Below are 52,447 nucleotides of genomic sequence, written 5' to 3'. Positions count from 1 at the left end.
TAGGTTCTATAATCAGTCTGTGATACATAAAGAATTGTATGTAGAGTCCTTGAGATCCTCAGGTACCCTGGGTGTTTCAGGGCCTTGTGGAAAGACAGGAGACATTCAAAGTTGGGGGTATTGAGGAAAGTTTCATAAGAGGATTATTTGCAAAGGTCTGGGCAAGTTTCAGGATATAAAAAAGGGGTGATGAAGCATTTGGGGTTAGCAGCAGCTGGAGAGGCACCACCTTCACACTCCAGAAATGAAAACCAGGGCTGTGATCTGTGCCAGATGTGGAGAATGGGATTCACAGCTGTAAGCCTGGAGCTTGGACAGAATCTGTACCCTTCAGTGGAAGGATACAGCCACTATCAACCTATGTGGTCCAGCAATTCCATCCCATGTCCTGAAGATGCTTCTCATGGTCCGTCCTATCCAGGATCACAGAGAACAAGGAAACACCTTAATGCTCTCCCCAAGGGCCAGCCTCTCAGGCACACAGCAAGGTGGAGAGGGTGACCACAAGATGTGGAAATTTAAATGAAGAATATTCACCACAGCAGCAACTGTATATTATAAAAGTGTCACTTCTCCCCAAATTAATTTTTAAATATAATGCATTTCTATTTTACAATATCAAGACTTTTTGAAATATGACATAATATCTTTTCATTTTTCTGATATAATAAACTTGTCCTAATAGAGCAATAATGTGGAAATTAAAAGCAATGAAAAGATATATGTCCTACCAATTATTTACACATACTTAAACACTATAGTAAATAACATAATGTCTTAATCTGGAAAAGGAATAGGGTTTAGTAGTAATCTAGATATATAAATGGAATCTGAAGTAGAAATGGGTGTATTTTTCATTTACATGCAGAGAAATAAATGAATAACCATTTGGAAAACAATAAATCTGGATTCCTGTTTCACTCTTCATATGACAATAAATTCCTTTGTCATTTGAACATACTGGTGAATAATTAATCTTGCAATGTGGAAATTCTTTCCAAGCAAAAAAACTACATAATGGAGACTATAAATAACTTTTTCTACATGAATGTTTCAAAGCTTAGATATGTCCATTAAAATAAATAAATAAAGCCAGACAAAAAAATGGGAAAATTATTTGCCATATATAAGAATAATATCTGGATAAATTCTTAATATACGAGGTACAGTTACAAATTTTAAAATGATGAAACACCCTACCCCAAAAATGATCTAAAGGTATGAACAAACCATCTCTAAGAAAATGAAGACAAACTTATTAAACTTAAATGACAACTAATTTCACTTGTAATTAATGAAATGCAAAAAGTTGAGATACTTTTTGCTCCTTAGATTGGATATTTTAAAGTATAATCATACAGTGTTGGCAAGGATTTAGGGAAACTGACATGTTTATACACTGTTGGTGGGCATGTACTTTGGGTAAAATTTGTAAGTGGCAATGTGGTGTTGCTCTAAAATAGGTTATATACATGCATGTGTCTTAATTGATCACTTCCACTGTCAGCAATGAATGCTAGTGAGGAAGGTTAGTCATAGAAAACATCTTGTGGACCCTGAGGCATGTCCAGGGCCCTGTGCAAGGCAGAGGCATCTGGAGATAACAATAAATTCCCCCAAAACCAGGAGCAGTTTTGTGAACCAGGACACTTACTCAACTGCAAGACATGGACCAGAATTCTCAAAAAGCAATGGGTTGCTCAAGATAAATATGAACAAGGAGAGCAAGAGACGGGGGGGCAGGAATGGAAAATTCTAGCCTGGAAACCTCCCCAAACCCTTCCAATTATTTCAGAATCTTAATAGGCCACTCACAATCCTCAATTTGAGTGTATATGTAACCAATTGCAAAGGCCAAGTGCAATCCCTAAATTTGAATGTGTATGAACCACTCACAAGGTGACTATGTCTCTAACCTTACATCCCTTTGTTTACTCTAATAAAAACCCATGTGCCAAAGAGCCTGGTGTGAGACCCTCCCTTGAACATGCCCAAGCTTACCCCCTTTAGTGTCTCCTCTCTTTCTCTTCCATAAATTTTCTCACTTGCTTATACCTGCTTGTCTTATCTTGGAACACCTTGTCATGAAGAGATGTCAAGACTGCAATGGGGGCTCCAGTGACAAAGGAGATCCAGTAACACTATGTCTATAATCATGCAAGTGTGCAAAGAGAAGGATGTGCCTGTGCTTCTACCAGCTAATCGGCCAGAATCTACAATTTGACATAGGCTTTGGCCTCTAGCTTTGGAGACCAAATAGCTGAATATCTACTCAAAGTTCGTTCCTGGCATCCCTAGACTTGTAAGTGTCATCAGTTATCACTAATAACATATGGGATCATCACATTTAAACAATGTCAATAACAGAACTGTAGCATTCATTTGGATTCATGTTCACATCTGTATATATGTTTAAATAAAACTAAGCGTTCAAGTGTTATATTGGGAGGAACCATGTTAATATGTTGTGCGTTGATTTCTGTCATTAGGAAGAAGGCTATTCCAGAGAGCTAACATGGTCCATCCAAGTTCTTCCAGGACCAGTACTGGAATTAGTCAATCCAGTAGCTTTGTTAGCACTTGGACATCCCAGCTTCCCACAAATTTCATGGATTTTATGTTGAAATGCCATAAGTGAGATGAATAAATCTTTACGTGTTGCCAAAAGAGTAAAACTGTACAATAATGCTGATTGCAAAATGTTAATTTTATATGCAAAAATAATTGTTAGAACTTCATTAAATATTATTTAACCACAAGAAATAGTAGTTTTTAAGTCCTTTATTTTGAAATTGTAAAGTAAACAGTACAGGAGACTGAGAGAAATTACAAATGTAATAAGGGAGTGCAATGCCTGGATAAATTTAATAAAATAATTTGTAAACATTTATAAAAATGTAAATAATAAATAACACAAATATAACAAAAATGAATTATATCATATTTCTAATCTTTATAGGATAACTCTAACTTTGGCACATAATAATCTCTAAGAATGAAATAAATTATTGGTTTAGTTATTGGATTTACAATTAGGCCAAAATTCTTTTAAGAGAAAACCTATCCAGGAATTCTTCACATCTCATGGGGAAGAATTACATAAGGATGTCCATGTAGGCTCTTCAAAATTTGATAAGGAAAAAAATTCATGATAAATTATTATTAATGCAGGCAGAATGCTTTAATTAAATAGTATGAATAAGAAAGGGTTAAAGTAAAATGAAGTGACCAAAAATAACCCGATACTCTACTCCTCCTCAATTAAAAGGTAGTGTTTATTTTGTTTGAAAAAATGACAGCATAGTGATCATGGGAAAAATCTATAAATTGCAGTGCTGAGTAATTTCTATTCCTTTACTATAATGTCATTAATTTACATTTATCTCCTAAAGTTTATAATATTAAATTGCAATTAAAAAAATACCACCAGACACAATTACAGATTTACTTTTCTATCACAGAATCTTATTCTGTGATGACAGATCAAACCAAATATTTACTTTAACATTTGGGCATAAATCATAGGCCAAAAGGTTTTTACCTGTAAATATGTATAAAGATAGTTATTACCTCATTCATAAGATTGGGAAGAAACTAGAGATGACTTAAATGTCCTTCAGAAGTGCCTGGTTTATAAGTTATGGAAAATTCTTAACAATAGAGTTAAGTAATATGCTGATGAATATAAAGATAATTTTCAAACATAAAAGTAGGCCTAGTATGATCCTATTTGTATAAAACTGAAGAGGCAATATATTGTACATTCTGCACCTATAGAGACCTAGACAATTACTCAAAGTATATACAAGAAATCATTATGTCAGATTAACTTTCGAAAAGTACATTGGGGATATATGGGAGGGCTTTTATATGTCACAATTGTCATGTCTTTAACCATAAAATATTAATTTACAATTTATGGGGAAAACAATAAAATATAGCATATAAACAGACATTATAACTGGGAAATACCAATTGATTACTATTATATCATTGCATTAAAGTATTATACAATTGTTTATTAATATGAATTACTGCAAATTGGTCCTGATTAACAAATAATTGGTTGTATTAATTAAAATTCATCAGTTAATGTCATCTATCTCACCCATTAGATAATTTCACTCTTTTTAATTGGTCAAAACCATTAGCTGATACTGAACATCTTAAATATGTGAGTTTAATAACATATATGTGCATAATTTTGAAACATTTAATAAATCTATAAAGTATAAAATACACGATGCAGATGAAATGGACAAATATGTTAAAATAATAAAAACTCCCTTTGAGAACAAGAATATATTCCTTCACATGAAAGGTTTGTGAGTGACCGAGTATGGGGATTACCAGATCTTACCTTTTCTTTCTTAGCCTTGTGAATTTAAATCAAGCGAGACTAATTTGGTCTTATTCTTAAGTATTGTTAAGGAGATGGCATGATACTATGTCTAAGTAACCCCCCAGAGAAGCATTGCATTCAAATGTCGAATTGAAATTTTTCCCCTGACAATCAAATCAATTCCTTGATTCAATAAATTGATTATGCTCAAAAGGGTAGCTATTTATGGACTGGCACCTTAAAGGACCAATTCACCATGAAAGGAGAAAGAAATTGACTTAGATGTGATGTTTTTACACAGTACAAAGAGGTTATAGGAGGATTACTGAATACAGATTCAAGCCAGTCACCTCCTCAATGATTACAGGGTCCAGAATTTCTGTTGCCTCTCTTATGTATTTAATATGGTTCCTACCATGTGTTTTCTGGTCTCATAGGAATGGATTAGATAATATTATATATGCACTATGTTATTACAGAAAGTTGCTCTTTATAATCTGTAGCCCACATGCCCATTTATTTCCAGAAAGAATTATTATATGGTGAAGCTTTGATTTATCCAAATCTTAATTCAGTAGGTCAACCCAGAATCCTGTCAGTGAGTATTCCTTCATTTGCAATTCCAGAGAGCTAATATGGTCCATCCAAATTCTTCCAGGACCAGTACTGGAATTAGTGAATCCAGTGGCTTTGTTAGCACTTGGACATCCCAGCTTCCCTCAAATTTCAGAGACCTCATCCCTGTGCCAGCCATTACTACACACTGTTACCTACTTCTCCTGGACCTTAACCTCCAATTTCCAAGCACATCTGTTTTCACCAGCCACTAGGCATAGCTCCTTGTCTGTTCCTCCTGCAACAAATGGTCAAGACAGCAACAGGTCAAGGTCACAAGAGCAAATAGAGAATTATTATTCTTTACATTACTTATCTTTCAAGGCAAGATTTTCGAACCATTTCTGGCTCCATTTCATATAGCAAAATGCTATCTCATAGGCATTTAAATGTAAATATCAGCATCATAGTCTTCAAATTAAAGAATGATGTAAAATCAGTAAAGCTAATAACACAACGCTATATGCTATTGTTATTCTGCAGCTGATAATCTTTGTTAATGGAAATTTATATAATCTCCATGGAGTGTTTGTCATTTAAATAAGATACAACATAATTTTATAGTGATGAGCTGTATAATTTTCTCCAAAATCCTAAGGTCATTAGGAAGAAAGTTATTAGTGGATCTCTGAGGAAGAAAAGAACAATTGTAAGCAATTTAACACCCATTTCACATAAGGGTACGTAGAAATTTTTAAAACACTATTCAAAATCTCAATGAAATTATTTAAATGGAAATTAAGTTGTATCTATTTTTATAGTATATAACCATTTCTTCATCTGCAAAAAAAAAAAAAAAAAAAAAAGTCTCAGCTACCTCGTTGTCATTATATTAGCTTGAATAAGAAACCTGGTGGTCTCATCAATATATACCTGTCATCTCTCTTTTATTACAGTTTTAGATAAATTTTGGCATTTGAATTTATGGAAGTGTTCTTAAAATTCCATTTTGTCCCAATAATTCTGAAGTTGTGGCTCCTCTGTATCCTTCTCTGTTGTTCACACTGTTTTTTTATTGGGAGTAACCATGCTAATGTGTTGTGCACTGATTTCTGTCATGTGGGTAGGTTCATATTGTATGCTTTTAATATATGATCTTTTGAATCCATGTAGCCTGTTATCTATCCATCCTTGAGGATAACATTGTTTTTTAACAATTAATGTCATAATGAGCTAATGTTGCAAGTGAATTTGACAAAGGCTTGTTGATGAAATAGTCATTGAGAAATTAAGCCACAGCATTAGTGAAAGGACTCAGATGGACAAAACATGTCCTGAAATCTGTGAGAAAAAGAAAAAAAAATAGAAATATAGTCTCCATAAAAGATGTTTTGAAGAAAACAGATGGTTTTAGAGATTTGGGATTAACAAAAATAGTCAAACCAAGATAGAAAAACTTTCCTTCTAAATTGCAAGGTGCACAGGAAAAACTCACATCCAGGATCATGTAGTCTCAATGGTATAGCCCTGAAAACGCACATGTTTATAGTCCTCTTGGTGGGGGTGGAGGGTTAGAAGAAAATCGGAGAAAACAAGAAATACAAGGTCATGGCTTAAACCCTGGAAAACTGAAAGGTATCAATGAATCTTACAATTAGGCAGTTTTCCCTACAGGCATCAGGCAATTTCCCGGAGATTTCTACATTCCCTTCATTTTCCAATATTCAACTATCGATATCCATATATCTAAACCTGCCTGATCCACACTGTTAAATGATAAAAGTCCATGAGGGATGGATTGTATCTATTATGTTCACCACAGTTTCAGCAGTTCTTGACAGAGTGACGGCCGAATTCTAGCTGAACAATACATTGATGGATTAAAGTGACAATACTACTAATTGAAACATGCAAATACAGCATAATTTTTCCAGAAACAACATAAAACATTTTTTTAAAGCTGTTTTCAGTTGCATTCCTCCTGCTTACTCTGCCCAACACTAATTTAAAAGTAAAAATGCTATGAGAGTTTAACATGTCCATATAAATCATGAAGTATAAGTCAATACTCAGGGGTGTTATTCTAAATGTCTAGAAGATGATCAACTTTCAATCAATATTTATCCCTATATGTTCTATCTTTACTAAAGACTATTCTCTTTAAATTCACTACAGTTAAGTTGATTTCAGTTCCTTAGTTAATTTCACCTCAGCAGTTTTACTAAATTGAAGTCAACTCTGAACCCCATCTCAAAATGTCAATTTTCAATCTATGGTAGATGAAAGGAACTGTCATAAAAGCTTAATGTCATTGTCCCATTCCTTCCTTCCTGATACTAATCACATTTAAATCTTAACCAGTGACAGAATAATTCTATGTTTCATTAAAGAACAAACATAGAACAAATGAGAAAAATTTGCCAGAAGATTCAGAATTTTCACAAAGCACTATTCTGGGTTTCTCAACTCCAAAGACTTGATTTCAAGGACTCTCAAGTCTTGTATATTTTGATAGAAATTTTCTCTTCTAAAGAAGGGGAACACTAAGATTTCTGAAAATCTCTTCACTCCATCAGAAATAAACAGGCTACATAATGGAGGTGGCGTCAACTCAAAATGAAGTCTTAAAATGTACTGAGGTCCTCTGTCACACTCATATTTTCTTTAATATGGCACATTAATGTGTGGGGAGGGTATGGAGATTCTTGTGCATCTTCAGGCAGCCACTTCTCTTTTTGCTGTGCCCCTGAATAATTTTCATTTACAGAGGAATAAAACTAAAAGTAAAACTAAAATTGTAGACCCTCTGACTCCGAGAAAGGCCCATGACTGTAATCCACTCCACTGAGTCAGTAACCCCATTCCAAAGGTCTTAAATGTAATTGAAGAGCACCCAATGAACCCCACGGAATCAAGAAAGGAAACAAACACAAAAAAAGTAAGTGAAAAAAAGCATCCAAACAACAGAATGATCCTACTTGACCACCGCACAGGAAAAGAAACCAGTGGAGATGACTGAAATGTTTTGGGTCACATTTCCAATGAAATCATAGGGAAAATGCCCAAAGGGGAGGTCTGTTGAGTAAAATAAAATTGTTGGGAACAACCCCTGTTAAAGAAAGGATTTTCCAGAACACAAAAGCAATTGATCTCGGAGGTTTTCTGAGAAAATGGAATGCACCTTAAAGAATTGCAGTTAAGCAAACCTGATGATAAACCAGTTTGGTTCCAGTAGTGATAGCTTCTCAACATGGACAGACATACCATACTAACCAATGAAGTAAGGAAATTTAATGTCACCCAATCATTGTAATGCCTGAGTTGGAAATTTGCTAAATGCCTTTATAGGCAACTGTGATCAGATAGCTATTGAGTCTCTCACCGCAGATCTCGGGTTTGAGAACTCTCTCAAGAAGCAGTTTCTCCCCAACAAACATGCAGCTTTAATTATGTCATGACTTGATTTCTTTTGACAGAACATAAACTGATACCTCTTGTTTGAAAATTAAATATGCAGAACCATCCTTTTTACTGATTTTTTTTTTATATTTTGGAAGTTCAACCCACAAAAATAATGTACCAGCATGTAAGACAGTATTTATCAGAATCTTTATTGTAGAATTGCATCAAAGAATAAGCTTGGCCTTTCTATTTAGACTGTTCCACTTCTGAAAGTTTAATTTCTGCTCAAAGTTGAATGGCTAAAATATTGTAAGATTTTCCTAGATTTATACTTCATTTTTATCCTCAGTGCATACACTGCTCAAAAATCTTATAGTGAAAGTTTCTTGTTTGCTACCAATTGTCTTTCTGTCTCTGTTGATATTTACACAGTATCACTATTTAGAAAACCTATGCTTATTATAGCAAAAGCATCCAGAAAGTTGTCTCTTGTGTTGTATTCTGAATGGTAGGGGCTAGGTAGAAACTACTGAAGATAAAATATTTATTTAAATATTGTCATAGGATTTTTCTGAAATTGTAAAAAGTTAATCTACATAATAAAGAAAAGCAGATAATCCTAAACAGGGTAAAATAAGAACTTCATAGTTAGTCATATCATTGTGAAATTATAGAATTATAAAAAAGTAAAAGTGCAATATCATTATTAATCAGGCAACTGAATATTAAAGGCAAGACTTCATAATCTCAAAGTGCCAAAATTAGGTCTGACAAATGATTAAATGTTGACAAAACTGTGGAGAAATGGAAACTGCTTCACACAGGAGTTCAATTTTTTTCTAAAGTTTGCTGAAAGTTCAAATTCTTGTCATTACTTGGGAAAATAACTTGAGATTCTCTGATAAAGGCAGGCCCTATGACACAGGAATTTTCCTTCTGCAGAAAATGTGCACATATGCATCATGTGTACAAGAATGGGGGACCCATTGTTTGCGATGGGAAAGAAATGAAAACAGGCCAAAGAGTTGTCATGAGGAGAATTCACTAGTTATTGATATATTCTTAGACAGTGAAATAGAATGTGAACCACTGAAAAGAATGAAATACAGCTACAATGCATGCAAGTACCTGTATAAATCTTTAAAACAAGCTTAGGAAATACAGCAAATCACATAAGAAGATCTACAGAGAATAATACAGTTATATAAAATTGAAAAAATGGAAAATACGGCACTCTGCTACTTGGGGATAGAAAAATATTTTTTAATAAAGCACTGATTAGCCCAAAATTTAGAAAAGAGATTCCTCTGGAGTACTGCAGGTGGCAGCATGGGACTGGAAAAAGTTACACAGGGACAATCAAATACATAGGATTTCCTAATTAAGGTGGTCTTAAAAGGATGTTTATATAGTTAAAATTTATTAAACAGTACATGGATATTATTTATACTTTTTGGAATAACATTCATTATTAATGTTGGATAATAATATAATTAATTAATATAATTAATGTTGGATAATGGATTTTTCTGCACTACCCTTTATCAATTGTCACGCAATTAACCCAATTCATTTATAATTCATTTCAACTTGTGAAACATACATTTGATGAATATTCACTTAGACACTTGGGTAACTCCTGCTAGTTAAAATTACAGCCATTTAATTGGGAATGTTTCTGAGGACCCTATTCCTTCTGCCAATAAATATATTTCAGTGCTTTAACATCCAGTGTGATGATATACAATCACAACACAGAAAGATTTGCTCTAGAAACATGATCGTACTTCAGCATACTTAAATTGATGTTTTCTCCAGTTTTTTTAAGCTAACCTTAAAAAATTGCATTGGAAAGTTTCTTCACCTACATTATTCACTTATTCATAGGAAAATACCACTTAAAAGGAGATTTCTATAGCACAATCTTTTCTATTCTCATCAGGTGATAAACGTGAATGTAATCCAGCATATTCATATCAGAGAATATGCCAAGGGAGTACCTGTTTCTTCATCTGTTAACTTTATGGCCAAATGGAAACAACTCAATCCAACATAATCAAGGAGGTTAGCTTTATATTAATTTTAGATAGAAATCTATACAATTAGGGTTAGAACACTATAGAAGACAATTGAAAAATTGGGATAGGCTAAGAATATCTTTAATGCAGTGCTCCATAGTTGTTGGACCATGACTAGAATTATGTGAAAACACAATTCCTCTTAAGCTACAGAACTTTAAAAGATGTATAACTCCGGTTCCATGAGAACATTTAACTGAGGTAGCAATTTCTGTGCATCATAAATTTCCAGTCAGTGTTATTTTGGCCACGGCTGACACATCTTGGCTGTGCTCTCACCACCATGGCAGACTCCAGCTCACACCCCAGAAATGAAGCCTCAGGAACTTGCCTTCAAGAGAGGAGCTGGACACTGAAGACAGAGTCACAGAGGGGAAGCCCAGCACATGCCTTTGTCCATCCACTTGGCTTTCTGACTTTATATGCTTATATGAAGTTTTTGTTGTTTCATAATCAGAAATGGTCTGTATATAGGAATTTCTTTGTCCAGAAAAAAACCAAGTAACTAAAAAACTACAACTACCAGGGAAAATCACTCCACATATGTTTCCGGTCCATTAAATTCCAAATGTTATCTTACAGTCCTAGATTTAAGCCTCATCATTTTATCCACCTATAAACCCCTGACACATTTCAGTGGTGGAGAAAATGTTGGTAATATCAGTTATCAGAAGTGGGGAGAGGTAGATTGGAAAGCAAGACTCTCCCAATAAGGGTAGACTCCTCTCTCTCAGAGGTTCAAGTTCTTCTCCCCATGTGATGGGCGTCCTCAGGGATAAAGCACGGTACAGTCTGTTCCCTGAGTTGCTCTACTGGTTTCCTCAGGACTTTACCTAAGCTTCTCCCACAAGTTTCACCAGAGCCTAGGGAAGCCTACAGAATATGATTCACATTGTCTCGAGCTCATATTTTTATACACATACTCATTATGACTAGTTTAATGAAGGAGAATTAGATATCACTGGCTTTCTACTACGAGTATCTATAATTATTCAAATATTAATTTTTATTTAAAAACAAAGCAAATGATAATCAAATACTAACAGAAAGAAAATCTATGTTTTTATGTTCACCATATTTTCACCTATATGATTTCATTTAATCCTTACTCTCTTTGAGAAATGTTAATCTATTATTCATTGTTAGAGATGAGAAAATTATGACCCAAGGAAATGCTAATTGAAAAAATGAAAGTCAAGTCAGCCAGGAGAGAGGCTGAATTAGAAAATTTTTCACTCTGATCACAGGGCTTTCTCCATCGTTATCATTGCTGCCTCCAATGATAATGGTGTCACTTGATGAAAGAGCAATTGTCATTGTTTTACTGAAATGCATTTATTTCATGTCACATCCTGAATCTTTATTTCCATATTATTGTTTATTTCAGAGCAATGATGGCTCATGAACATTAAACCCTTTGTCTTTTGGAAGGAATTTGTTCATGTAAGTTTTTTCTTGAATTCTTATCCAATCTTAATAGAAACACATAGCATTTAGGAAGAAATATACAACCCAATTAAGCCAGCCCTGGAAGCCAAGATTGAGAAGGTTTCCAAAGCCACCATGGCCTTGCCTTTGGTGCTCAGGTAGGTGGGTCTGAAAGAAATCCACACACTGCAGAAAACCACCATGCTGAAGGTGATCGTTTTTGCTTCATTGAAAATGTCTGGCAGCCTCCTGGCCAGAAAAGGAATCGTCAAACTTAGTAACGCCAGAAAGCCCAAGTAACCCAGTACACAGTAGAAGGCAGTAGTGGATCCCTCATTACACTGAAGGATGATTCGATCAAACTCAGATTGTGTGTACATGTAGGGAAAGCGGGAGAAGTTCCCAGCCAGAATGCACAGATACATACTTTTATGAGGGAGCCACTATAGACTATAGCATTTGAGTATCGGGTCACCTTCCAAATATGAAATGTGTTTCCTGGTTTGATGGCTTTGAAGGCCACAATGACGATGAAGGTCTTTGCTAAAACAGCAGAAACAGCCACAGAAAATATAACTCAAAGAGTATTTTTCTCAGCATATGGGTGACTGAGTTGGGCTGACCAATAAATGTCAAAGAGGAGAGGAAACAGAACATTAAGGCAATAAGGAAGTGGTAACTTCGGTTTTGGTTATTTGCTCTGATGATTGGTGTGTCGATATTGAATAAGCAATCCTAAAATCAAAGCAGTGAGGACAGAGAAACTAATTGCCATAGAGACCACAACAATTCCTAGGGGATCTTCATGAGGCAAAAATGTCATACTTTTTGGGAGGCATCATTCTCTCTGCTTATTTGGGTATTGGTCCTCAGGACACTAGGTACATTGATGCATATCTGAAGGGGACACAGCTTGATTAATTACATTCCATGAAGCCAACCCCTAAATATGGATATAAAACAAATATACCTTGAACAGAAAAATATTTGAAGCCTGAATGAAATTTACCTATTTACCTCCATTAGATCATAACATTAAATAAATTCCTTCAGGTAATAGGAGTCATCTACATACATTTGAATTCATAAAAAATACAGCAAGAGGACTTGCATTCAACAGTGAAATAGATGCAAATTTATAAAATGATGTTGAGGAAAAAAAACAGACTATATGACAAAACATTTGACAAAGTATGAGAGGAAGAGAGAACATAATTTGAAGCACCTAGGCTTTAATTATGGGAAGTGTAGCAAATAAGTGATCCTAAGGTTTATGAGTACTTATGTTTTAGGAATTATGGTAGGTACTTCTTTTTACGTTATAATTTGCATTTGATACCAGTTTTACAAGTGGTTTAGCATTTGTTCTGGTTTGCTAGTGCTACCCTTATGCAAAATACCCAAAATGGATTGGCTTTCATAAAGGGGATTTATTCAGTTACAGTGTCACAGTTCTAAGGCCATAGAAGAGTGCAGACTAAGGCATCAACAAGATGACACCTTCAGTGAAAAATGGCTGAAGGCATCAGGAACACCTCTGCCAGCTGGAAAGGCACCTGGCTGGTGTCTGCTGTTCCCCATTTGCATTTCAAAATGGCATTCTCCAGACTGTCTCTGGGCTTGTCTCTCTTAGCGTCTGCTGCTTCCGAGCATCTCAGTCTCTGGGGGTTATCCAGGAAGGGTCTGTGGAAAGTCCTACTTTCTTATGGTTTGACCCCTATGTTTTTGTTAAAAAAATGACAAGTTCTTGTGTGACATTTATGAATGGAACGTCTGCCTGGCTAAACTAAAAGGGACAGAGAAAGAACACATTGAAGGAAAAATCACTTCAAGGGCAAAACCATGGAAGCTGAGGTCTGGATTGAACACATCTCCTCAGATAACATTAATGGGCCAACCCATGTGTGTGGAGAGGGTGAGTCTGCACCAGCTTGGAGAGGTTGGGCCTTCTGCCCCATTGTACAGGAAGAGCTGCCAACCCAGTGCTCTGAGAGGGTGGGGCCTGTGCCCAAGCATTGTGCAGAACCTTGTCACCATCCAGAGGCTTGGAGAGGGTGGAGCCTCCACCCAATTGTTCCAGGAGGACATGGCCACTGGGCCAGGTCTTGGAAGGGGTGGGTCTATCACTCCACTAGGCTTGGAGGACAAAACAACATCCATAGATGACTCTCAGACCTAGAAACATAATGGTGTATGTCCTGCTGCCTTTCAGAAAGTTTTGGGAGCCACGACCACTGTTTTCCTTCCAATTTCTCCCAATAGGAATGGAAATGTTTATCCTATATATGTCCCTCCATTGTAAACTAGAAGCAGATAACTTGTTCACTAAGTTTCACAGGTCCACAGACAGGGGAATTGACCCCAGGACAGACACCTGTATAACAGATTTTGATGAGACTTTGTGCTAAGCATTGGTACTGAATGCTTGAAATGACTTAAGGCTTTGGGGATATTGTGATTGAATGAATGCATTTATCATGTAGAAAGAAAGTCTTTTTATGGATCAGAGGGTGGGGTGTGGTGGTTTGAAGCTGTATGTACCCAGAAAAATATGGCTTTAAATCTAACCCATTCCTGTGGGAGTGAAACCACTATTAGGAGGATCTTTGCTGAGGATATTTCAGTAGATTAAGGTCTTAATCCTCCATCAGTATGGGCCTTATTCCTATTATTGGAGTCCTTTATGAGAAAATGGAATTCAGACTAAGAGAGAGAAAGCCACAGGAGGCAAGAAGTTGAACTTGAACGAGAAAGGAGAAACCATGAGATGATGCCTTGTGCCTTGCCATGGGACAAACAAAGGACTCCAGAATCACCATTACCAGCCCCAGAATGTCACATTCTTAGGAGAGAAAACAACACCTTGATAATGCCTTGATTTTTTTTATTTTTCAGGGTCAAAACCATAAGCAAATAAATTTCCTTTGTAAACTTTAAACAAATCCATGGCATTTGATTAGGCGGCCTAAGAAACTAAAACTAGTTTAACATATTGTAGGTGATAATGTATCACTAGTGTGGAGAGGTAGAAGACGAAGTGTTTGAAAAATCTGACTATATTATTAAGCAACTCTCTTCAAATAAGGTTGGGATCCTCTAAGTCCAATTTCTCTACGTATGTGATGGTCATCCTCAGTGATAAAGCTCTGTCATTCCCCTGAGTTGCTCCATTACTTTCCCTCGGGACTTTACCTAAACTTTGATCAGTGAATTGGACCAGAACCCATAGATGAATAAAGGACACAATATACAAAACACAGAGCTCAAATTTTTATTTCACGTTGTCTATAAAACTAGTTTAATGAGGAAGAATCAAATATCACTGATTGTTCCTACCACGAGAACCTATAATTCTATAAAATTTAATTTTTATTTAAATATGAAGCAAAAAATAACCAGAGTAAGATGAACAGAAAGGAAACATATTTTTGAATGCCTAGTTTGTTTTCATATACATGACCATTTAATCCTTAATTCTAACATTTTGTTAGTCCTTAATCTATTACATGTTGATAGAGGTGCAAAAATTGTGACTCAAGGACATGCTAATTGATCAAAATGAAAGGCAGAGCCAGCTAGGAGAGGTGCTTAATGTGAACATTTCTCTGTCAGATCACAGAGATTTTTCAGCTATGAGTTGATGTCTCCAATGATAATGGTTTCACTTTATGAAAAAGCAATTTTCATTGTTTTCCTGAAATGCATTCAATTCACGTAACATCTTGAATCTTTGTTTCCATATTATTGCTCAATTCATAGCAATGATGCAGCTTGAATATTAAATTCTTTGCCTTTGGGAAGGAATTTGTCCAAGTAATTTTTTTCTTGAATTCTTATCTGATCTCAATAGAATCACGTAGCATTTGGGAAAAAATATACAAGCCAATAAACCAGCACTGGAAGCCAAGATTGAGAAGGTTTCCAAAGCCACCATGGCCTTGCTTTGGTGCTCAGATAGGTGGGTATGAAAGAAATCCACACACTGCAAAAAACCACCAAGCTGAATGTGATCATTTTTGCTTCATTGAAAGTGTCTGGCAGCCTCCTGGCGAGAAAAGCAATTGTCAAGCTCAGTAACGCCAGAAAGCCCAAGTAACCCAGTACACAGTAGAAGGCAGTAGTGGATCCCTCATTACACTGAAGAATGATTTGTCCAAACTCAAATTGTGTGTCCATGTCGGGGAAAGGAGGAGAGGTTCCCATCCAGAAAGCACAGATACATACTTGACTGAGGGAGCCACTAGAGACAACAGCATTTGAGAACTGGGTCACCTTCCACATGTGTAATGTGTTTCCTGGCTTGATGGCTTTGAAGGCCACAACCACATTGAAGGTCTTTGCTAAAACAGCAGAAACAGCCACAGAAAATATAACTCCAAAGAATGTTTGTCTCAGGATACAGGTGACTGAGTTAGGCTGACCAATAAATATCATGGAGGAGAGGAAACAACATTAAGGCAACAAGTAGGAGGTAACTTAGATTTTGGTTATCTGCTCTGACAATGGGTGTGTCTTGATAGCGAATAAAAAGTCCTAAAATCAGAGCAGTGAGGAGAGAGAAACTAATGGCCATAGAGACCAGAACAAGTCCTAGGCAATCTTCATTAGACAAAAAAGTTATAATTTTGGGGAGGCATTGATCTCTCTGTTTATTTGGATATTGGTCTTCAGGACATTTGACACATTGATCCATACCTGAAAGGAACACAATTTTATTATATTCCATCAAGCCATTCCCCTTATATGAGTATAAAAGAAATATATCTTGAAAAGAACCATATTGTATTCTGAATGCAATGTACCCATTTTTTTACATTGAACCAAAACATATAAAATGAACAGTTTTCTTCGTGGGTTAGGAATTATCTATTACACATTTGAACCCACAGAAAATACAGAAAGGGGGAGTTGGACATTGATACAGCTAAGAATTTACAAAATGATGCTGAAGGAAAAACACAAACTGTAGGAAAAATAGTATTCAATGAATTATGAAAGGAACAGGGAACATATTCTGAGGCTTCTAGGCTTAAAATGTGGAAAGAACAGCAAAGAAATAGTCTTAAAATTTTTGAGTATGTTTGATTCAGAAACTATGGTAGGTACTTCTTTTTAAGTTATAATTTGATTTTGAACACAATTTTATAAGGCATTTAGCACTATTGACGTGTTTAGAGTAAAGAAGAAAACAGAAACGAGAAAATTACATTTTAAATGGAAATATTTTGAAATTTAAAAATAAAAACAGTAAAACATAAATTTGTGTCTATTATGGTAAGACTTCATTCACTCAAATATGGCACGTTTTTAATCAGAAAAAAGCAATTACATATTCAATGTGTGTTTAAACCACACAAAAATTTTATCAAAACTGTTGAAGAAATATTGACTATTTTAATGAGATTAATATCTTTTTTGAAAGATTGATATAAATCAGTTGATTTTTGGTACAACTTGTGTTTATAAAATAATTACTAGTATTTTATAAAAACTTACAATATTGGGTATCAGTGCCATACCTTCTCCATTTTGCTTTCTTATTTATTCCTTTAGCATAAGTTTCTAGACACTGCGGATTCCAACAAAAGAAGACAAGAAAGCTGAATAATCATGGTAGGGGGAAGGAGGAGCAGGATCACTGGACAGAATTTATCAATAAGAGGGGAAAGATGCATTCATAAGCATAGCTAAAAATATAAGCCTGTGTGCTATAATAAGAAGTCTGACTTTATTTTAAAAGATATGTGGAGAGCTCTTGTTGGCCTTAAAACAGGGTAATAATATTAGATTTGTATCTTTGAAAGATACTCTAGCTTTACTGCAATAGTTTGGATCTGAGAGAACATAACTAGGGGAAGCTATTTAGGGATGCTCTTTAAATGTGGTGAAGCTATTTTTACCATTTCAAAAGTAGAGAATGGAAAGTGAGGAAAAAGCAGTTTCACATTGTTTACGTTGTCTGACTTCGGATTAGTGAATGGCCAGTGCAGCAACTCACTGAAGAATCAATGTCAGGAAGAACAGGGTAGGAGTGGACAAGAGGCACATTGGGTCGGAAGAAAATGAGGTGCTATGTTGTTGATATTTACTGCATCATCCCAATCGAGGGGATTATACTTGATTGTATCTCAGAAGGAAAATGTAAACTCAAAATTTAGGAACCATCAGTCTGTAGAAGGTGGTTGAAGTCCTGGAAATCAAACAAATATTAAGAGCCTTGGAAGTTAATTCTCTAAACCTTGTTCTTCTTTGAATCCCTCCAAAATGCTAGAAATATCTCCTAATCCAATAAAATTATATGACAATCATGGAATGTGGAATTATAGACTCCAGAAAAACAACATGTTCATAACCTACATCTATTCCTGTGAGTGTGAGCCCATTTTAAAGAGGACCTCTTGGAAACGCTATTTTTAATTAAGATGTGGTCCCTGTGAATAAGGTTGGGCCTTAATTCTTACTTACTAGAAGCTTTAGGGCACAAAGCCACATTGAGGAAAAAGAAGCTGGAAGTCAACGGAATCTGGAGGTGGAAGAAAGGTCATCTCGATGTTCCTTGCCATTCAATGGGAAAGCCAGGGACCAAGGATCACAGGAAGCCAGCTCCAGAAAGCCCCAGTCCTTGGGGTCCTTGCTGAAGGTTTGATTTGGGCTTCTAGCCTCAAAACCATGAGCCCTAAATTCCTGTTGTTTAAGCCATTTCATTGTTTTTATTTGCTTTGCAGCTGTGAAACAAAAATAATTGGTAATAAAGTTTTCTCTTTTAATTTCCCCTGGTTTCTATCATTCAGTTAGCTCAAAGCCAATCCAATTAGCTTAAATTTCAATAGCCTCTGTAGTAGAAATGGAGATGTATGACCCTGATTTCATTCAGGATGGACTTATCAGTAGCCTCAAGCTGTGAGCTCTTACAGGTTTGTCTGAGCTGCAAAGAGTCACCTTGCTGGAGAGAAAACTGTTACCAGAGCAGCACAGAGTAAATGACTGATTGCAACAGGATCATAAGGTTCTAGCCATTTTTTGCCCACCACAGGACAACACTGAAGGGCCATGTATGTACCAATGTTCCTCCTGGAGTTGGCACAGGCTTTGTCAGAAATGCATCACTGCTTTACTCCCCTGCAACCCCTTCAACAGAAGTGGATCCCTAATAAATTTTCTGTATGCCAAACTTGATGTCAGCATCTGCTTTTAAATAACCCAACCTGTGAAATTACTGTAATTTCTGATTCTGTCCAATCCAGTTTCCATATTAGCAACACAATGGTTTTAAATGTGAATCTTACCAAGATCCTGTCCTTCTTACTGACTTCCAAGACTATCTGGCCTCTGCCCACATCTCTAATATTGAATGGAGACATTCCTCCACTCCTTCTATCAGGCCTATCAAAACTGATATTTTTCCATTTGTATCAAGCTTGGTTTTCTGCCTCAGATTATTGGTATATGTTTGTTCCTTGCCTGGGACTATTTTTTCTGTGCTTTTTAGAAGCTGGTTGCATTTCATCACTGACAACTATACAAAAAAAAAAAAAACCTATGTAAAAATGTCTTCTTTGAACACTCTATCTACATTAAGCATCTCATGTTAATTCACTATCGTAAGATATCCCTGTACCCTATCTGGTACATATCAAAATTTACAAGTACATATAAATGTTTTTATGCATTTGTTATTTACTTCCTTCAAAGGAAAAGGTGCTGCGTGAAGGAAGAGGTCATGTCTCTTTTCAAATTACTGTGTGCCCAACATTTAACACAGTTACTACAGCTAGGGATTGCATAATGAATAGCTATAAATGAATAAATATATGGGCATAAAACCCTAAAATTTACTCTCCACTTACTCAAATTATCCGTAGGAATTTTTTAATGCAGGAAAATCTATATGCACAAGGAAACCTGAAGTGAGTTCAATCCATATGTGAGAAACATTGTCAAAATTCTGAAAATAGTGTGCATTGAAAATGAAAATTGTGCATTGGACCAACTAATGCAAAGTTATCACTTGTAAGCTGTAGAATACATAAATCTGAAAATTAACTAAAATTGTGTCAGATAAAATTGATTAACACCACAGAGGAGTAATTGAAATGCTATGTTGGTTCAGAGGTGGTCAGTGGAGGAAATGTCATTCTTAAGCGAGTTTCTCAGAGAAAACACCCAAGTAGAGGACCATAGATTGGGAATCCTACAGAAGGGTTTGTCACATGCCCAAATCAGGTAGGCAAAGGATAGTTTAGTGTTCCAGTAAAAAGAAGAAGGTACAGAGTCAAAAATAATAAACAGAAAATACAAATAAGATCAAAGAAGTAAGAACAAATATGTCAGTAATCAAATTTTGAAAATCCATTAGAATTTTTAAAACAACAAAATTTATAAAATCCACACCTAAAATATATGAAACAAAATTGTTGGGATAGCCGTGAAGAAATTTGTATACTGAAATTCTTGGTCATAATGATGCCATCCTTGCTCATAAAACAGCGATAAAGCATAAGCATTATAATCAATAATAATACAGTATTAAAAGAAAAGGAAAAAAAAAAGAAACAACAACAACACAACCTGTCTCATAAACAAATATTATTGGGCCAGAAACAAAAGGAAATACAAATTTCTGAGCAGAGAAAAGCCACACACCCACTTAACCTGAGGATGCAGCTAATTCAAGGCATTGCCCAGGAAAGTGATCAACACAAGATGAGGAAGCCTGAGAGCTCCATCTTATGTGAAGAAAAGATGTGCATGAAACCAGAGTTTGCTGTGGACTGTAGGTTGGGAGGTAAAAGTCACAAAACCAAGACTATTGCTGGGTGAATTTAGCTGCCAAATCTGAAACATCCTCAATATGATATTCTCAATATCACCATGGGGCAGAAACTCCACTTACACCTTTATAAAATCTGGCTGTGGACCAGGGTTTAGGAGACCAGGTAAAGGCAACTAAAAAATAAACTTCAAACCTACTTACAGGCACAATGATTTAGTTTCAGCATGTTGAAGCTGTCTCAATATTTTTTTTACAATTGCTTCTGTAGAGAATTGTACTGTCAGCCTAATAATCGTTCTTTTATATGTGCTTTCTTTGTTCTCTGGATACTTTTAAAACCTTTTTCTTTTTTTCCTTTTTGAGACTGTGTGCTTAACAACAGCCTCTCTTGGTATGAAATCTCCTTTATTTGTACTATTTAGAATATTCCAATTTCTATATAAATATTTAAGTATTTCATCAACTCACTAAAACATTCTCTTATTATTCCTTCTAAGTTTGAAGTCTCCACCCTCTCCTTTCAGGTGTCCAGGTTTTCTCATTCATCCAGCTCACCTATAAACCTGTCTTTCATCCCCTTGCCTATGGATAATGCATTATGGGTAATTATTTCAATCATTCCAGGCACTAAGTCTCATTTCAGGTCTCTCCAGTCTGGTACTAATCTGCCCATGTACTTATCACTTTAAACACTTTTATTCTTCATTTGTATAAAACCTTATATGAAAATATATTGCAGATACACATGGTCTTCATTGAAAATCTGAATTATTTGTTCATTTAAGAGTGTTTTATGCAAAGTCATTTTATATTTTGTGTTTAATTATTTCATGTCAATTTTTGAGAATCCTGGGGGCTGATTTGAGGATACAATCCAGAGAACAAAGAAAGCACATATAAAAGAACAATTAATAGTTAGAGGGGGGGTTGCCACAAACCTGAACCAATTCAGGAACCTTCCAGGTTCACCTGAAAGTTTACAGAAGTCCTCCGCAGTGTGGCTTCAGTTTACAGACCCTCCTATGGGAAGGGCTCTGGCTGCTGCACGGGACTCTGCAACCAGCAGGGTTTGCTCATTTGATGGAACAGACACATCGGGACGGAAGCTCAGCACTACAAGGTGAGGGGAAGCTGGGAAAGCTGCCTCCCACCCCCACTATAGAAAAACTAATATGTGAGGGACCCATCAAGAGAGGTTGCAAATGGCCTGTCTGCTACAGTTGAATTGAGAAAAGAGCAGAGATATATCCAGAGGAGTGCTGAGGCCCTCACTGATTTCCTCACCAGTTTGCTGGGGCTTTCTCAAAATTTATTAAGATGATTCTTCACAAGTGTTAGCCAAAGCCAACCCCAAGCCCTGACCACCTTGTCCAGGCATTGTTGCCCACTACCCGAACTCAAGCTAAAACAAAAAAGGTGAAAAGATGGCAAAGACAGATTAGTAGTCAAATCTTTACAGAAGCTAGTTAGATTTTTCATAATTCAAAAAAATATAAAGAAAAACATTTGAAAGTTCTGTGCTAGGTGTTCATGAGTGGGATTCTATATGAAACTGTATTTCTGCATTATTTTATTATAAACCTGCAAATTCCTTGATAAAAAAATATGTATTTGAAAGTGTCTGTATTAACTGCTCAATTAAAACTCCCTAAAGGGAAAAATTCTTACATTGGCTAATTTATAAAAGGAGTAAAGGGAAAAGGTAGATTTAGGACATTGTTTTTGAAATTGAAAACTTTTGTAAAAATTATTACAAGAGGGTCTGAAAGATTCAGGAACAATAAAGCTAAAGAGTCCATAAAGCTAGAGAGTGATAAGCAAAAGGCAGAAAATTGACAGATGTCGAGATTCTTGGAGGTGGGTATTGTTTATAACAGGGCTATTTTTTCTAAAATTTCCTTAGAAATTTCTTGCTTTCCGTTGGCTGATAGGTCAATACCAGATGTTGGTATTTTGGGTTAGTTTTGTTCCATTTCCTCTGTGGTTCCCATACAGGTATGCCCACTGGTAAAAAAACAACATGTTTTTCTTACTTTCTCCTGATGCTCCTATAAAATCTGTACAGAGAGACACACTGTGCAACTTAAGACTAGCATATTGTGTACTCTGGATAGTCCCTGTGAAACTCGTGGGAAAAAATGTCACTTGATTTGGTGATTATGTGTTTTTTAAAAACTAAGAGTTTGGCAATGAGTGACAGGCTCATAACCTGCTAGAAAAATGTCCCTGGCTAAAACCAACCAATAAATCATTTTGAACCCTAGAGAATAATGATATTGGTTTCATTTTGAGATGTAACAAAGGCAAGCCACAGCCATTTGCAAAGCTATATACTTTGCCCTGAATTCAATTAAAAGCAGAGAACCAATTATAAAAAAAGAAAAAAAAGTAATTCAAAAGGCAAACTGACCTTGGAATAAGCCCTTATGTTCTGTAGAAAAGAAACTTAAATTAAATGAAGATAGTTGAGGTTACATAATGCATTCAAAATCTTTTTAATATAAATACATTAATTGTTCAGTTAACCCCTGTAGATCCAGACCCTGCAAGTATTCTGACTTCTGAATTTAGTACCTTTGCCTGGAAAATTTTTCCCTGTAATTTATCTATATTCTTCGTCTTTTGGTTTTTCTTTCTTATTCTTTCTGTCCCTCCAGTATACCAGTCTAAATTTTGGTTGTTGCTGATAGAAGAGGGTGATTTGATAACCAAAGTGTCCTCAAGGTTTTTAAATCCTCCTACTATTTTTTTCTAGCCATTTACAAGAAAACATTAAATTTTTTTCCATCATACAAATCTGCCACTATTAAAAAACTAGATGATTTCAAAGCAGCCTCAAAACTGAAAAAAAAAAAAAGAATTATAGCATTGGAGTATTGTCTCAATCATAATTCCTTGCTTCACAGGAGTGTAAGGACTCATTAAAAAGATTACAATATAGACACACTGAAATATAATTTTGAAGATATCTGTTGCCTGCTGAAGTCTTCAAAATATTACAATATGAGAGTCAGCCATTAACATATTATAGTGACCTACATGTTCAAAATATATATTTGATAATGGTTACTGACATATCATGGACTCAGAGCCTGCTGAAGACTTCATAAGTTGTAATAACTCTAAAAACTTTTTAAACATCAGGTTTGCCTAATATTAAATGCACACAGAGTTAATAATACTTACTTGTGCTACAATTCTTAGCTCTAGAATTAAAATAAGTATACACCAATAATTAAAATGTGTTTAGTGTCTGCCATAGAACAGAACAATTTAAAAAGATAAAAGAGTCTTGACTTTAACAAAAATTAAAAAATCTCATGAAAAAAATGATAGTTCATTTCTACGGGTTTAACAACTGTCAAGTCAGACATCAGTAGTTCATTACAGAGCTCACACAGTGCAATGTGATGATGGTAGAACAGATTCATCTATGTCTAAAAAAGTTCACTGGCTAAGATTCTACAACATATGTGACTAAAAAGCCCTAGAGCTTCTCCACTAGGTTTGTTAAAATTTAGAGTGAACCCTGCAACGAATATAAGATCTTTCCCTTTGATCTTAGGTTTGACAATGCTTATAAATTTAGATCTAAAATCTGTCCTACATTTTATTTAACTACATCTTTTCAGAGTCATGCTAAACACTTACAATGGTCTCTTTCTTCCCTCAAAACACTTATATTTAAAAGAAACACCAGAAGAAGACTGCCACCCTCATTGACCAAGAGATGTTTTTCCTACATAAAGATGCTCAGGAAGAGAGGTGGGCTGTCACCTCATTGAGAGAGAACCTTTCAAGTCCTGCTGATCACCCAGACAACTACCAAAAAACCCCAATGTAAGTAGATCTGTTTTCCTATGTAAAACCAATGCCACAAGAAGCCTACAGCATAGTTCCCATAAAAGCCTTAAAACTTAAGTTTTCCAGTATAACTGATATTAAGTACTACAGTCAACTAAAAATATTCTAGCAGCCTTAATACTAGTTTCTTACACTATTTTTCTGTCTTATTTACAGTAATTGTAATTTCAATTACCTTAATAATCTGATTTTAGACAAAGATAGTGATGTCAACATGGTGATGTAAGACATCCTCTGAAAAAGTCCTCCAGATTTTTAACAAATAAAAAACATCACACTTTCTTAGAATTCTGGAGGACTGTAAAGTTGGGAGAAGGACTTCACAAATATTGAATTGAAGAAAAAGAAAAATATCAGGCAGGAAAATTCCATTCCATTCCTGGACTACTGGTCAACTCCCATTCCTTTACCTTCATTCGTCCCATGCAGCTTGGGGGTCATGCAGAGGCAGCATGGCCCAGGTCCCTGCCATGATGGACAGAGACCATAGAGCAACTCACAGAGGTGAGTTAGAACCCCATGCATAACCAGGCAAAGGGACAGAAGTGTGCAGACACTCAGGGCAGAACACAAACTACTACGGATTGGGGAATACAGAAGAGCCCCCAGGGTGGAAAATGAGATAGACAATCATGGAACTGCAGGCAGGAACTGTTGAACCCTCACTCAATCCAGTTGCAGTCAATTGGAAAACCTAAATGCAAAATGGAATTTTTTGATGTGCCCAACATTTTTGGATTGACTCCATCTCGCTGTCTAGAGCAAGATATCCTAATAGAGAAGAATCTGAAGTAGGGAAAGTCTCACAGGAACAAAGGGAGAAAGGGGTTTAAACTAAACTACTGTAAAATAGGATGGGTATCAGAACAAATAAACAAAACATTGGAGTTGGGAAGAAAACCCTGCCCCAAAACAAACAGAACAGATCAAGTTTCATGGAGAAGGAACAATTACACAGAAAGTGCAGTCGTAAATACTGCACCACATATCCAGGGAAAGAATCATAGGCACAAGAGCAGAGAAAATCTAAACAATCAAATGTTGGCTATCCTAAAGGTCAAGAAAAGCAGGAGCAAGTGTCAGTGAAGCCAATCAACAGTAAAACCCAAGACAAGAGGGAGAAACAGACCATCAGAACTACCTCATCAAGTCATCAGATGACTAAACAACAAGAAAGCTTAACAACCATGCTAAGAAATGGGAAGACATGGCTTAACAACAGGAACAAATAAGAACTTCACAGTAGAATCAGGGGTTGGAAAAACTTATCAAAGGTGCTAAAACAAATCATCTAAATCAATTCAAGGAGATGAAAGAAATTATGGGTAAAGAATTAAAGCGTATTAAGAAGGAAAAAATGTGTGAGCATAAAGAATTTATAAGTATAAAAATAAAAGAAAATATGGGGATTTAATGCACATCAGTAGACATTAAAAATACACTAGAGTCATAATCAGCTGATTTAAATAGGCAAACAAAAGATCAAGCAAACCGGAAGACAGGACAGTCGAAATCATACAGTCAAAACAACAAAGAAAGAAAAGAATAGAGAAATTTGAGCAGTATTCCAAGGATTTCAGTGACAGTGCAAAGCAGAGAAACATAGGTATCATGAGCTTCCCAGATGGAGAAGGGAAGGGAAAAGGGGCAGAAAGAATGTTTGAGGAAATAATAGCCCAAAATTTCACAACTCTTATGAAATACATTAATATATGTGCCAAAGATGTGCAACATGCTACAAACAGAATTAATCCTAATAGAGCTACACTGAAACACACATACTAACAAGAATGTCAAACTAGAAAGTCAAATGCCAAGATAAAGAGAGATTTCTGAAAACAGCAAGAGAAAAGCAGTTCTTCACATACAAGTGATCCTCAATAATACTAAGTAGTGATTTCTTATCAGAAATCAGGGAGGTGTGCAGGAGTGGTACAAAATATGTAAGGCAATGAAAGAGAAAAAAACACCAGGAAAAAATTACTTACCTGGCAAAACTGCCCTTCAGAATTGGGGAAGAATTTAAAATAATCAGAGATAAGCAGAAACTTAACTGTTGGGCAACAAAAGACCTGCTGTGGAAGAATTACTAAAGGGATTTCTGCACTTTGGAAGGAAAAGCAGGAGGGAAAGGCTTGAAGTAGCGGGAAGGAGTGAAGATCTTCAATAAATGGGTAAATCCAAATCCAGATTTCATGGTAGCCTCAATGTGACTCCACTCTTTAATTAATACATGAATCAGAAACAGAACAACTAAAAGGCAAATTTCCTAATAAAGGACATACAACTATAAAGGGGTAAAATTAGATAGCAAAATACATAAAGAGGGGAAACAGAGGAATATGGATGCCAGGGAATGTGCATGCTATGCAAGCCAAGTGCGCAACTTTTCACATTAGTTGGTTATAGATGTGGGTTGTGTAATATAAACCCCAGGGCAACCACAAAGTATTTCAAAAATATGCAGAAATGGAAATGAGATAGGTATCAGTCAGCTACCTCAAAAAAGATCAAACATACAGGAAAGGAGTTTGCAATAAAGGAAAAGTGAGAAAAAAATATGATATTTGAAGACCAAGGGACAAAATGGCCAAATAAGAAATGCATTTGAAGTGATAACACTGAATGTTAATAGATTAATCTCCTCAAACAAAAGACTCAGAGTGGCAGAATTGATAGAAAAGCATTATCCATGTTGCATAAAAGAGACATAACTTAGACACAAAGAAACAAAATTGAAAATGAAAGGATGGAAAAGCAAGTTCAATGCAAATTTTAATCAAGAAAGAGCTGGGGTAGCTATATTAATACCAGACAAAGCACACGTTAACAAGTGAGATGTTAACAGAGACCAAGAATGACAGGATGTTTTAATAAAAGTGGCATTCCAATAAAAGAAATAATCATAAATAAGTGTCCCAAAATACATGAATAATGTACAATCAATCTACAAAATAGGTCTTAACAGACCATTTACAAGTAAAGAGACTGAACTTTAATTTACAATCATAAAAATATTTCAAAAAAGAAAAGCCCTGGATCAGATGGTCTGATAGGTGAATTCTGTCAAACATGCCATAAAGAATGAATAAGAGTCCTGCTCAAGCACTTCCAAAATAATTGAAAAGAAGGGAATGCTACCAGACTCATTCTATGAGGCCAACATCATCCGAATCCCAATGCCAGATAGATACTATGAAAAATGAAAATTACAGACCTATTTGTGTTATGAATATAGATGTGAAAATCCTGAACAAAATATCCTGCAAATGGAATCCAACAGCACATAGAAAGAATTGTATGCCATGAGCAGGTGAGTTTTATCCCAGGTATGCAAGGGTGGTTCAACATAAGAAAATCAATTAATGTAATACAGCACATGAAGAAAATGAATGGAAAAAAATGATCATTTTAATTGATGCATTAAAGATGTAGCAACATCCAGAACCTTTTGATGAAAACACTTAGAAAAATAGGAAAAGAAGGAAACTTCCTCATTATCATAAAGGGCATATGTGGAACACCAACAGCCCATCTCATACTCAATGTGAAAGACTGAAAACTTTCCCTGTCAGATATGAAACAAGACAGGAATGCCCACTGTCTCCACTGTTACTCAGCATTGTGCTGGAAGTTCTAGCCAGAGTAACAAGGCAAGAAAAAATATAAAAAACATCCAAATTGCAAAGGTAGAATTAAAATGTTCACTATTTCAAGATGATAAGATCACATGTATAGAAACTCCCCCCAAATTTAAAACAAATCAACAAGAGCTAATAAAAAAAGCCAGCAAAGTGGCAGAGAACAGCATGAACATGCATAACCAAACAGTGTTCTATACTCTAGTAAGGAGCAATCTGAGGAGGAAATTGAGAAAAATATTCCATTTACAATAGCAACTATAAGAATCAGATATTTCACAATAATTTAATCTAGAACTTAAAGGAATTATACATGGAAAACCTCAAAACCTTGCTAAAAGAAATCAAAGATGACTTTAAAAAGTGGAAGGGCATTTTGTGTTCATGGACTGGAAGAATAAAATGATTTACAGATTCAACATGATCCTAATCAAAATTGCAACAGCTTATTTTTTTGATATGGAAAGGCAATCACCAAGTTGATTTGGAAGGGTAAGGGGCTATGAATAGATAAAAACACCACGAAGAAAAGAATGAAGTTGGAGGACCCACACTTCCTGATGTTAGAGCTGATTACAAAGCTACTGTAGTCAAAACAGCATGGTACTCTGCCCAAAGAGCTGCTGTCGAGTGGGAGAATATGGGAAGTCCTCTTCCCTGTGAATAGGAAGTTGCAGCTCAGTTCTTATCCAAATGATGGCCATGAAAATTGTGCCTGTGGGTTCCACAACCTTAGCTCTTTCCCCCCAGGCACCCGTGGCACTCTCAGAACCATTTTCCCAAACACCGAGAAACTGCTGTGAGTAAGTCACCCAACTCCACCCCCCAACACTGAGGCAAGTAGCTTAGTATCCACTCTGTTACTGCCCAGTAGGCTGCCATGGACTGTGGGATCAGGAAAGCCCTCCCCTCAGGAAGAGAGAGGGAAGTGGCACAGTCCTGATCCAACTGTTGTCTGGTGAAATTGGACCCCTCAGTCCCATATACTTGGCCTTTTCTGGATAGGGGCCCACAGTACCCACAGCACCAAAGTTTCCACCCAGAACAGAAACAGACTGAAAAGAGAGCCAAAAATTATTTTTAATTTTTAGGGCCATGGAGAACAGTGTTCTGGTTTGCTAATGCTGCCATTTTGCAAGACACCAAAAATGGATTGGCTTTTATAAAGGGGATTTATTTGGATACAAACTTACAGTCTTAAGGACATAAAGTGCCCATGGCAAGGTATCAACAATAGGGTACCTTCACTGGAGAAAGGCCATTGGCATCGGAAAACTTCTGTTAGCTGGGAAGGCATGTGGCTGGCATTTGGTGATCCCAGCTTGTGTTCCAGCTCTATTCTCAGCTGCTGTGCATTCTTCAAAGTGTCGCTCTTGGCTGTAGCTCCTCCTTTTGTCTGTGAACACTTTTTTCTGACTCCAGTGATTCAGTTGAGACCCACCCTAAATTGGTGGGGTAACACCTCCATGGAAATACCCAAAGTTCTCACCCACAGTTGATTGAGTGACTTCTCCATGAAAACACTCAGTCAAAGGTTTCCAACCTAGAAAACACTAATACATCTGCCCCCACAAGATTGCATCAAAGAATATGGCATTTTGGCAGACATAATACATCCAAACTGGTAAAAATAGTTTGGCAAAGATACTCATCTGCTGGGCAGGCTGTATTGCTGGATTAAACTTTCCAATCAAAGGCATAGATTGGCAGAATTAAAAAAAAATGTTCTGTTGATATGCTGTCTACATGAGACACACCTTAGACTCAAGGATACAAATAGGTAGAAAGTGAAAGTTTGAAAAAAATCTACCACAACAATGCTGAGGGTCAACATTAGGGGGTTTAGGGATATGGGTTTTACTTTTTGGTGTAATGAAAATTATGTTACAATTGTAATGCAATTGTGACTACATTACACTGGATTGTGGTGATGAATGCACAACTCTGTGATTATACCAATAGCCATTTATTATACACTTTGAATCAACTGTATGGAATGTTTTTGTATGTCAATAACAGTGCTTAAAAAATGCCCAGGATCCAACTTCCTGAAATGAAAATATCAATAAAGTTAACATGCTTATCTTCCCATTTCCATGAGAGTTTGATCAGGCATTTGGCTCCAAATAGTAAATATTTTCATGCCATAGACAAATGGGAAGTGTTATTTTTCTTTTGGATAGTGATAATTAGCAACATGAAGTCCACTCAAATTTCAAGTTAAAATTAAAATTAATTGTGGCTGCCAAATTGTGCTGTAAAATCTTCTTACTTAAGAAATAGTGTTTTCTTTATCTTAAAAACAAGAATATAATACATTATATATGCTTGGCTATATAAGAGAGTGAGATTCCTGTCATTCTGGAAAACAACTTTAACAGATTGCCTCTGATGCATCACTTAATTTTGGTTTAGGTTTATGCAATAGTAAAATTGTTTTTCTTCTTTTAACTTTGTAGTGAGATGACCTGGGTTAAAATTTTGTTTTAAGATATATTTCCAAAACAGAAGGCAACGGGTAAAGCTGAGGATATGTTTTATATAAAATGAGCTGCAAGAATCATAATTTTATAAGAAAAATGTATTTAATCATCCAACAAATATTCAATCATTTAAGAATTATTTAGGAGGCTTCTCCTATGAACTGCATACTGTTTCTTAAATACTGTGACAGTGGGGTACCAGATGACTAGACTTGTATCTGACATTGTCCCTGGAGTGTGAAGGTTTTTAAAAGGAACTCTGATTTGACACACTCCTACATTTTGTGTGAGCTCTGCTTCTTAGCTGCATAACCTTGGCAATTTCCCTATCTGAAAAATGGGCATTAAAGAAAATAAGGCATGTAGGGTGCACTTCACAGTTTTTGGTATATAGGAGGTGCTCAATAAATGTTTCCTGGGATTATACTGTAACAACAGTAGAGAAATCAGCGGAAAGTAGGAGGTGGAAAGAGAAGAGCCTGGATTCAATGCAGAAATCCTGAACTCAGCTGAAATCAAGTTGAAAGAAATCACTGGGAGCTGGTATGTTCACATATCCATAGGAATGATCAACCTGTTTCTCATAGTGTGCCATTCCCACACACAGAATAAGTTTCAGAACTACCTACCTGTTTTATTTGCAATCTCCCCAACTGGACAGGGAACACAATTATAACAACAAAATGTTTCCCTTCTTGAGCTGCTTTTCTGAATCCAAGTGGACACCTTCGACTGCAAAGGGCAGGGGGAGTCTAAGAGGGAAGAGAAGAGGTAAACAGCTCCAGAAGCAAATTCAGTAATGACATATAGGTGGGAGATGTTATTATAAGTTATAAGGGAATAAGACTGTTTAAAAATCTGTGTTAGCATAATTTCCATAAAAGATTAACATAAACCCTAAAAGATTTACCAAATCATACTGATCTTGGAAAAGGTTTTATTGTCACCATTCTCCAATCACAATTATAGTCACCAGAACTATGCGTCAGAAAGGTCTACATTCCCATCATAATAATAAGCAGGAATTAAAATAAATGTGTGTATAATCGGTAATGTGAAATGTTAAAACACTCAAATTATCATGCCCCTTGCTTAGTCTGTCTTTTTCATAAAGTACTCATTTCCCTTCTGGATACTCCCCATGCCATGACATGCCTCATGTATCTACTTCAGAAAATTGATGAATGTGATTTTTCTTGTCATGTAAGTAACAGATCTACTTGATCATTGCCAGGACATTGTGGTCAATGGTTTCAAATAATTCAAAACAACTAAATTGACTTCACAGTGATTTTGAGTCCAGAAAGTTCCAATATCTGGTCCTACAGCAACGGGCAAATTAACATGAATGACGACCTAATGGAATTCAAAGGAAGCTTACACTGAATGCTATTGGGTGGGTATACTTCTTTCTAAGAATAACAATGTGTTGCCTGTTGAAGATTCTCACCTCGTTGTACTATTCACCCCACGTGATCTGTTCATCATTTAAAGAAAAGTGCTGGACATTGTGAGATTCAAAGATGAACCCTCCAACTTTCACTTGAGCTTCAGTATCATTCAGCAAAGACTGATAGTTGAAGATATCAAACTTGGTTGATGAAATTCTCTCATTCTCAATTTTCTCCTCACCAGTACTTCTATCAAGTTGATGTTTATGCAGGAATGGATGGAGCTATGAACACAATAGAAATCTAGAATATGCCAGGCATATAAAACTGAAAGAGCCTTATTACTTCAATTGTCTTCTTTTCTTCTAAATGTAAGTTTCAAGAGAATCCTTGTATTGGTTAGTCTATATATCAGACACTTATATGGGTATTAATATGAACCATACAGCTTTCTACATGTTTTCAAATACTAACTTATACATTTCTCATATTAAATCTCTGAATTAGTTACTGAAATAATACTGATTTTACAATTAAAAACTGAATAGCCCATGGTCACAGAGCCTGTTTGTGATGAAGGTGTCACTCTTTGAGCACTAGGTACTAATTCTTAGGTGGAAACTAGAAATATGGATGAAGATTTTTAACTATCTAAAATGATTTTTCAAGAAAAATATTCTTATTCTTTCATAAATATGAAATAAAATATTTAAGATATGACAATAAAGAAGTCAGTAGAAATAAGTTTTCTTATTGATTTTAAGAATGTAAAGTACAATCCTCTGAACTTACATTATTTTTCAGGTTTCTATTGTGTTAAAACAAATTGAAAATTATTTTCATATAATGTGTGCACCTGCAAAATCTAAAAACTAAAATCTAAAGACTTTCAGAAAAATTAAGAATATAAGGAGAATAAAGAAGTACAGAACTAGAATAGAGAAGTCAATAGTGACCTTCTAATTGGCAGGGCAACATGTAAAGGCTTTGGAAAACACCCATTCCAACCTGAGAACAAGAAATAATCTGAATAAACTGAAAGTAAACAACTCTTCTGAGTCTTCTCAGAGAATTGATGTCCCAGGAAAACTGTTGTGAAGTAAAAAAACAAACAAAAACAACAACATAAAAAACAAGTTACAATAAGCAAAAGACATTGGCTCCAGGAACAGTTAGGAAAATTTTAATTGGAGTTCAGGAACTGCTGGATGTTGGGAGTAGAATAATTGGAGAGTTAAAAATTCATGGGTTCCCAGTCTTAAAGTGGCCCCACATTTTCATGAGTTTGCCTTGAATAGCTACAAAATGTTCTCTTAAATGAGACGTGGAGGTAAGAGGAAAAAACCCTACTACTTCCAGCAAGAGGAGGTGAAACGTAACTACCTTTAAAATATGCCCAAAGGAAAAGAATCCAGTTCAAAATATGCCCAGAGCATTCTATTCTGCATCTGACATCAAAGAAACCATTTGACCAGAATGAAACCAATATGGGGGGGAGGGAAGGTGTGAATGTCCTTCCTGTCTCACCTGAGATGGTAAAAAGGGAGGAGGAAACCTGTGAAAGAGACCAGAGCAGAGAGACCAGGCTTATTATTATCTAAAGCTTCCCAACCCACACACCTCACCACCACTCCCACAAGGCTCCTACATAATAACAAAGTATTACAGCAAAAGAACAGCAAGATTTAGACTCCATTTAAGAAGGAGTTCACTGCACAACACAAAGACCACAATGGAGACAAAACAGGGACACGTGAGGAAATGTAAACTTCTGACTCATACATATAAGCCATCAGCACAGTCAGCCTAACTCCTAGGCAGGTCAACACAAACCCTCAAGACTAAAGGCCCATTTACCCAGTTTCTAGTACCTGATGCCATGTCTGACTTTCAACAAAAATTATGTGGCTTAATAAAAGGCAAGAAAAACACCAAGCTGAAGGGACAGAGTAAGCAACAGAAACAGACTCAGATATGAAGTAGATATTGTAAATGTCTCCTTGGGAATTTTAAATAAGTATTCATCATACACTAAGGGCTTTGTGTAAAAGCAGGCAACACACAAGAAGAGATGAAAAATCTAAGCAGAAATATTTAATGTCTTATAAAAATAAAAAGGAAATGCTACAAATCAAAAACTGCATGGGGAAAATGAAGAAGCCTTGGGTAGGCTCATCAGTAGACTGCACATGGCAGAGGAAAGAGCAAGTAGGCTTGAAGGTATGTCAGCAGAAACCTCCCAAACAGAAATTAAAAAAAAATTAAACAAGGAACAGAATATCAGTTAACTGCTGAATAATTATTTAAGGCATAACATATGTGTAATGGGAATGCCAAAATTATAAAAAGAGAAATGAACAGAAGAAATATTTGATGTTATAATTACTGAGAATTTTGCAAGATTAATAATAGCAAAGCAGAGATTCTGTAAACTCAGAGGACAAGCAAGATAAATATCAAGGAAAAAAAAAAGACATGCATAGATATCACAGTCAAATTGCAGAAAACCAAGGACAAAAAATAATCTTGACAGAAGACAGAGGAAATAAAAACACCTTACCCATAGAGGAAAAAACAGCAATTACATTGTATTTCTCTTTACAAAGCATGCAAGCAAGCAAGTGGAATGAAATATTACAGGATTGAAAGAAAAAAAAAAACCTAGAATTTTGTATCAGCAAAATTCTGTTTAAAAAGTGAAGGAGAAATATAGAGATACTCAGGTAAACAAAAACAGGGAATTTATTGCGAGTCAACATGAAAAGTTAAAGAAACTGCTTGGTAGAGAAGGAAACTGATAGAGATCAGAAACTCAGATCTAAATAAAAAAGGAAGAACAGTAGAGGGGGAAAAATTAAGGTAACATCAAACATTTATTTCCCTTTTTCTTAATCACTCCAAATAATAATAATAGCAACTATGTATTGGGTGAGTATAGCTTATGGATGAGTGGAATGAATGACAGGAATGTTATATGTCATAGGAGGAAGGAACTGGGAGAGCTGTGTTGGAAGGTGTGGGTGTGAAGCATGCTCATGAAGTAGTGCAATTAAATTGAAAGAAGACTGAGGTTAGTTGTCATGTATATTCCAAACTATATGGCAACTTAAAAAATAATATAAAAGAGGAATAATTGACATGCAAATAGAAGGGAGAAAATTGTGCCATATATATTGCATTTAAAATATGAGAAAACAAAAGAGTGGAAGATAAAGAAAGAAAAAGAGGACAAGGACAGAGAATTAAACACTTACAAGTATGGTAGGTATTTATCCAATTATATCAGTAATCACATGGAAAGTGAATGGTCTAAATACACCATTTGTTAAAAGACAGATTGATAGCATATTTCAAAAATACTTGACAATTGAATTCTAACAATCACTGATGTCAAAACTGAAGATAGTGGTAGATTAAAAGTAAAAGGATGGGACGCGACGCGAGCCCAGTTCCGGCGAGGAGGCCGCGCCAGTAGCAGCGATGGCTGCGGAGTCGGCGCTTCAAGTTGTGGAGAAGCTGCAGGCGCACCTGGCCGCGAACCCCGACCCCAAGAAGGTTTTCAGCAAACACCTGTGTAGTTCTTCCTTTCCCGACTGTCGGCCATTGGGAAGGATCCTCCTGTGGGACTAAGGAGGAGCTAGCAGAGAACCACACTAAATTACTCACGGAGAAACTACAGAACAGATACTTAGTTAGCCCTCTTACCGTGATGCCAGTCCTGGAGCCATCATATTCTGGAAATCTTAATAATCATCCAGTGCTCAAGAGAAATCTTATTCCAAGAGAAAACGTAGTAATTCCTTCCTCAATCCCATGGCCTTCAAGTAACAGCATGGAGACCTTCACCAAGCTGCAGCAGGAGTTGGAAAGAAATATAACTAGAGAAATACGGGAAGCTGCTGCTGATTTGGAATCTGGATCCCATAAAGTTTCTCTAGGATCTACTGATGAGTCAAATCAGACTCAAGATCTACTTTTAAAACCATCACAAGAATATGTAGAGATTTTAAAGAAAAAGTATTTGATCTGAAAGATACATAATAAGAATTTATTTACTAGGCTGTTTACATAATATTCTAATGGTTTCCTGTTGTACAATATGTGAAAATATTAAAGGAAAATATTTTTTGTATCATATGTATGATAACAATTTACATAAATTACTTCAAACTATGTTTCTCAGCATCTGAAACTTTTAAATGGATTTTACAAATGAAAACCAGCATTATTGAGTTTTACATAGCCAAAATTCCAGCTGTTTAAACAAGTTATTGTTAATACTTCAGTAGATGTATTTATTTTGAAGATAAATACATGTAAGATGTATTCATTTGTAAGATGTACTTGTAAGATTCGTTTGTAAGATGTATTTGTAAGATTCATTTGTAAGATGTATTTATTTGTAAGACATATTTATTTGTAAGTTATCACTATATAACTATAAAGATTTAGGTAGCCATCATTTTGATATATTACTGCTATGTCAGTTGTCAGTGTTTAGAACTATTAAAATTGTTATGGTGCCATCAATAATTGTAAACCCTGATTTATAGATATTTCTTCATGGAGAAATAAGGTTTGCCTAAGGCTTTTCACCTTTTCTATTTATTTTTAATTCACTTTTTGAAAACATACGTCTTAAAATTAGAGAAAAATTTGCAAGTTTTAATACAAAGGGCTTTTTCCCCCTGAAACATTTGAAAGAATAAATTGCCAGTGTGATGCCCATCACTGCTAATTACTTTGGTATGTATTTCCTACAAACAAGGACATTCTACACAACTACAGTATAACCATCACAATCAGAAAATTAATGTTAATACATTCTATTGTTTAATCCTCAGACCTTTTAAGTCTTCCCACTTGTCTCAGTGCCCTTTGAAAGAAAAGGATCCATTTCTGAATCATGGATTGCATTTCATTGTTGTATCTGTATTGTCTCCTTCAGTCTGGAATAATTTCTTAGTCTTTCCTTGACTTTCATGACCTTGATGCTTTTGAAAATTGAAGCCCAGTAGTGTAGAATGTAGTGTGGATTTTTCTGATGTTTCCTTACGATGAGATTCAGATTATGTTTTTGGCAAAAATATCACAGAAATGATCCTGCAGTCTTCTCCTTGCATCCTGTCAGATGACCCACAGTTTGAATTGCTATATTTTAAATAATTTTTTTCTATCTTCTAGTTCACTAATTGTCTCCTCTGCTGTGTCCAATCTGCTGCCTGACCTGTCCATAGAATTTGAAATTTTAGTGTTGCATTTTCCATTTATAGAAGTTTGCTTGGAAAGGAGAGGCTAGGCCTCCCTATAATTGTGCCTGAGAGCCTCCTCCCGAATGCCTCTTTATTGCTCAGATGTGGCCCTCTCTCTCTACCTAAGCCGACTTGAAAGGTGAAATCACTGCCCTCCCCACTACGTGGGATCAGACACCCAGGGGAGTGAATCTCCCTGGCAATGTGGAATATGACTCCCGGGGAGGAATGTAGACCCGGCATCGTGGGACGGAGAACATCTTCTTGACCAAAAGAAAGGAAATGAAATAAGCTTCAGTAGCAGAGAGATTCCAAAAGGAGCCGAGAGGTCACTCTGGTGGGCACTCTTACACACAATTTAGACAACCCTTTTTAGGTTCTAAAGAATTGGGGTAGCTGGTGGTGGATACCGGAAAGTATCAAACTACCACCCAGAACCCATGAATCTCGAAGACAATTGTATAAAAATGTAGCTTTAGGGGACTGGTGGTTTGATGGGTTGAGCCCTCTACCATAAGTTTTACCCTTGGGAAGACGGTTGCTGCAAAGGAGAGGCTAGGCCTCCCTATATTTGTGCCTAAGAGTCTCCTCCTGAATGCCTCTTTGTTGCTCAGATGTGGCCCTCTTTCTCTGGCTAAGCCAACTTGAAAGGTGAAATCACTGCCCTCCCCCCTACGTGGGATCAGACACCCAGGGGAGTGAATCTCCCTGGCAACGTGGAATATGACTCCCGGGGAGGAATGTAGACCTGGCATCGTGGGACGGAGAACATCTTCTTGACCAAAAGGGGGATGTGAAAGGAAATGAAATAAGCTTCAGTGGCAGAGAGATTCCAAAACGAGCCGAGAGGTCACTCTGGTGGGCACTCTTACGCACACTTTAGACAACCCTTTTTAGGTTCTAAAGAATTGGGGTAGCTGGTGGTGGATACCTGAAACTATCAAACTACAAACCAGAACCCATGAATCTCGAAGACAGCTGTATAAAAATGTAGCTTATGAGGGGTGACAATGGGATTGGGAAAGCCATAAGGACCACACTCCACTTTGTCTAGTTTATGGATGGATGAGTAGAAAAATAGGGGAAGGAAACAAACAGACAAAGGTACCCAGTGTTCGTTTTTACTTCAATTGCTCTTTTTCACTTTAATTATTATTATTGTTATTTTTGGGTGTGTGCTAATGAGGGTGTCAGGGATTGATTTAGGTGATGAATGTACAACTATGTAATGGTACTGTGAACAATCGAATGTACGATTTGTTTTGTATGACTGTGTGGTATGTGAATATATCTCAATAAAATGAAGGTTAAAAAAAAAAAAAAAAAAAAAGTAAAAGGATGGAGAAAGATATGCCATGCAAAAACCAATAGATAGCAGGATTCAGACAAAGCAGACTTCAGAGCAAGGAAAATTATCAGGGGTAAAGAGGGGCATAAGAATCTTTAATGTACATATACCTCACAACAGAACATTAAATCAGACAAGCAAAATCTTATAGAACTGCAAAGAGAAGTAGACAAATCCAGTACTTTAGTAGGAAACTTAAACTCATGTCTATCAGTAATTGGCAGATCCAAAAAAGAGATCAGACTTCAATTAGAGATATGAAAGAAATGGACTTGGTAAGGACTTAGGTAAATTAGACTAAAGGATAAAGGATGATATCGATGGTGATTTTAAAACTTCAAAGTCTGTGAGAGACCAAAGGAAGAGATATTTATTAGGTGCAAAATCTATATTTTTTTTAACACAGTATATAATTGAATTGCATGGTCATTTTATTCAAACAGCATAATTACATGGAACATTGAATAGCCAGTGAAATCTGTTTGGTTTGTGCAGGTTAATGTGAAGCTCCAATACATCCAGAGTAATTAGTGCAGAGAATAAAGATGTATTTGCAAAGCCCCCTTCAGTGACTGTGGGAAAATGTGGGAATATTAAATTTCTCCACCTAGGAATTAATGATATTCCCATAAGCATTAGGGAATAGGAATTTAGAAGGCTGAATCCTTGATCTTGGCATTTGCCCTTATAAAGCTTGTTACTGCAAAGGAGGGGCTAAGCCAACTTAAAGTTGGGCCTAATAGTCACGGCAAGAGAAGATCCTCTGTTTCTCAGATGTGGCCTCTCTCTCTAAGCCAAATCTGCAGATGAACCAACTGCCTCCCCCATACATGGGACATGACTCCGGAGGTGTAAATCTCCCTGGCAACATGGGACATGACTCCTGGGGGTGAGCATGGCCCTGGCATCATGGGTTTGAAAAAATTTTCTTGGACCAAAAGGGGGAAGATACATGAAATAGAATAAAGTTTCAATGGCTGAGAGATCTCAAATAGAGTCAAGAGGTCATTCTGGAGGTTATTCTTATGCATTATATAGATATCCCTTTTTAGTTTTTAGTATTTTGGAATACCTAGAAGGAAACATCTGAAACTGTTGCGCTGCAACCCAGTAGCCTTTATTCATGAAGATGATTAAGTAACTTTATAGCTTACACTGTGTGACCATATGATTGTGAAAATTTTGTGGCTCCCACTCCCTTTATACAGTCTATGGACAGACGAATAGAAAAAAAGAAGCCAAAAGTAAATGAATAATAGGGAGAGATGGGGGGTATGGGATGTTTTGGGTGTTCTTTTTTACTTTAACTTTTATTCTTACTTTTTTGTGTGGCAATGAAAATGTTCAAAAATTGTGCACAACCATATAATTGTACTGTGAACAATTGATTGTATACTGTGGATGATTGTATGGTATGTGAATATATCTCAATAAAATTGAATTAAAAAAACTAATCTACAGAAAAATGCACAACCATATAATTGTACTGTGGACAATTGATTGTACACTGTGGATGACTGTATGGTATGTGAATATATCTCAATAAAATTGAATTAAAAATACTAATCTACAGATCCAACAGGCAGAAAAACAGTAAGAATATACTTGAACTGGGTTGTAAACTCATCCAACTGGCTCTAATAGGAAAGTATAAAACAGACATAATAGAGTACTTCAATCAAAAACAGCAGAATTCTCATTCTTCTCAGGCTAATCTTAAACATGCGAGAAGACCATATTCTGGGGCACAGAATGCAAATAAACAACATTTTTAAAAATAAAAATCATAGAAACTTTTCTCAATGAAAGTAATCTAGATATTAATAACAGAATGAGAGCTGGAAAATCCCTCAAATAGCTGATTATTAAATAGAACATTGTATATAATGCATGGTCAAAGAAATCACAAGAGAATTTTAAAAAACTTTTTGACATACATAAAAACAAAACTTCAATATTGCAAAATTTGTAGGATACAGAAAACCAGTGTCTATAGGGAAATTTATAGCATTGGATACATATATCAGTTAATGAGAGGACCTAAAATCACTAATCTAATTTTCAACCTCAGCAGACTAAAGAAGAAACAGCAACATAAGTTGGAAGCAAGAAGAAATAATAAATAATAAAAACTCAGAGTAGAAATCAGTGAAATTGAAAACATAAAAACAATAGAAGAAATCCATAAAATCATAACCGGGTTTGCTAAAAAGATCTATAAACTTGATAAAACTCTAGCAATGGTAACCAAGGAAAAAATGGGCAGTACACTACTAATATTGGAAATGATGGGATATCAATACTGGTCCATGGACATTAAAGGAAAATAAAAAAATATTAAGAACAACTCTAGGTCCACCAAATATGATAACTTATACAAAATAGAGCAATTCCTTGAGAGACACAATCTACCAAAAGTCACATAAGGAGAAATAGATAGGCGAATAGGTTCATATTTATTAGAGAAACTGAATCAATCAATAGTTTTCCATAAAGAAAAGCATCAGATTCAGACAAATTCACTGGTGGACTCAACCAAACACTTAAGGAAGAAATGATAGCAATTCTCCACGAACTGTTCCAAAAACTAAAAGCACTGGGGACACTTTTGAACTCATTCTGTAAATACAGCATTACCCTGAACACCAAAACTGAATAAAGACATTACAAAAAGGAAAACTAAGATCAATATGACTCAGGTACATAGATAAAAAAATCAACAAATATGAACAAATTGAATCCAATAATGTGTAATAAGAGTTGAACACCACAACCAAGTAGGATTTATTCCAGGTATTCAAGTCTAGCTCAAATTCAGACATCAATAAAGTGATCCATCATGTCAACAGGCTAAAGAAGAAATATTATATGATCATATCAATAGATGCTGGAAATGCATTTGACACCACAGCAGGATATTTGTGAAGAAAAATTAACCCAGGCAGTGCTAATGGAAAGACTTAGAAACCATGACCTTGAATATTCCGTATTAGCAGGAAACAGGAGATGGGAAGAAATGTGTGAGAGGGAGCTGCTTGTTCCCATAGGAGAGAGAACATGAAACATTTGACACAAATAAGAAAAGCTTAAAAAATATCAAATGTAAAAAAAACAAACAAACAAGCAAGTCTATGGAGAAAAGAATCTTTACAGTGTAATGACTGTGAGAAAACTTTCAGCAATATCTCAACCCTTACTCTTCATCAAAGGCTTCATACAATAAAGAAGCCTTAGGAGTGTATCAAATATGGAAGCCTTTAGCCAGAGTGCTCATCTTAATTAACACTGGAGAGTTCATATGAGAGAAAAGCCTTGTCAGTGTAAGCAATGTCATAAATCCTTCAGCCAGCTTCACATGTTGTTCAGCATCAGAGTATTGACACTTGAGCTAAAACTTACACCTGTAAGGAATATGGTAAGGCCTTTGGGCAGATGGCATATCTTGCATAATACCAGAGAATTCATTCTGGCGAGTAGCTTTATGAATGTACTGAGTGTGGGAAGGCCTTTTGCAAGGGCTCATACCTTGTTCAGCAAGAGACTCCAGCCTGGCAAAAGAATATATGAATTTAGGAAGATTTTCAGACAGAGGACATCCTTTATTGGGCATCAAAGATGTCACATTGGCAATAACCTTAGAAATGTAATGTTTTGGGGAAAGTTTTTAGCCCTTGTAAATCATTTACATCAGAGAATTCATACAGGAATGAAACCTTATGACTGTAAAGAATGTAGAAAAGCCTTCAGTCAGATTGGCCATCTTACATTATATAAGAGAATCAATACAGGAGAATGTACCTATGAATGTAAAGAATGTGGAAAAGCTTTCTGGCAGTGTAGCTCTTGCTCAACATGAGAAAATTTATACTGGAGAGTCATCCCCAATCATTCTATCATTCTCACTCCCACAACACCAAATCTCTAGATTCATCTCCTGAATTCCTGTAGAACCCATCCACTTTTTTCTATTCTGTATCCCATCACGGTAGCCCAAGACACAACCATTTCATGTGGATTTCTGTAAGTGGTGCAACCATTTTTTTCACTTCCTCTTCTCAAGAGCATTTTTAACACTATAGCTGGATTAATCTTTAGAAAATAAAAAATTATATTCATATTAATCGCCCCCAAAATATAAAACATATAAAGCAAAAATGGACAGAACTTAAAGGAGATATGACCAAATCCTTTGTAATGAGAAAGAGTGAAATCTACAATCAGAAGGGAAGATTGTAACATTCCCCCCTCAATGGTTAATGTACCAAATACACAAAAAACAAGCTTCACAAAAAAAAAACAAACATCAAAATATCAAATGCACTTCTATCAATCAGCTGGAAATAGAATTGAAAGCAATATTTAACATAATATTGCTCTTACACTTGCTTCAAAACATTAAATTTCTGTAATGAATTCAATGAAAAATGTGCAAGGAGTGCACAAGGAAAACCAGAAAAAATGTGAACATGAATGGAGGGTATAACATGATCATGGATTGGAAGAGTTAATGTTAAACAGATGTTAACTTGTCCAAATTAATCTGTAAATTTGGCGCAATTCCAATCAAAATTTCAACAAAAGATCAAGAACAAAAAGCCAATCTTCCAGAAGAAAAACAAAACTGAGTAATTAAATGTCAGATATTCAGAGCTATAATAAAGTTATACTAATTAAGACAGTAAATTTTCAGGAAGCATAGACTAACTTACTATTGGAGCATAATAAAGTGTTCAGAAATACATCCAGAGTCACTTAATTTAAGACTAAAGCTGATAACACAGACAAAGCATTAGGGAGGACATTTAATAAATGAACCTTGCTGGCATAGCAAGATTTCTGTAGTAGAAAAAAAATCTTCATCTCTCACATCATAGCATACACAGAAATCAATTTCAAATGTATTGCTGACACAAACGTGAAACATAAATCAACAACATGTTCCGAATAAAGCTGGAGAAAAAACTGCACTATTATGCAGTTGGAAAAGATTTCTCAGACAAAACAAACAAACAAACAAACACACACACAATGAAAAACAAGAGAGGGATATATTTTGCTATATTAAAGTTAAGAACTTGTGTTAATCAAAAGAGACCTTTAAGAGAGAGATACATCAGACTACACAGTAGAAGATATTTTCAATACATATACCTAGCACATTTTGTGAATAATTTCCTTAAATAAATGTCAATAGAAAAAGGCAGACAACAAATGGAAAAACGGGCAGAAGTCTTGGGCACCACTTCTTAAAGGGGAATCAAATTGCAAAATTAACCTATGGAAAGAGTCTTAATATTTTGAAAAGAATGAATGGCTGGTTAAATAAATTATTGAATCACCACGCCACAGTGAAATAAATGAGAAAGCTCTTACGTGCTGATGAGGAACAATATATACAACATAACCCAAACTTTGTTATTACTATTTTTTGAAAAACTAACTAAATACAAGAGTGCATATCCTTACTTGCCCATTTCTGCCTAGATGTGAGTTATCTCCAAAATGGTGAAAGGGAAACTTAATGAAATTACCTGTGTCTGGGAAGGGAAACTTGATAGATCGCAATTAGCATTTATTGACAAGGTGACTAGAATGTAGATGATACATATTCAGTAACATAAAACAGGGAATTTCTCTATGCATTAACCAATTTAAAATTGCAAAAAGCAAAGATGATGGAATATTTAAATATTTAAGAATGTATGCAACAATTGAAAAATGTTTACAAATTGTGCACTCACTGTAATGTTTCCATTAATCTTTCATTGTCATAGTAAAAGGATAGAAATCCTTGAAAATACTTCAGATGATAAAGAATGAACATTCTCTTAATTTTTATGAAACCATGTTCAAATTATCTTGAAGACAAATATTAGAGTACATGCTGTTAATGTGTTATCAGCATGATTCGATCATGATTTCCATAGCTCAGTAGAAAGACCTATAGGTCTGGAGATAAACCTAGCTAATAAAAACAGCATAATTGAAATTAAAAGACTTGAATACATCTGAAACACATTTACTTCAATTAATTTTGAAGAAGCCACTTATCCTTTCAAAACCCATAACAACAACAACAACAAAAAAACTATGAAATGACATATATGGATCAAAATATACCTGAGTCCATTCTAAAGGTCTATATGTATGCTTCTGAAAATTCTTTGAGTTATGTACTTTATTTTCTCCCTAAAGAAGTAATCATCAAGGAAGTAAACGAATTTTCAAAGATGTATAATAATTAAAGTCTCAGCATAACTGATTGAATATGTTTATGTTCTGATAGGTAATTTCTCTCATATTGTGGGAAATTTTTAGATAAAAATATTACATTTTGAGGATGTGAATAAGGAACATTCTGAAACTTGTTGAAAAAGGACACATTTTCTTAAAACAAGTTAGTCTTTCTCTAATTTGAGGATAATGAGAAAAATATAATTAATGCAGATATAGAGTGGAACATTCTAGCCCACTGCCCTAGGAAAATGAGAGATGAGGTATTGCTACCTGCCATGGATGTGGAGCCAAAGTTGCAGTTTTGTCCAGTGTCTCTCCCTCCAGTTTCAGTGCAAGCTGTTCATGAAGCACGTGGGCAAAAGCGTACACAGCAGTGTAGACACTGTAACTCTGGAGTGACATATTCATTTCCCAAAGATGAAGAGGAAGAGTGTCTAGGGTGTCATTTTGGTCACACTGTCTAAAATACCTCAGCAAATCTTCATCAAAATATGCACATCTAAACAGTGTATACCACATATCCTTAATAAATATATCAAGAGGATATTTTGCAGGATGAACACTTTGTTGAAAATCTTTAAAACCAGGAATCTCATTGCTCTGAAGAGAAAATGATAAACATCCTCCAAAATATTTATATGTCACACTGTCTGCAGTGGATACTAGAGTTATATTCCAATCAGAAGTTGTGACCCAGACTCTACCAAATCGAGTGGAGTGTATAATGTTAAATACAAGTCTCACAAAGGAATGTGTATCGCCAAATGCAATAATGACATTTGTAACTGTGAATCTTTTTTTAAAATCTGTCTGTTAATTACATCATTAGGAAACTCTGGAATCCTCTCTGTAAAAGCAACACAGAGTCCGCTGTTGACCATTTCCTCTGTCATGTCCCTGAGGAATGTTTCCCCTCTGAGATCATCTGGAACCACAAGGCCAACCCAGACCCAACCAAAATGCAGCATTAGTCAAATAATCCCCTGATGCAGAGCTGTAGGGTTCACGGGAAACTGGTAAAGAGACTGGAACTGGGCTCTGTCCATGAGGCTTTGATCAAAGGCTCCATAGGAGATTTAAGGAGAACACAAAATTACTGCTTACAGAACATCGTGATGTTTCCCCATAAACCACATAATTTATCCTACCTCTTACAACCCCTGTGGAAGAAATGAAATAAAATGAATAAATAATTTTACTAAGATATAACAATATGATGCATATCATTCATCAGTTAATTTTTACTGCTTACAGTATATGTACTTAATTTTCACTGCTTGCACTACATATATACTTACTATTGTATACTTCTCTAGACATTGCCTTTTGAAACTTTTCTTTCAGGCTGTTATCCCCATTTCTCTTGCAATTTTTTTTTAAACTAGGTTACTATTTACTTCTAAGTTGCTAAATCAAGGGACCAGTTATCAAATCTCAAATTCCCTATCTACCGCTGGCATATAACACTGTTCTTCATAAAACACTTTCCTTTGTTGACTTCCAGCATTCTGTTCTCTAAATTAACTTTAGGATATGACACCCATAATCAGGGTTTATTGGTACTTCCTCATCTCCTAATCCTCTTAACACCTGAGCACCCCAAATTTCATTTGTCTTTTGCCATAAGGATGAATAATTGAATGATCACATTCAGCTTCATTATATGTCCACCCCAGATAGTAACCCAAACGCTAACCCTTTGGCAAACAGGTTTTCAAATATCTAAATTTAAGTGATTAATAGGTCTCTCACACTTAGCAGATACAAAACAATGATCTTTGGACACAGATACTCAATTTATTCTTGACTAAGTAGGTAGATTAATGGAGGTTTCAATATTTAATATTAACAAAATGCAAAACTGTTAATTCATTAAAAATATATACATGAATGTTTGTCAGATTTTTAGGAGATGGCAAAAAGCATAAAGAATCAGAATGATACATGGAAAACAATATATATTTAATACGTTTCCAAAGGAGCAAGAATTAGAAAGGAAACAACATTAACAAAATTTTGATATTTGTTGAAGATTGGTCTTAGGTACATGGAACTTTATTAACCTAGTGTAGCTAGTTTTATGATTGTTTAAAATTTTCCAAAATAAAAATTTAATGAATGATTTTTTTTAATTATGAATTTTAAAAATATGTATTTGAAAGATGTGGCAGAAAGGCTTAATTTCTTTAATATAGCTTAAATTTTATTTATGGTGGAAGGATAAAGAGAATGATTTGAAAATCAGCAAGAAATGGATAAAATTACATACATGCCAGTATACATGAAAAATATAAAGTTACAAATGCATAAAAGAAGAAATAAAGGAGATTCATTAACATAGGGAAATTCAAAATAAATAAGGAAAAAACAACATTAAAAACTGAAATCAATTGCAAAATATTTAAGAAACCATAGCCCTTCCCCCCCAGGTACTGGTAAACAGGAAATCAACACTTTTGCATGCCACACCAGCTACTGACAGAGTAAACTGAAACACTTCTAAACAGCAATTTTACAATTTAAGATAAAACCTTACAAACCTGAAAACAATTGACGCACAAATGCCACTATTACAAAAATATATGGAGGAAATTATCATGGATAAACAGAAATGGTTCTTTAACACAATGTGAACTGAAACAATGTTTGTAACAGGGGGGAATTGACAAGAACCTAAATGTCTATCTACAAGAAGTCAGCAAAATACTTTCATGGAAAGAACATTGTTTTGCATTTAAGAATGGTTTAAAATTAGAATAATTGATCATGCAGGGAAAATATTCATAGTGTGTCATACAGTGAAAAAAGTATCAAACACTTTGTAAATAGAATCCCCATTTCACCCATATATTTAGGGTGGTTTATAATTATATAGAAAAAAAAAGAGTGAATGCTAACACAAATATATATTAACAGTTATGTTCTCTGGCTGGTGAGTTATATATAATCATTTATTTACCTCAGTGTTTTCTCTTTTTAAATTTTTCAGAAAAAGAAATTTTATTAGGCAAAGACAATTCTGTATTATGAATAAGTTATATTCAATAAGTATATCAGTCTACTCTGTCAGTAGTTGGTATGGCATGCAAAACTGTTGATTTCCTGTTTACCAGTACCTGGGGGTGGGGGTCATGTGGGGCTATTGTTTTTAAATATTTTACAGTTGATTTCAGTTATTGACGTTGATTTTTTCTTATTTATTTTGAATTTCCTTATGTTAATGAATTGCATTTATTTCGTCTTTCATGTATTTGTAACCTTATATTTTTAATATATACTGGCATGTATGTAATTTTATACTTTTCTTGCTGATTTTCAAATCATTCTCTTTACCCTTCCACCATAAATAAAGAGGGAAAAGTATAACTAAACAACATTTATAGGAAATCACATATCTTTACAATAAGGATAAAGAGAATTTTGTGTGGCACTCATTACTATATTACTAAGTTTAACTTTAGAAGCAGAATTCTTTATATACCTGTGGGATATTGTAGAGACTGAGGATTCTGGAACTCGGGGTTGATATTCCTGTTGAAACTCCTCCTATTACAACCATCAGCTTGTCTCTCTTCTCAGCCCTGCAATTATAATTAGGAACTGGTGGACTCTCTCCTGAAAGCAAAGACATAGAACTCTCTATGGCTCTCATCTCATCAAAGTCAACGTTGAAGAGATAGAATCCCAGAGACATATTGAACAATATCTTAGGATCCTTGTTGATTTGTTCAACAGCAAAAACCACAGACAGGAGATGCTGGTAATGCTTAGTAAAGTCCCTAGAATGCAAATGAGAAATGACAGTTATTTTTATTTTTATTTCTTAAAAAGCATAAACTTTATGCAAAGAAAGCACATGATAATCTAAGAAAAAGGAGAAATTAGGAGGATGCCCTGTGTTGAATAATCTTGGGAAATTTGGTGCCTAGAAAATGATATTGTGCCAATTTTGGCTTTACAATGTGTAGCTTAAGTATGAGAAAGTAATGAAAGGGATTAAAGGAAGGTGAATATAACACCTTAAAATTCAAAGTATCAAGTTTTCCTGCCCTAGATAACATGATATATTTCAGGAACATATTCAGAAAATGTATTTTGCCATACTCAACAGATGCAAATGAAAAATATCTCAATGCAATGTGCTAAGTACTTTTTCAAAGAAAAATTATCCTCAGTTGTGGGCTTTGTTTACATGCGGTTTTCACCCTTCCTTTCCTTTATGCTTGGAAATGGCTTAACTGCTGAAGTCACACTTACCGATGGTTATCACTGTATGAATTATACATATCTTGAAAGCCAAGGTAGCTTCTCCTGTCACCGTCTGTCAGTGATAGAGAAAACAGCCCACCAATAATGAAGTCCCCATCTTGATAGTAGCCAGGTAAAGCATGCCCATTTATTGATGGCATAGGATTGTGTTCCTGGGATACAGAGAAGAGAACAAACAGCAGAGGAAAAACAGCAGGTAATTTCATATTAACATTAAGGTAATTGATAAAATCTTAGAAATACAATCTATTAGGAATTTTGGTGATAAACAGCACAATCCTACGAGTATTTGTTCAGGCTAGACTCAGAACAAGTGCCTCTCCAATAAATGTGGGGCAAATTTATAAAGCATTAGCTTAGGTTGCTGCAAAAGCACTAGTGTGTAAATATTCCTTTGCTTCTGGGCAGGTGTTTGCTCTGCACCTGCTCAAACTTCAATTCACCATACGTTCACAGAGAGTCTGTGTGGATCTCCAAGAGTGGACCAACCTCCAGTTCTGCACCTGGTATCCTGATCCTACTAAGAAAATCACTTAAATGAAAACAAATTAGGAATATTAAGAGAACTCTGAGGGATTTTGTGTTCTCAGTAGGTTAAGGATTATTAGGAACTCCCAAGGGATGTTCTCATTTGAAGTCCATAGACTACTGTCCTGGAGTTGTTCTTCCATGTGTCAGGAGCCCCATCTGGACAGCGTCTCCATTAGTACAAATCTTTATGGATGTAGGAGTTCACAGAGGTCAGGAAGAGGGTAGCAAAGTATACAGTTGAATAAAGGTGCTCCACTGTGCCTTATACCATTTAAGGTCTATATAATCTCAGAGAAAAGAAGAATTGTTCAGATTATATCTCTGAAGAGATGAAGTCGAAGCATTTTCATTAGGCAATATAATTTCTGATAATTTCACAAAATCATTTATTACATTTTTCATATGAAATGCTGTGCATTATTTCTTATAAGGCTTGAAATTAAAATGAATTAAAAAGCAAACAAATTTTATGCTACTGATCACACAGAGATTTCCCCCACTCTGTTTGAGTTATAATAGGCCCCTTTCCTGGTCTTCAACCCAGAGCTAGAGAGGGTCTTCTGGGGCTCTCTGGGTCTATGATAATGCTTCATTTGTGTTTCAGGCTGTCTTTAGAGTAGACCAGGCAAGAGCAGAAGAGTTGATTTGGTAAACTCACCACAACTTTGAAGGTGGTTCAAATTCCACCATTCTTCCCCAATCTGCATGTTACTATTTATTATTGAGAAAATTGAAATAGCTGCCCCTTGCATTCTGTCCAGGTTTTATAACTGCATTCGTTGGGAAAGATGGGTGGAGTGTGCTACTACATCTTACCTGGGATTCTAACAGTTTTCTGCACTACATGTTTTTTTGTTTTCAAAATACATCTTATTCAGTATTTATATGTCTAGAGCAGAGAGGAAGTGTCCCAAAGTTAATCAGTCTGACATCTTAATCAGACTGATTACTCCTTTACTCTCTGCCACATTTCTGATCTCATACCTGTTCCAACAAGAAGGGAGCATCTCTGTGTTGATCACCGTTTCTCCCAGCACCCACCACAAATGCAGCACATGGTCACTACCTAATGGAGAAGGGAATGTCTCCATTGCAGTGTGCATGATGCCCCTTTGAGAAAACATGTTGACTTATTTTATGATATTAGACATTAGATCCCATAACAGGAGAAAGAGTTGGACAAGTGGTTTTCTTACTGCCACAAAATACACTAGTGTTTCTGTAAAGAAATGGCACCCTAGTTCTGAAGTTGATAGAAATGTTGGATATCCCGGCAAAAAAGCAAGGGCAAATGTTCTTCCAATGTGCTCTTAGGCAAATTTTCTTATTTCCTTGTCTTCTGTGATAAAACTTGTGTTGTGAAAAAATTAGAATCCACAATTCAGCTCTTGTTAACATTGATTTTTTCATTCAAGTCCTGGCAATATGTTGACTGTAAGATTTATGCTTTTACTACTAATGTTATGAAGTTTCTGTGTGAAATTATTCATATTTTTACCACCAAGAGTATTTTAGGAAGAAATTGCTTCCTGTGAACATTAAAAAATAGTCCTTGACCCAGCAAAAGGAAGATATTTGATAGTGTCATTCAATGACAAACTGCACTATGTACATACATTTCTGCAATAAAAGTTTTTATAGAGAGATGAGGCAATTTATTTTCAGAAGAAAATGTTAGAAATTTCAACTGAGTTCCTTAGAAAACATCTGCTCTAGGGCAAAGAAATGAATGTTTTCCTGCCACAAATGAGTTATAGATTGATTGCATGTTCAAATTTTTTTCCAGCTTTTAATGAAGGATCATTTTTGCAGTTTATGGACACGACTATATATAGTCTGCATCACAGTCATAGTTAAATCTGTTGCATCAAGTCATACCCCAACAAAGTAGAGACTGGCCCTCTATACTGTCATTTTATTCATTTGACATCTTCTCCCCTAAATAAAACAAAAGCCTATTTCAAAGGATACTTTAGGTAATTGAACACCACTGTCTACACTGCCTATAGAAAAATGTCCTGGAAATAAGTAGTCAATTTATGTATTGAGAGTTTTTCAAAGCAGGAGTTTTTCTAGGTAGCTGAAAATGTCAGTGCACTTTGGAAATAGAATACTGTTTGGTTAATTGAATAATTTAAATTTTTATAATTGAATAACTGATTAATGGATTAATACAGGGTTTCTCAACTTCAGCATCTATCATTTTGGAGACTGTCTTGTGCATTGCTAGATGTTTATCAACTTCCTTGGTCTGTATCCATTAGATGCCAGTAGGTAAATATGGTACTTTAAAACTAATGAAAAACAAGTAATCCAGAATAAAAAAAAAAAAGTCAACCAACAATAAAAAATGGTTTTCCCAAAGGATAAAGACCACTCCTACAATTTTGAAAAACATCATCAGAGACAGGGAGACAGCAGAATTATGAAAGAACCTACTTCTTTGCTCACCTTCAAACCTACCCGCACAAATCCCCACATAGGCAAAATTCTAAAATAATATCACTAACGCCACCCAATATAGAATGAAGCAAGCAGAAGTGACAAATTGCAAAGCAAGTAGAAAAAGTTTTGACTGATCCTTTAAAATAGACAGCACAGGAACACGAGGGAGGTGTGCTGCACATAGAAGAGTTCCCTGCATCAGCCAGGAAATGAGACCCAATGATCTTGGGTACCGAAGCCCACTAGTAAAGGTGACCTTTCCCTTCTACAGGACTAAACTGTCTTCTCATCAGAGCCCGTGTGGGTTATGCTGTGGTTACTGACCTGTCTTGGAAAGGGCTGACATCTCTTTTGATACCTCCCCAGACCTATATAAACTTTGGGGATCCACAACTTGCTAATAAATCA

The 52,447-nt window shown here is 35.5% G+C and overlaps 2 pseudogenes; both read right to left on the bottom strand.

The window, feature by feature from the left end:
- Window positions 1–11,785: 11,785 nt before the first annotated feature.
- Window positions 11,786–12,828, bottom strand: LOC119542923 (annotated as a pseudogene).
- A 2,755-nt stretch (window positions 12,829–15,583) lies between these two features.
- On the bottom strand, window positions 15,584–52,075 carry LOC119542922 (annotated as a pseudogene).
- Window positions 52,076–52,447: the final 372 nt, after the last annotated feature.

This window comes from Choloepus didactylus, chromosome 8, assembly GCF_015220235.1.
Source record: "Choloepus didactylus isolate mChoDid1 chromosome 8, mChoDid1.pri, whole genome shotgun sequence".
Classification (NCBI taxonomy): Eukaryota; Metazoa; Chordata; class Mammalia; order Pilosa; family Megalonychidae; genus Choloepus; species Choloepus didactylus.
The sequence above is the reverse complement of the archived record's forward strand: the minus strand, read 5'-3'. Positions and strand labels throughout refer to the sequence as shown.